Source organism: Rhipicephalus sanguineus, chromosome 11 (genome assembly GCF_013339695.2).
Source record: "Rhipicephalus sanguineus isolate Rsan-2018 chromosome 11, BIME_Rsan_1.4, whole genome shotgun sequence".
In the NCBI taxonomy this organism is placed as follows: Eukaryota; Metazoa; Arthropoda; class Arachnida; order Ixodida; family Ixodidae; genus Rhipicephalus; species Rhipicephalus sanguineus.
In genome coordinates, this window is record NC_051186.1 from 11,210,278 (window position 1) to 11,282,366 (window position 72,089).

A 72,089-nucleotide genomic window follows, 5' to 3' on the forward strand; every position below is an offset into this window, starting at 1 on the left:
CTGACGACTTGTGCAATCGAAGTAGCGCCGGTCCAACAGGAACGAGATAACGCGTACAGCAACGCACGATCGAGTGTGGCTTCTTCCTCCTCTTCACTACACTATGATCATGTCGGACACCATCGGCCCACTGCCACGGACAGGCTTACGTGCTGCCCTGCGTGGACAGATTCACCCGCTGGGCGGAGGCCATCCCTATCGCGGACATCACCGCCGAGACGGTTGCGAGTTCTTTCTGTACCACTGGGTAGCCCGCTTCGGGGTGCCCTCCACGATAACAATGGACCGTGGCCGACAGTTCGAATCCGCCCTTTTCGCTCTTATCAGTCAGCTCATGGGAACTTCGCGCATACGTACGACGGCGTCCCACCCCATGAGCAATCGCATGGTGGATCGCTTTCACCGTCAGCTGAAGGTCGCCCTCATGGCAACCGAGGAACACGACTGGGTGGAGGCCCTCCCGCTCGTCCTGTTGAGCAGGTCCACCTTAAAAGAGGACAGCCCCGCCACGGTGGTCTAGTGGTTATGGCGCTCGACTGCTGAGCCGAAGGCCGCGGGATCGAATCCCGGCCGCGGCGGCTGCATTTTCGATGGAGGCGAAAATGTTTTGAGGCCCGTGTACTTCAGGTGCACGTTAGAAAACCCCAGGTGGTTGAAATTTCCGGAGCCCTCCACTACGGCGTCTCTCATAATCATATCGTGGTTTTGGGGCGTTAAACCCCAGATATTATTATTATTACTAAAAGAGGACATTGGCTGCAGCGCCGCTGAGTTGGTCTGCGCCAGGCTGCCGGAAGAGTTCTTCACGCACGGCTCAGAGGAGGCATCCATAGCTTGCAGCGACTACGCAACGTCATGAGGAAGCTGCGCGCGGTACCTCCACGGCCTCCAGGTCGCGTGTCGTGCACGTTGACCCGCAGCTCACATGGTGCCCATATGTGTTCGTACGACACGACGCGGTTCGGCAACCTCTTCAGCCACTCTACGATGGGCCGTTCAAAGTCTGCCACGGGAACAAATATTTCACCATCAGTAGATGCGGTCGTGAGGATGTTGTGTCGATGGACAGCATGAAGCCAGCACACATGGACAGCGAAGACACAGTGGTGCCTCCGCCAACGGAATCCTCGCCAGGATCCCCAGCTTCAATACCAGCCCAAGCTAACGAGGTACCCACTCGGCTGTCTCCACCAAGGGCATCCTCGCCAGGACCCCCAGCTTCAACGCCAGCCCAAGCTAACGAGGTCCCCACTAGGCTGTCTCCACCAAGAGAATCCTCGCCAGGACCAAGCGAAGGAGATGCCCACTCGGCTGACGCACAGCGGATGGCTATCAAGAGCGCCCATCATCTGGACCTTTAGCTCCGTTCGGCAACTCACTAAAGGCCTGAACACGTACGCGTTGCAGCGTGTCAACGCGTGACCTTTTGACGCGGCGCCGCGCCCTCTCCCTATGGGGAGAGAGGGCGCGCGGCTACGGAAAGCTGCGCGCCCTCTCTCCATAGGGAGGGCGCGGCGCCGCGTCAAAAAGTCACGCGCCGACGCGCTGCAACGCGTACGTGTGTTCCGGCTTTTAGGGGGGAGTGCTGTGGTGGCAACCGACAAAGCAAGCAGTGAAGATGCGGCAGTCCTCCTCTCCATAACCGGTTCTTCCTCGCCTACTCAACTCCCCACCCACGGGGAAGGGAAAGGCGAAGGGAGCGGAGAGACAAGAATAAAGTCAGTTGAGTTGGAATTCACACCGTTCGGTTTGTCTTTCTCAACATCGCGTACACGCTTTCCAAGCGTACCAAGGGGATCTCAGCATCTGTGAGGGACTGCTTCTGAAGGGGTCCCACATCGTCGTGCCGTGCGCCTTTCATCGCAGCACGCTCGAGCTCCTCTATGATGGCCATCAACCGGTGCAAAGCTTTAGCTCGGGAGTCAACCTGGTAGCCGGGCATCAACAACCAGATAGACAATGGTGTCTAACTGCGCCACGTGCGCCGAAACCGGGTGCAGCGCTCGGAGCCCATGCTGCCGTCAATCACTCCAACTCGGCCCTGGGAAGAGCTGGGCATTGCTTTTTTTCACCTGAACGGCCAAGACTACGTACTTCTGGTGGATTACCGGTCACGCTTTCCGAAAGCCATCAGCCTACGCTCGACCACAGCACCTGCTGTCATCAACACATCAAGGGCGTTTTCGCGCGCCATGGGATTCCGAGACTGGTGCAGCGATGACGGTCGTCAGTTTGCTGCAAGCAGGTTCTCCGCCTTCGCTGAGCCCTACAGCTTCCGCCACGTCACCAGCAGCCCCCATATTCCACAGTCGAACGAAGAGGTGGAACAGATGGTGAGGACTGTCAGAGACCTGCTTCGGAAGGCGGATGATCCCTACCTAAGGCTTCTGGCACACGGGGACACCCCTGGGGTATATGGAGCGAGACCTGCTCAGCTGCTCATGGGTAGGCGCCTGCAGACCTGGGTGACGAAGACTTCCGGAGGCGCCAAGCATCCGACTTCAACAGAAGACATGCCGCTCGCACACTGCGGCCCCTTAAGGCCGGCCAGCAGGTCTGGGTGCAGGATGTCAACTCCCCCGCGACATTCTCGTGGCCAGCTCAACGCCCGCGCTCCTACGTGGTGGAGACTCCGACGAGTGTACGCCAGCGCAACCAGATGCACCTGGTACCAACGACGGGACGTCCTGCGCAATGCACTAACAGGCCGCCTAGAACTCCCGTGGCGGCCCGGAACAGTACCGCGTCGCCTCACGAAAGCACCTCCACTGCAGAGGCACCTCCTGGTTTTACTTCTACGCCACTCGTCTCAAGGTTTGGCACAAAGATCCGCAGGCCGAAAAGGCTCGACCTATGAACGTTGTTTCCTTTCGGAATAAGAGTTTCTTTGTTTGGTTTGGTTTTACCCGCAGTGTACGGCAGTACCACTAGATGGCAGCAAAACATCCATGAAGTGTACAACAGTACCGCTGGATGGCAGTACAACATGCACTGATATATACATAGCTTGTACGTGACGTCACAGGCAGGTTCTCTGCGCTGGGGCCCAAACATGGCGGCCACCCAGCCGTTTTTATCTCATTAGAGTGCCAGTGGTGAGGAGGACACCCAGACGTTGGGTCCCCGCTTTCTTTTGTTCGCCAGCCGCGCAAAGGGGAACACAAAGGAACGTGAGGGTTGGGTATGAAAAATGCCTGGGGGCGCCGGCACTAATCTGATGGTGAGCCCCTACGTTTCTTGCTCGCGTTCGAGCAAAAGTTCACGCAGCGTCTCAACCCGCTGGTACCCAAAGATGTCGGCCACGGTGACGTCAGTGCAAGCTTGAATAAGCATGCGGGCGCGCTGGTGCGCCCGGAGACTCGGCTGTCGTGTCACACACTCGCTCGACACTAAAGTAAACAGTGCTCAAATGAGAAGAAATTTTTGTGTTTGAAAAGAATGTTCCCAGGTGTTTCAACTAGGTGTTTAGTCATGGCATTTATAGAAAATAAACTAAACAATACACAACAAAACGCAGGACCAAAACCAAACGGCGTCGTCAATAATAACTTTAATTGCATATCAAAGCAACATATTTATTACATAGGAAACATCACGACCTTACTTTGGGCCATCAGATACTGGACCACACGCGTTACACATGAAAACTTTGTCCCATTTTTCAGTTTTTTGACACTCCGGTTTATATCAAGGCAAATTCCATACTTGTTCCACTTTAATTAAATGAAGATTAATTCACAGAAAATATACTACTGTTAGGTTTGTACGTCCCAAACAACGATATGATTATGAGGGATGCCGTAGTGGAGTGCTTTGGAAATTTTGAGCACCCGGGGTTCGTTAACGTGCACATAAGTAAAGTACCGGGCCTCTAGAATTTTTGCCTTCATCGAAAATAGGCTCCCACAGGCGGGATTCGATCTCGCGACCTTCGGAATTACAAAAGAAATTGTGCACGCAAAGGAACACAATTACCAATGAAGCAATAACATACAAAACAGGTGAAGCCAATATTTCCCAAAATGTGTCTTCTCGGCTACAGCAGGCAGATGCAGACACATTTAGCCAAAGCTTGATGTAACCCACCTGTTGTAGGAACTATTTCCAATGCAATGTTTTGCCAACATTTAGGTTCCGTAAGAATATGACATTGTGAAGGTAAATCCACCAAGTAAACACAAGTAAATAGAAAGCTGCACAGTAAGGAACACCTGCAACAAAATTGTCATATGCAAGGTACTGAGCTGGAATTGATGATGATGTCCCTCTAGTAGAGCCCATACCAACTCCGGGTGATTGGCCAAGAATGTGGCATCTCAACATTTCGATACTATTTTTTAACTCTGCATGATAAAGGAATGGAGCTAGAACGTTTATATTTGTCACTCCAGCTTACGTTCAGTTCAGCTTGCCACCTTCTTAAAGGTGTTGCCAGCTTCTGTTCGTGGGGACGAAGAAGACGTTGCAGTTCTTTCTGTGATTGATAAAGCGTGTTTGTCGTTCTCCGTGTCCTCGTCGATCCCACGTCATTACAATATGCAGTAACACCTATACAGTTGTGGCTTGACCATGCTGCGGCATAGTTTCTAACCGTTTCAGCGATCTTTACTTGGTTAATGCATTTGTGAGCTGTGGTAAAGATGCCTTCTAAAATAAAGCAAACTGAATGCTGGTGCTTTGGTCCTGGCCGCAACCATGGGTATAATCGTCCACTGAAAAAATATGGCTCTTCCAAACACCAGCACGCAGAGATCAGTTTCAGAGGAGGGCTCATGCAATGGCGAGAGCCGACAGAATCCAGCAGTATGTGAGAAGCACGTCGATTCAAGATACACAGTACTGAAATGTCTGATAGGCTGTGTACATTGCAAATTCTGTGTAAGGGACATTATAGTGCAAATACTCAGAAACTGTACTCAGCCTTCATATCACCATTCGCATTTTCAAAGAGCTGGCAGCATTGGTGTGTGAAGCACATTAGACTGCGTCTGAGCAAGTGACTTCCACGAGTGCCAGACAGAAGTGTGTGCTGTTGCCCCCAATCATGATCGTGACCACATATGATGAGTTTTACAACATTGCAGTGTACGTTTTGTAGCCTTGACAGTTGATGTCCGTTGGCAACGTTGTGTGACTGCTGTGTTTGTCTGCAACCCGTGCATTTTTCATTTTGAATTGCTATTTGTGGTGTGCTCAGAAGGTGCCGAAGTACTACTACAAGGGTATGTGGCTGCAAGAAAAGATTTGCTTGACTGATGAGGCCAGCAAGTCAACGGAGGACAGAGAGCACGATCCAATTGGCTTCTCTGATTAGTCAAATATTGAGAGCACAGTTCCAACATGCTACACTGACCTCAACAGCGTGATCGCTGCAAGAACAACAGACTCTGCCACCGACGTTGCATTGTAGAAGTCATCGATGCACCGAGGTTCTGCGCAGCTTCACTGAACACAGCGGCGCCTGTTGACCGGCTTGAAGGCATGACTTTTAGTGCAGCAGAGTGCTGAACGTGCCAGTCTCACATCGAGAAACTTTTTTCCAAGTAGGTGGACATAGACAGTAAAGGTGTGCCACCCATGTATCAAGTTTTGAGGCTGATTTCCTCACTTTCGAGTTATTTCGGATAACTGGGAAACCCCATTAACCGAGATATTTTTCTCGGACCCTAGGCCTTGAAATTAAACGAGGCTTTCCGTACGTCATTCTAAATGCATGCCTGTCTTTCATCTCTATTGGTTCACTTTACCTTCACCAGTTTTATCATTCACTTTATACTTGCCTCGTAACACTGTTTACCTTGTTTACAGTTCTGATGTTGTCATACAACATTGGCAACAAGGCCCAAGGCTGCGACAAGCACCAATTCAACGGGAATAAAGGTATGCTCCGCATTGAAATGTGCATACCTTCACCAAAAAAATTTCCCTACCTGAACATGGTCGTCAGAAAGCTAAAATTAAGTGTCAATAAGATTTCCTACAAAAGATAAGTAACACTTGTATGAAAATCATATTTATTACATGCCAACACAACAACAATTATGAGGCACACTGTAGTGGAGGGCTCCGGAAATTTGTAGCACCTGGGGCACATTAACGTACACATGAATCTAAGTACACAGGCTTCTAGCGCTCTGCCTTCGTTGAAATGTGACCGCCGCAGCTGGGATTGAACCTTCAACCTTCATGTCAGCAGCTGAGCGCCGTAACCACTTTACTACTGCGGCAGCTTGCTAGTATCAAAATAGGCCCATAGAAAACTTCACGTAAATATCTAACTCACTCTAATATACCTTGACCAATAAACCAATAGTAATAATGCGCTCTAATGAAAAATGTTTTAATGCTTGTACCGAAATCTTAAATATATCTTCGAAACATAAAGAAATATCAAAAATGAGCGTTATCACATCTCCGATACAATAGAACCAGAACGTCCATGCGGCAGATGAAGTTACTCCACTGCCTCCATGGTGATTGAGGCCTCAAAGGTCTGCTTTGGAGGCAGCTTCCTTGGCTCGGACACGTATCCAGGCTCGACACAGACCATCTGCAAATACTCGTCGTCGCCAAAGTCGGCCATGGAAGCGGCACCACTGGCCCATGGGTTCCAGACAACTGAAAGCGCAAGTTCACCGCGCATCACGACAGGCACAGAATTTTCAAGTAGTACAAAGGCACGTAGAATGAAAACAGCACAAGCGGGAAAGGAAGGAGCTTTATGATATGTAAGCATTCTCTGGCGAGTACAATGGCAAAAACTGGTGCAATACAGTGTCTGTAGCGCAAGACCTTGCAATTGGAAAACAATTTAATAGCAATTTGCAACAATGATGCAACACTGATTTTACAATTTGCAACACTGATGAGTTAGAACAGTGGAAATGTGGGTAATTGGCAACATTACGACAATTCTTAAGCAAATATTAATGAAAGAAATTTACCGTAGGAGCACTACATTTTATTGACTACAGTGTCCAACTCATGTACTATGTACTGTTATCTACAACAAGTGGTGGTAGCAGCCAGCTTTTCGAGATCAGGAAGTCGCCAGCTATCTCGATTTGTGTAGCTCTGCCATCTTGCACAGAAGGGCACATGGACCACCTTATACGCTCAGCTCCAGCTAACTAGAGCACCAAACTTTAGAACCCATTCCACTCTGTGAAGGTAGATGACCAGCAAAGCTGTTTAGCACCATGCATGCAGGTGACGGAGAATTTCGAACAAAGGTAAGAACACATTTATTCTCTCGATCGGCATTGGGTGGCTTAGGCATGGCGTGTTCTCCTTTGTTGCATGTCTGGCCTCAAATTTTCGCAAAGCCAGAATTTCTCTGATGTGTTGGTTTTGCATCTTGTCTTGATCAGGGCTGTTATTCCATCACCAAAAAACTGAACAAAAATTTATACAAGTTTTCTCTTTTAAAATTTGTTTTGCACAACGGCTACAATATATTCATATAGTTAGATATATCCACTTTCTGCAAGCATGGGTGTGCAACCCAGTGGTTAACCCTTTCACTGTCACTGATGTACCGGTACATTTTCGTGTTTTCACCCAGCAGTGTCACTGACGTACTAGTACGTTCCCCATTGTGCGTTAAAAAATTTGCACCATGGTGCAAAGCTGGCGTGACTGAATGTGATAATACTGGGTTGTGCCATCTGTCGATTCTTTCTAGAAGCACGCATTTTTGCCCTTTGCTGTGTTGGTACGTATATTGAAGAGTTTGGAAGGATCCCATCTACGGATCTTAGCAGGGGGGCGTGGTCACTCCATGCGTGCTACTCTCTCGGGCTGAGTGACCATGTGGTGCGCGTTACGATTATGGGTACAAGGGTTGTTCTGCCATCTGCTGCAGGTTTGCAGGCATTTTTGTATTCTGTTGGCATGTCTGCTTTGGCATGTCAAGTTCAAGGACGTGTGCCATTGCCTCTTCAATGGACTGAACCATGATTCAATCGCTGCCTCTAGCACGCTCGCTGTGGAGTCGCTCGCTGCTATCAGCAGCAAACCAGGTTGTTATTAATAATAATATCTGGAGTTTAACGTCCCAAAAACCACGATATGATTATGAGAGACGCCGTAGTGGAGGGCTCCGGAAATTTCGACCACCTGGGGTTCTTTAACGTGCACCTAAATCTAAGTACACGGGCCTCAGACATTTTCGCCTCCATCGAAAATGCAGCCGCCGCGGCCGGGATTGCATGCCCTTTCCATGCTTATTTGTCGTCTTGACTTCACGTGTCATTTCTCTGCGTTTCAAGCTTTCGTTGTATTGCTGAAACTGATCCGACACTGGGGGTACGTCATCGCCGGAAACACCCGACAACGAAAGGGTTAGGACACTTACCTTCTGAACGTGGGGGCCCAGGTTTCAATCCAGCCCCGACGAGGAAATTTATTTAGTATTATTCGTTTACTTCTGGGAGTTACTGTTGTCGTACACTAAAAATACATGGAACCCTTTACAATTACAGCTTCGCTGTTTAAGTGCAGCCCTCTCCTCGATTGTGCGCCATCGTATCTATTTCTTCTCACTAAGAAATTGATGGAATATTTTTGAATTCACAGCTGATATTGCAAACAGGTTCAGTCTAAATTGGCCCTTTTTCCCCGTTTTTTTGGCTTTTTTAACATTACTTCCTTGATATTTACTGCATGATATTTATCCTAGTTCATTGCATAGCTCCATCCTTTAGTTGCACAAAGGCCAAAGCTTTACTGAATTAAGCCACCCATTAGCCACTTACCAGAGCTGATGCGACCAAGGAGGTTTAAAAAAAACTTCTGGAGTGGAGGTCCCCTATACGTGCCCACGCGAGCGGGTGAAGTTTGGGAAACCGGTTGGCGGCCATTTTGCTCCGGGCAAGAGAGAGCGCAGCTTGAGCGTGGCCAGCGTAATTGTGAGCTTCCGCGGGGGCATTCCAGCATGAGTACGGGACGGTTAGTGTTACTTAGCTTTTAAGTGCGAATGCACTTTATAAGCGACCCTGAATCCGCCGTCCCATAGCAACGGCGCGAGGAGCGGAGAGGAGCGTCTGTAGCAACGGCGCAGCGACGTCACGCCCCACGTGACTGCGCGCGCTCCGCCCTCCGCTCCGTGGCCGCGCGCGCCCCGCGCATTGATTGTGGTGATGAAGGCCGGCGGCGAGACGCCGAATGAAAGCGTGCGAAGCGAGCCGAGCACCCCGAAGCCGATCTGGCGCGGGGACGCGCGATGCGTGAGCGAGCGCGGGCCCTCGAATTCGATCGGGCGGACGCGCACTTCAAGCGAGACTTCCTGGACCGCAGCTTCGGATATAGCTGCGCGGTGTGCGATCGACTGTGGTTCGACAACAACCTGAGCCCCATCTCGGGCGTGCGCAACGCCGCCAACAAGTTGAACGCGTTGCGGGTTCTTTGGAACGAGTTCGGAAGACAGATCATCATCATCAGTAAAAGTGCTTTGCACTTAAAAACGGCCAGACCTCCGTGGGTCGGCTGTCGCGTGCTCTCTCGCTGCCGTCTCCTTCGCTCGGCTCTGCAGTTTAGTCGCGCGCGCCCCCTCATAGCATCACCCCGTGCTTCGCACTTCCTCATACTCCCCTTCGGGGAAATGCGGGTTTTTTTTTTCCTGCAAGATTGAAGAAAGCAGTTTCTTATGCCATAATACAGGGCTGAAGCGTGCCTGATAACGCGCACAATATGCTTGCAGCATTCGCGAAATGAAGCACATGGTGGCGCTGATAAGTGGTACATAATATTTTATTCAGCCTCGGCATTTACACAATTTCAAAAGAAAAAAAAAGAAACATATACACTGTGGTTAAAACATGAATCGGAAAAGGAACCAATCTCACAAGAACTTCAAAACGCATCATAATGAAGACAATCACAGAACTAAACATATGAAATACACCTCCCTTAAAAATTAAAAAACACACAAAAGCAGACTAGTTGACCAGCTTGCTGGCGCTCTTGTTTACGAAGAATGCAGAAAATCACGAAACTAAACATACGAAATGCGCGCCCTTATAAACAAAACACGAAAAAAGAAACGATACAAAAGTACACTAGTTGGCCAGCTTGCTGCAGATCTTGTTACGCTTGTTTACAGATTTTTTAAATAACAGTCCTTGTCAGCCGTGTTCGTACTCCACTCTGGGAGTTCTTCCGGTTGATTTCTTTGAGATGTAGTGTAACCTGATTTTTATGTATAGGTTGGCAATCTTCTTCGACAAATTATAAATGTGGTTGTCAAGTGGATCACAGTCCAACAAATGAGGCTCGAGCTGAGCAAATAAGGCTTGTTCAAAAACCACTGTCAATACATCTACCATTATGCGCTCACTGTTTGCATGCAACGATTTTAAGTCCCTACAGTGAATCTGTAGAGCACGAAGCTCTTTCTCTACAATGTGACAAATCTTCAGCACATCCTTCGACGGCGCCACAAGGCTGCCGTTGGTTTTTACAGCTGTGAGTGCTGGCAGCTCATCGCACAGCAGCGCAGTGCAGCATTCATCGCAGGATGTGCAAGCATACACTTTTCGTGCCACAAAACCTGCTATATATGGCACTACTGCGCCGACAACAGATGAAAGGCTTTTCGGGCAATCCACCCGATGGGTGTGATTGGTATTGTTGTCCAATGGTTGCAGCAAAGACGATCTACTTAATGAAGCGAAAGATGTTGGTGACTCAACTAGGTTTACATCACTTGAGGGGCAGAGAACAGTAACAATATCGCGAGAGCAGTTTCCAGCCTCTGACGATGCAACTTCTGTCTTAATAAGAAGGCGCTTGTAAGAAGCTGTAAATTGGCATGCAGTAGGGTTGTTGTTATACCCCCCCTTTCCTCTTACGCAACCAAAAAATGTTTCCAGGTGGTCTTGAGACATTTTGTGGGTGAGCAAATACTGCATCTTTCCTGTTGCCACAAGTCTATCAAAAAGTGCTGTGACACTGTGCATGCAGATAAGGAGCCCCACAAAGCTGGTTTTCTTGAGGCCCTCAATCAGCGGTCTTCCATTCGCATCCTTCAGCCCAGTTACATACACTTTAACCTTTTCAAATAAAGACCTCATTGAGGCTTCATTCGCCTTTCTCATGGGCGCTTTATACGATCTGCCAAAGGGATTTCTTGAATTCAAGACATCAAAAAGGCGGTCAAAAATCCTTATGAATTCAGCTGTGGCATGTGCACCTTAAATTGCGGAAGCTTTAAAGTGAATTCGCAGAAGTCGAGTGCGTCTGCCACAGACGAGCTGAGTGTCTGAACAGCAAAACGAACTTTCATCTTTGCTTGCCCACTGATATGAGCCCTTGTCAGCCTGTTCCCGAGGTGCAGTCCCTCATCCCGCTGCAACGTCTCTAATGCTTCAATAAAGGACCACCTGACTTCTGATCCATTCACGTCGACTAGGTGGCTGACAGATCCTAGGCAGTTCCGGATAAGCTTTATCATATGACATGCATCAAGAATGACGAATACCTTGTTTGAACATTCTGTTTCGTCAGTTGTGAAGTTCAAGCTAGTGCTAAACGTAGGTGATGTATACTTAGAATCAGCACCGAGGCACTTAGCCATTGTAAAGTTCGAGGCGGCACCATCAAATGTCAGCGATGCTACTTCAACACCTATTGATGTGAGTTTCGACAGACATTCTTGCGTTAATGCCGCTCTTTCAGCTCCAGAAAGAGAGTTATAAAAAAATACCCTAGAGGTATCTTTAGCCTCATATTCATGCCGACCAGCATAAAAACGCAGACATTAGTCGCTTCGGGCAGGCTATCATCAGACATTTCTGTACCAAGATCGATATAGCCGACTACTTTCTTACCAACAAGCTGAACATGTTTTTTGATCGCCATGTCATCCATCATGACTGCTGCAATCAAGGGCTTGTCCTGGCTTCTGGCTATATTCTTAAGAAAATCAAAGGCCTCAGAGGTAAAACCCGGATCACCGTTCGCAGGTTTGTACCATTCGCGCAACATACATTGCGAAGGCAAAGGATTATTAAATTTAGACCGTACATACTCGTACGCTGCAGTGGAGTAGCAGTGCAGTGTGAGCGCGAATGCACGTAGCTCTGGGGGGTACATCTTGTTCGTTTTTTCATGAGCTCGGGTAAGAAGCTGCCGAATTTAAGGAGAAAGGAAGCTTCAAAAACCTCAAGGCCCTTTCTGACAGCAGATTTTTCTCCTTCAGCTCCTTCATCAAATTTTCTGACGCATCACACCGCTTGCTTAGTCTTCTTTTGCACTGCTGGAGGGTCTTAACTTTTTTCTTCAGTTGGAGTACCTCTTCTGCTGACTTCTCTACCTTTTGTCGGTACCACTCTTTCGTTGGCGAAGAAGGCTCAGAGGGCATTTCAACAACTGGTTCAGCACTGACGGCAGGTGACAGCTTCGGCACTTAGGAGCGTCTCGCTTTCTTTTTGACTGCACGAAAAAAAACACCAACAAATAAATAAAATTGCAGGTGTTTTAAAGAAAGTGTTTAATGTCCCATGCTTAAGATATGTATCCCCACACGTACAGACCATGATCCCAATCATAGCACAGAATTAATTGCATGAACTTTTGACGCGTATGGAATTTTAGGCAGCAAGGAACAGCAACGACAGCGTGACATGAAAAGGTTAGTCATGATTACACCTTAATTAAATTACGCTGAGTTCACATAACCTTGGCTACACAGGAACAGAAAGTTGTTGCCCATGCGATATGTGACTGGGAAGAAACAATACAGGTCAGTTTGAGGAATTGTTTTTGTGGTTTTGGTGTGCAAATTTCGAGTGGCCATTTATATGCACGCATATGAAGAGTCAGTTAATGTCTGACAAGCAAGTGACACGTTCACTATTTCAAACGGCGGTAGGATTTTAGAAAGATACGAAAGAAGTGAGAAACTGCCTCCACGCATGCGTAACTTCATGAGCTCTTTAGAGTGGCAACGATAATACAAACGTTCAAACATTTCTTGTGGTACTCACTGGTTTCTGCAGATGCGCGGGAAACGCTGGAAAAACTGTGGGAATGCTGCCCTGTCGAAGCCTTGTAGTATGGCCCGTCCTATCGAAGCAACCAGCTTCAAAATGCTCCGAGCAAAGAACGTCCGCATCCTTAGGCGTCCAGCCGTCTCGACGAACAGCGCGCTGCCATGCGTCACGCAGCGTCTTGTCTTTAGGGAAACTGTGACACAAGGAAAAAAACTTGCTTCAACCCATATTCGCCAGCTAAATAGGTAATTAATGAGACCTTTAGGTTGGAAACGCACTTGTCGAGTGAGAGTGCGCTGCAGCAGACGAGAAACTGAAGGATCTTTGATGCATACTTACACATGAAAAGTGATTCCTGGCTTTTTCTTCACACGATTCGTGCAGCCGAAGGCAGCGCATGAGCTCACCATCGCGTCCAGGAGCGTTTGACATGGGTCTAAACATCTGCAACACTCGCTTGTCGCCAGAGAAGAGGAGAAATTCGCCATCTGTGGAACTTCCGCGCGGTCCCAAGCGACCACCCACACGTTTTCTGCCTGGAGCAATATGGCGGTCGTCGGCTTCAGCGGCGGCGCGCCGGCTCCACTCCAGAAGTTTTTTTTAAACCTCCTTGGGTGCGACCACCACTTTTAATGCAATTTTTGACAAAGATCACCTCACAGAAAATAAATAATATTTTGCACTATAAATGGCTGGGTAAGTTAAATAAGACATGCTTGTTTTGAAGAAAAAGTTATTTCAAAGCTGGCTGCTCCTAAAAATTTTTTTTTGAGTGGCCTACCACCTTAAAACGAGTGTCATTAAAATGACTTTCACTGTACTTGTTCCTCTTTTTCAACAAGCACAAAAAAAAAGGCGTATGCATATGTGACATGTTACGGTCACGGACAGTGGGAGTTGCAATACTAGGCAGAAAGACAAAAACTGACAGGGTCCTTTATGCATTTGCCTAAGGCAACATCATCATTTCATCATCGGAACTTGAGAGGTCTCACGTGATTAGCTGCACACTTTGTTGACGTTGTGGCTGATAATGATGACTTAGAGCACGGCCCTTTGTAATTGCTTGACAGCTACACTCAAACCTCGATATAACGAACCCGGATATAACGAATTAACGGTTATAACGAAGTAAATGAAGAACGGTCTTGTAATAGATACAGTTTTATTAATATACATTTTATAACGAATTTCCGGATATAACCGAAGGTCATTTTCGTGGCAGATGCGACTTTGTTATAAAGAGGTTTGACTGTACTAACCAGCTACTCGTTACACAATTCACATAGTATGATGCCTGGTGCGATATTTTGCTTCTGCCATGCAATATGCTGCTAACGTGACTCCTTGCCCAACATAACGACTGTATAGGGTCATTTTGCGAAGGAATCACAAGTACTGGTGTGGCTCTGTGGTAAGATACTTGACTGTTACACATCTGCATTCTGTATTGAAATACACTCAAATCTCACTATAACAAAGTCGCATCTGCCACGAAAATAACTTCAATATATCCGAAAATTCGTTATAAACGTTTATTTGTAACACTGTAGCTATGACAAGACTATTCTTCATTTACTTCGCTATAACCGGTAATTCGTGACATCCGTGTTTGTTATAACGCGGTTTGAGTGTACTGTATCCCCCCCCCTCCCCACTGTAATGCCCTCGGGCGCTGTGGGTACTGTGCTAAATAAATAAACAAATCTTGCATCCCCTGCCAACGACGCAAATCAGTCTGGCACCTCTCCAGCCACTTCCATGCCCAGCCCACCCGTATGACCGCGTCGGCATCGATTCATACTGGCCTCTTCCATGCACTGGTGCTGGAAACCGATGGATTGTCGTTGCCGTGGATCATTTGACAAGGTATGCTGAAACTGCCGTCTTGCCTGCTTCAACAGCAAAATACGTTGCCTCGTTTATTCTACACAACTTCATTCTTCGCCATGGCACACCTTGTGAACTCCTGAGTGATCGGGGACGTGTATTCCTCTCGGACGTCCTGCACCTCCACCACTTGTTACGGGGGATTTATTGAGGATTCTACGAGAGCGACGATCATAGCAGCACACGCAGGGCGTAGCCAGAGTGCGAATTGTCGGTGTGTGGCAGCCGATGGCGATGGGCCTTCGTGCTTACCGATCTTCTTCCTCACAAAATAAATATAGTATGTGGGTTCAACTCCTGCTCAAACCCCGATAATTTATCTCATTTTTACGAAATTCACTAAGGTCACGTGCATTTTTTGCACTGCATACCACAATATTCAAGGCCAGCATGTGAAGAGGCGCTTACGGCTTTCGCCTTAAAACCCTGCCTATTCTGAAACTGACCAGTGTCCGGGAAGTTGTTGGTCTTCTTCACGATGACCCAAGCCTTGCCCGCCACGCTACAAGTGTGGGTGTCACTTGTCCTGCTGTAGACCCTGTGCAGAAGAAAAGACATATTGTGAGAACACTTAGCGTAAATTTTTCGCAGTTGATTACACACTGAAGGTAAGATTTCTTTTTTTTTTTACTTTTGAGGCATTGCAAAGGAGTCCACAAAAAACGAATGCATTAACATGGCGAACCGAGCTAGTTGGTACGCACTCATCTTGTTGACCATGTAGCGCTCATAGGAACAAAGACTGAGGAAGAAATGCTCAAGACTTTTATAGGCCATGATGGAATTTCTACATCATGGGCAGCAATGCAAAAGGAAAAACAAAAAACAACTTGCAGGGTGGCTTATGCAATCGCCTAAGATGACTCGAAGGCAAAAGCCATCTTCTTCTTCATCTCAGTTGATGTACTGATCCCACCAACAGCTCCCCTTCCAACAGCTTTCTGCAGCTCACATGGTTTTGCACTGTCTCCATGATTGGTTGGTCCACCTTTGACCAAGCAGCGATGTCACGTAATGACGTCATCATGTGACGTCATGACGACGTCATCATGTGATGATAATGTTTCACATCACCCGTGTTGATGCCGCCAACAGTCAATATTCGCGTTTGATGAAGCATCCGAGGTTTTTGCCTTTGTGATAGGTATTTTCCACATCACAACAAAAGTAGAGCAGTACGTCTCTCTGCCATGAATCGTCTTGAGTGACCTAGTGCAGGTTTCTCAGCCACGGATGTGTTGGGGCCCCTTGTGGACCAGTAGAAGTGATCGGAGACCCATTGCAGTGAGAGAGGGCAGGGAGTATAAATTAACACAACATGCAGTGTGAGAAATAGGTGCCTTTTACCGGTACCTGGCAGAGAACAATCAAGCAAATGTGCCACATCTATTCAATCTCGACAGCGTGTCAATAAATTCTGCGGTGGTCTGCAGCCACATTGAGCCTGTTTCTAGCAGTGTTTTCTTTTTAAGACTGATTTTCTTTACTGACTGCCAACGTCAATATCAAATTGGGCGAAAGCGTGCTGCTTTTGCTCAGAACAAGAACCTACCTGTCTATGGCGCCCTTAATGTGCACTTCGTCTTCACATTCCATGCCCTTCTCTCCCTGCTTCACCTGCGAAAGGTAGCAACATTGGGCTAGTTACGGTTGCATATTAGGAAGTGAATACTAACACCACTTATGACGTTAACAGAGCGAGAGTGCGAAGCTCATGATGTCATTCTACATCTGTCCCCGTTGCACGCGCTGTTAATCACCTCTCCACCTGGATCACACAAACACACTCTTAATCAGCGTATCCTGAATACACCAAGCACTGTCGATTCATGCACTTATTGTGTTCACATTGCGAGATAGCAGCTTGGCACTACAAGGCAGATGCTCTTCTTGTTCGAGACATGCCTTGACCGCGTTTAAGAGGGAAGTTAAAAGTTGCACCTCGACAGCTCCGCTGTCACTCCCTCTGAAGAAAGAATCGAGTGATTCTGAAACGTCGAGAAATAACGCGTCTTTTGGTTCGAGCCCTTGAAAGTTTTTATTAATTAACCCAACTAGACAGCAAATCTGTCAAATATTCAGCTTTAAGCCACAGAACTTAACAACAGAAATTAAAAGAGGCTTAACATGCAGAAAGGTGTCTTGAAAGCACTTGGGTTGTTTGATTTCTTACCCTTCCTCCAACTTTTCTGCGCTGTTTTCACGCAGAATTAACATCACTAGAAGAAAAACATGTTGCAGTCCATAGCATGCTTTTCCCAACATGTGGCCTCGTTCTTTTCTACGACATCACGAGTCCCATTTTCAGAACCACTCAAAAACTTGCTGCTGCATTTATACGAGGTACTGACCACCTGCAGCCATTATTTCACACACCTCCAGCCCTTTTCTGGGCGGCTGCTCTCACTGGAACCAATAGGTGGATAGCAAACGGCGCGTCGTCTGCTACGCACTTCCGGTTCTAGGAACCGTCAAGGCTTCAGCTCGTCGCTGCTTCAAGTTGCGTGCGGTTCAGTGTAATCGGGGAGGACGGCAAAGTAACTGGAACAACTGCGTCGCAGAAAGTACTCGTTTTCTCCCCGATTACACTGAACGGCACACACCTTGAAACAGCGAAGAGCGGGCATCGAACCGGAAGACGTCATTTTGCTATCCACCTATTAGCTGACCACACCTCCTAAAAAAAGCCACAGATGCATGCAGCACTTGTGCATGGCTTTTATAATCAGCTCTCTCAGATAGCCCCTTCCTCACCTCCTTTTTACTATACTGTAAAATTCTGAGGAAGTTCCTCTTCCAATTTTACGGCTAATTTCAAATTTCTGTGTTGTTTCAACCAAACACCTCGCAAAGCAGATGCCCCTGCGGACGATAGTCAGTGTTTTCGGTGCCATTTTAATTTCCTTATTTGATTTCAGACATGTGTTGTGACACTATTAAAGAAACTCGGACACTGTTTATTCAGGTGTATTAACCTCTTAAGGTGACAAAAAAAATTTAAGAACTTGCGGAAAAAGAAAGCCTTCATTTCGGATGCAAACAATTATGTTCATCATAAAAATCCAGGCAGATTGCCATGTGAGATCAAATTAATTGACAACTCTAAGCAAGAACACTTAACGGTTTGTTCTACCATCTGAGTTAACAAGGAGCTTGAAATTTATTACAAAGAACAAGCTCATGAAAAAATAAATGTTTTTTTTTTACACTTTGACAAGGTGGGCTTGACTGCACACAAGCGAGCTCAAACCTGTCTTCCAAGGCCAGTTTAAATCACTAACAGTCGGAGACGCTGAACTATCAAAGTAACGACATTTTCTTTTCTTCTGAGCACGAAAGTGCACACTTTTGCCACAGAGGATGGCATTTTGAAATGGACGGCTAGCAACACAACGAAAGGCTGCATTCTCTACCGCCACGTTCCCAACTTTACTCTTCAACAGCTCTTTGCACCATCTGGTGTTGTTACAACAGGCACCCAATCAACACATGAGCTTGAACTGACTTGAACTGTACGAAAAGCAGTTATCAGTGTTGTAGGGGTTCTTACGTCCCAAAACCACGACATGGTTACGAGAGACACCGTAGTGGAGGCCTCCGGAAATTTCGACCACCTGGGGTTCTTTAATGTGCACCTAAATCGAAGCACATGGGCCTGCAGCATTTCGCCTCCATCGAAATGCGGCCTTATGGCCAGGATTCGACCCCACGACCTCCGGATCGGCAGTCAAGCACGATGACCATCAGAACACCGCGACGCGTTTTCTTTTCAAAATGAAGTGGCATATTGCAGCGTGTCCACTGGTCTAGCATGGCTTGACCCAGTACAAGTACCCTTTCTCAACATACTCCCAAGACAAGCGCTCACCTTGTCGACATAAGGGGAACCTCGTAGGCCAGATAAGGAGAACTGGTTCACATCGTTCAGCCTCAGGTACGTGTGGAGAAGGACGGTGAAGGAAAACTCAGTATCGCCTGCAACAACAACCAAACAAATGTGCGCCACCTGTCATCATTGCTAAAAGAAGAAACCAGAGTGAAACTATATGGTGGGCCTTAAGGGCTGCACATCAAAATGAGTCGCATAAAGAATTCTGAGGCCCGGAGTTTGAAGAATGTTTACTTTCGCAACAGTGTGGGAAGGGGCAGGAAATAAAGGCTAAAAATGCAAATTGAAAAACACTTTGCACGCAACTTTTACAAAGCGTCGAAGCGTGCAGCACCTGTAGATTTTTAGGAAAATACAGGAAACATGTCAACTTGCAAAAACGCAACACAAGACAGAAAAAGAAGTTTACAAGGTTCTACAATGTTGAGCAATTTTATATACTGCAAAGCTGAGCATAGAAAACAAAAAAAAGATACTGTATTAGAATAATGCTTAGTAAAACAAACAGGGAAAGACACAAGATGCCGAAATTTGTATGGCTTCCAGAATCCAGTGCTATGATTGGCGTAATAATAATTTGGGGGGTTTGACGTGCCAAAACCATGATTATGAGGCACGCCGTAGTGGAGGGCTGCGGAAATATGACCGTCTGGTGTTCTTTAACATGCAGTGACATTGCACAGTACATGGGCCAGTAGCCTTTCGCCTCCATCAAAATGCGATCACCATGGCTTGGATCGAACCCGCGAATTTAGGCTATCGTGAGAAATATGAGGAGGAACACAGGAGCACATGTCAGACAACCTCAATTGCAGCTATGTGTGGTATACGCAACAGCCACTGTCAAAAAACAAAGTAGAAAGGAGGATGCTGTTCCAATAACTGTCGGCACTCCCGCCATGCATGTGTTTTTACAAAGTGCATAACTTCGCATTGCGAGCAGCCCACACCTGAGAAGTCAACGAGATGGAGAATGGCTTCACAAGCAACCTGTGAAGACAAGCCATCAGAAATAACTCCCCTGCAGTCAGTTGAACTGCAACTGACATTTGAGGCGCGGTGAAAGTGGAAACCCATGCAACCACAACAAGACATGCGAACTTGGAGACATCCTTTGGCCAAATGAGCACTGAGCAATCAATAAGTTTGTAACTACGATGGAATTGCTTATGTTTCAGCCTCCCCAGGTCATGACAAACTTGAGTGTTGAAAAAACCGTGATCATGAATTAGGGAGACTGACTGCAGTGAGGTCATTTGTCAGACATATGTTTGGGAGACACTGGTCTCTCAAATGACCTCCTACAATCCTGACCATACAAAGCAAGTCCTTGGCGGCACTGCAGTTACTCTGCACCCTTGCAGAGGGGAAGGCAGATCAAGCGACTTCACTTATAAGGTCCTTACAAATATACCTGAGCAGCAAATCTCACACTATGATAGCATTGACGGTAGTACCAAGCACAAGGGAGCCATCAATCAAGGAGGTGAGGGTGCACAAACGAGACATTGCTTATATTTCGAAACTGTCTAATCAGCACCAAGCTGTATGCAAGAAAGTGCATGTGGCGCCTGAGGCGAGCAGTGAGGAATAATATATTACAGCTTAAGTTGCCTACAGAATGTGAAAGTGAATGAGTACTTGCATAATGAGCACATACTGATTAGGAAAACAAATGCTTTTCGTGTTTTCATCCTCTAATTACAGGTTCTTCAAGCATTTCATGCAAGTATATGAGGAAGATAATGTGGCAGTTCGTGCAGTTCTGCAGCACAAGTAGTGCCACTGTCTAATAGCGCCACCTACCGCAGCAAGCAAAATTGGTGTCAGGAGAGCAGGGCTAGGCAGTTTTGGATTTCAAGGAATAAATAAGTAATAGTGTGTTCGCTGCTGAGCTTGAGTACTGGCTCCATCTCCTTTGGGCCACATACGTGGCAGATTACACTAAGCAGGAAAAGCTACCTCAAATGCAAGGAACAAAGGAGCACAGCTTCTGGCAAATTGTGGGTCCTGAGACAAAAAAGCAAGTGAATGGTGGCGAGGCTGCTTGATATTACAGGTGGTCTTGAAGAAATGGGGGCCAAGAACATGAACATCGTGGATGAAGCATTAGAGGAAAGAGTATCAGTATCGCCATGAAAGCAGCAGGCAAATATCTGCACAAGCTTCAAATCTGCCAAATGAAGCTGGAGGAAGGGAATGCTCTGCAATCAGGAGTAGACTCTCAAATGTTTACTTATGAAACTAAAAAGCCCCCAGCTTTATCGGCACATCAGAAAGAACGAGATCCTCGTTATGCCTAGCAAAACTACTTTGAAAAGACACTTGAAGTCATACCAAATGACATTCGCTTTTAATACAGCAGCATGGATACCCTAAACAGGGGTGAGACGGCTGAAATCGATTTGGGAGCAGTTTTGGGAGCAGCAAAATTTCAATTTAGGAGCAGGAGAACCTTGTTTGGGAGCAGTTAGTGGCATTTATGTCGTTTTTGAAGCTTGAAAAAAACAAATTTGTAGCAACTTGGAGGAAGAAACGCACATTTTAATCGGCTTAGAATACATATAACGTTCAAAGAGCCTTTGGAGAAAGCTTTTTTTTAGCAGATTATTGCCAGGTATGAACTACACTACCTTTTTACAAACTACGCAATTTATATAACCCGGGTAACAACATAAGAAATAGATGAAAAAAGTTTTTTAACTAGGTTCACTTTACATTTGAAAATAAAAAAAGAAAAAACATCACATTTTTCAAATAATAAAAAAAACTGATTGCACAAGAATTGTAGTCTCATAGCAGTAGGTCTTTGAACGGTCAATGAACGATTCTTACTAGCACGCGATTGCGGCGACGCCTTCACGTGTAACATCAGGAAAGAACAAAAGCGGTATGGCGGCCACCGATGAAGGCATGGGGGGGGGGGGTCACATATACTGTCAACTGCCGATTTTCCGGACGCCCGATTTTCCAGACATGCTCGAAAATTCGGACGCTCTCGCGGCACCGTCACCGCCCCATAGACTTCCATGTATTAGAACGTCCAAAAATTCGGACGCTGAAGCTATTTGCGTCCGATTTTTCGGACTTCCTGCCACTGCAGGTCCGAAAGGCATTATTTGAAGCCCCCACCTCTGCCGCGTCTATCATCTCGTAGGTTCGAACCAGCGCTTTCGCGAGTCGGTCTGTTTGAGAGAGTAGCAGAGTCCGAAAGTCAGCTTTGCCGCAATGCCGAAGCGTTATGGGGTGAAGCAGACCAGAAATTCAAAGGGGCCGCTATCGCGGCGCCGTGCAGCGGAAATGAACGGAGGCGTGATGGCAGCAGCTGGCAAACGCGCCAGTACGGCTTAATCGCTGACAACCCTTACGATAAGCATCTTCAGTTAACTGCTCGGTAGTGCACATGGCCTAGCGCAGTTGCATGCGTACTGCACGCATTTAATAGGCGATAACCCAAATGCGCCGCGCCGCCATTCTTGCTGCCTCTTTGTGCGAGACCGCTAAGTGCGCCGCGTAGACGCGTTGCCTTCGCGGACGAAACCAGCTCGCCATTGCCGAGCCCGTGTGCGGTCAGGAACTAAGTGCGCATCACGAACCCTTTCATGATAAATGCGTGCGTACGATACAGCAACAGTAAAGTGACGGCGTCAGCTTAGTTCGCGATGTGCTGCACACAACTAGAAACGATTGGCTTGACGCGGCAGCGAATGCTGCGTATCGGCGGCGATGTGTGTGCGCATATGCGCACACGCATCGGGGAAAGCCGGACGAGTCGTCCGCTCTTCCGCCACAGTCTTTGTGTTCCGCGTCATCGTTTACAAACGCTTCATGCGAGATAGCCGTAATATATTCCGCGCTTTGCTATTATCAGCGGCGCTCATCACGAGTCGCAAAAGTGGCGGTTGGCACGTGCGTAGTTAGCCGGGGTTCGCGGCAGGTACCGAATGTATTTGCGAAAGCCTGGGCGCGCACCAAAATGCCTGATAATTGTACTTGGAGGCATTAAAGCTATTTCGGATGTGGCTGTGGCGATTTGACCACTTGAGCAGAATAAAAAAGCATGAATTTGTTTTTTCGGACTGCCCGATTTTTCGGACGATTTCGCGGTCCCTAGGGAGTCCGAAAAATCGGCAGTTGACTGTATTTACAACCACTCAGAGGCGATTACCACAGCGCTATGGAAGCCTCCATTACAAAGGCGCGCGTAGAAGGACACGCTTGGGCGCGTTAACATGTTCTGCGAACGTATCCCTGGCGCTGCTTCTAAAGTTACGTTTTCCCACGCTGAAACTGATGCAGGCTTGAAAATTCTTGCTTGCGGGGCCGTTTCAGCGCAGTTCGGCGCAATTTTTGCAATTTTTATGCTTTCGGAGCAGCTTGGCGCAGGAAAACGGAATCGTATCAAAAATGCGCAATATGCGCAGCTGTCTCACCCCTGCCTAAAGAAAAAACCAGACATGACAGACCTCAAACGATATGGTGGACTGTTGGTGGATGAGGTGAAGATGTCAGAGCACTTCAGAGTGATGGCATCTGGCCCAATTCAAGGCTTCGTTGACCTTGGAAATTCACAACGCTAGAGACCAAGTACCACCAATGTGATCACGGCATGATCGTTATTTAACTACCTTTTGCTGGAAAATGGAGCCAAATTGTTGGCGTTTTTGTGACTAAAGGAAATGTAAAGGGGGACCTGTTTTTGAAAATTTTAACTGAAGCAACGATTGTCGTTGAACAGGCAAGCTTTTTCGTCGATCTCATCAGGTGCGACGGGTCCCCTTGGAACCGAAGGATGTGCAACCTGGCTGTAGTGTTGGCATCATTGAAAGAATTAAACTGTACGATGCCGCTTCCCGTTGACAAGAAGCGGAAGTTGCACTTCATCTCAGATTTCCCACAGCTGCTTAAATGCCTTATGAACGAGCCCCTTTAGAATGGCTTTGCAACATCAGAGAGAGTGGTATGTATACATTCGTGGTTTACGTTTTACGAAGAAATATTTGTCACATACTCGTGAAATAATTACACTGTTCGAAATTTATATTTCTAGGTGTCCCCGCATCCAGTTCGGGAAGTGTACCTATGGGACTGCAATGTTTGGACACAAGTTTATGCCCAATTTGGCCGAGACGCAAACCCTTTTGAGAAGAAGTGTCACCCGCACCTTTCAACTTATCGGACCGTACATCCTAAGGGACCTGAACTTTTACAACGAAGAAATTGAGAAAAAAACACGGTTGATCCCTCCATCATAGGAATCGGAATAACACGAAAGTAAAGCGTGCCCTTACAGAAATAAGTGAATGCTTACTGTACACTGATATAAGAAAGTTTGCACAATTTATATTGATGTTTGGCAGCTAATGCCGCCATTTGACGTGTATGCACCCACTTTGGTGATTGGTGGTACATCTGCATCCCGATGACTAACGTCCCTGCTAAATGATTAAACAAACCCTTGTGGTACCTGTAGTAGTTAGCGGTGAACGCGTAATCAGAGAACTAGGTGTGATTGCCAGAAGAGCGTCGCATATTAGACGCAGAAATTGGTCGCCATCCCGCGGCATGTTAAAATGTGATTGAACACCACGGCCGGACTAGAGGGAAACGCAAAGCGCGTCGTGCCGCCCCGGTAGCCCGGCCGCGATTTTTCTCGGGGCGAGCGCGTGAGTATGGAACGCGGTGTTACAGCCAGGTGAGGCAGGCGCGCGTCGCAGAGCTATTTTTGCTGTGTATTAGCGTGATGCTCAGCGAGGCCGACGCGATACGACGCTTGGGCAAAGGTCGCCACCTCGCGGTGTGTTAAGGCATTGACAAAATTGAACTTCTATTGAAAACGCGCCGAATGGGGCGGAAGCGTAACGCGTTGCAGGTGCTAGTCGCGGAGGCCACAGCAATGACGAATTACTTTACCTTACCACTCCCAGAGGTCAACACCACCCAGCCGGCCGGGAGAGTGGTAGATATAAAAGGCGCGTTCGTAAGCCCTCCAGAGTCTGTAACCGTGGCGCAGTGTATGGCGTGACCGGCATCTGCTGTTGCGGTCCGAGCGGTCGTGGGTTCGATGCCCGTTGACGGTACCTTTTTTTCTTTGCCATATGATTGTGTATATTTTTTGATGTCATTTCCGTGACGGAAATACGTCACTGAAGTCTTGGTGGACCCCGGCATAAAACACTTTCGTGTTAAAATATGTCAGCACTGAGGCAACGTAGCTGTTTTTCGCATAAGTTGCATGCAAGATACAAATGAAGTACATCTGTAAACATCTCAAATGCAAAATGATTGCCCTTCTGATGTTCATTTCCTTGATTTTTTTTTTTCAGAAAAACCCACAGACTGATCACTGTGATAACAACAAGGTTTTGTGATGAAGCACACAGGCCAGCTTCCTCTGATGCTGCATTTCTGTCTGAATTTCAGGATTACCTGAACTGCAAAGCATGTAGAAATAACAACTGGCACTTTCTCAGTGAATGCACTGCCACAGAATTAGGGGCCTCTATTGCAAGTATCCTTTCATTGTTGAACTACCTGACACAAAGCCTTGGTTTCGAGTACTGGATGACATCGTGACTCAGGACCAATCCTGTGGAACACTTGTTCGGCATCGTTTGCCCGCCAAGGTTGCGCACCCTTCTCTGTACAAGTTTCTCATCATGGTCGATTGCCTGTTTTCTAACATGGCTCCCAGTGTGAACAGTGCCAATGCTAATCCTGATGTGATAGATGCTCTTGTCACCATGCATGATGGACAGGGTTCGAAAGTATCATCCTCAAAGAACTGAGGACCTTATAGCACAGGCAAAGCTAGATGAGGTTTAAAGCACAATTGGCTCTATACCAGTTAAGCCTGCTGACCATGTTTTCGTGGCTTCGGTTAAAAGCAACCCGAGACTTATTTATTACACAGCAGAGTATGTGGCTAGAAAGTGCGTCTCAAAGTTCGCATGAGTACAAGGCGAAGTGCTTCAGTTTTGAGAAAACTGTTGCAGCTGCTGCGCAGCTTCCCTCGTAATTTATGGGGCACTGCGACTGGGGTGGACTTTTGTATAAGTCCTGACACCTGTACAATTGCATTGCCGCAATTGAGAACTTGTTTGCCGAATGTTTCAGCATTTTGAAGCTGTACAAGGAGAGCATCCCCGTCATCCTCCCATTGGTAAAAACTAATATTCTGAACTCAAGATCTGTCAGCTGTCCAGACCAAAAAGAAGTAGTGAGCATCTAGCTCGTTTCATTCTACATGCTCACTCGCCTTCACTTCCTAGTGAAGGGAATCAACAGTGAGAATGCCTTGAAGAGAGTGCGAGTGAAGCACTTAAAGCTAAGCAGGACTACACAACAGAGCATCACTGGCATGTGCGTCCTATTAGTACAATTATGCCATCCAGTTAATTTTCTACCATTAGGGGTGTGTTGGGGCCAGTGTCAGTTTATTCATCATTGTTCAAGTACTACATCCAGCAGCTATGCGGCTCCCTGACAAATGAATTTGCTATTGCGAGTAATGGTGGCTTCAATATCTTTCACAACATTTTTGTTCTGGGGCAGCCAGAACCATAGATATCGATCCGCTCTTACAATGTAGCCCATTTCTTAAGTGACAGTGACGAAGACTTTTCCAAGACATCTAACCCTTTCCAGTCTGTTGCCAGCCCTTGTCCCACCCACGCAACACGGCCATAGAGGTCAACTGTAGAGCTCCCATGCACAATATGCCACTTCTTAAAGGGACTGTCTACCGCTCTGAAAAATTTTTCCAACTGTGGTGAAAATGAGAAGATTGTTCATCACTTCGGTGGCAACGAGCATGCTTTTGTCCCATAAAAAAGGAACATATTTTTAATTTGATGTTGAAAATCGTGAAAGAATGGCCGCTAGCGTCACCCAACGGCGATGTGGTTCAATCTACTGGTAGGACAAGAAATCCTCGCAGGTAGAATCATTTTGCTTAAAAACAAACATGTATAACTTAAAATTGTTTTTTTACGCACTTGAGGCAGCTTTCAGTTGCGTCAGAGAGTAATTTTTCGCCTTTTTTTCCTCACGCGTCTGAAAAGGCGCCCGGCGGCGCTGCTTGCGGCACCGCCTTCGATCTCGTCTGCTTCAACTAATGCGATATGCCATGCAGCCCTCCGCGCTGGTCGTACCGTGCCGCTGTGTTGCTGTTAGGATGTCTCACCTGTGCTGCGCGGTGAAGGCGTGCCTTTATAGTCCCCTTTTGATGAATCAACTTGGCTTGGATTGCAGCAGCATTGCCAAAATGAACGCATAGACTGCGATTACAGCAGAAGTGTTGCAAAAGAAGTGTTCTGTAATCGTATAATAAGGCTTCATTTAACCACTAGAGCGCTGAAAACGACTGTTAGATTCATTACATTAGTGTTCAGCGAAAATAATGTAATCCTACAGAAATCACATGTGCTTTCGGTTTTAATTTTTACCGGCACTACAATCATCATCGCGTTCACCAACCAGTGCTGTGGGCATGTTTCACGCCAACGGAAGAAGACCGAACGCAGATCGAAAAATTCTGTCTTAAAAGTTTCTACTTACTTTCCAGAGAAACCGCAGCAGGGTTAGACACTTCAGGCTGTATGTTTTCAATTGCAGTACAAAACAGAAAAGCGATGAAGGACGGTAGACAGTCCCTTTAAGGAGTAAATGAACTTCATTCTGTCAATGTTTATTTTATTTTGCACAAGGACATCGCACAATATTCAGCTCGGGCCTTCTGGACATGTGAGTGCTCTCACAGGTGCGCTGTTCGCTGCAAAGCATTGCCCTTTTTTCACCACACAACTTTTACAGCAGTAATGAAGCATTTCATGAAAGCTGTAATTATTTAGTGATGAAGAGAATTGTGCGCCTCTGTGAGATTATGATTACAGTGATTCGACAGAAGGGAGTGACGAAGACAAACGAGAGCGCTGCAGCTGACCATGTGGATGCCTACTTTGCGATCTACAAATTTTCTCGCAAGTAGGTGAAATGGTGGCAAAAGCATTTTTGCTGGCTTCTCAAAGTTTCAATTGTCAATAGTTTCATTTTGATGCCAACGCAGAAGCTGAACCATGGAAAAAGAGCAGCGACGCCTGCTGTGCCGCCGTAACCTCATCCATCGGCTGGTGGGTTGATTGAGGATCTGTGCCAATAAGTGGGGCCCGTCTGCACATTTCGAGTGTGAGGAATGACTGGATGAGAAGAACCATTTCATTTACAATTTCCCAGGCCAAACCAGCAAGAGCCGCACTGTTTGTAGTCATCAAAAAACAAAAGCGGGTGAAAGGGAAACCGTGTTTTTGTGCAAAACTTGCAGTAATAACCCCTGGGTTCTACACACGAAGATGTTGCAAGTGGTGTCACACCTCTAAAGGAGTTACAAAGAAATGTGGTAAGCCACTGTTTTGTAGAAATGCTAGCGCAGTGAGAGTGTTCACAGTTGATGGAAGATCTCCCCCCTTATCCCCACTGTTTTCGACAGCGCCATCCACGTATCGCTAAAAGCCAGTTTCGAAGCTATTTGTCATATCTTCCCTTGTTCCCACTCACCTTGCTCATGAAAGTACATTGTGGAGAAAACCGCGCTTCGGCGTCTAAAGGTACCAGAGAAAGAGACGCAAAACCCAGCACCCATGTTTCGTAACGTGTTCTCTTTCACTCACATTAACTTCTTCGTCGTCGTTACCGAAAGTCCTTCCATGCGCGTGACATTCCCGCGGGAGGTTTAAACAATTTCCAACATACATCACAGCAGCACCAGGTAATAATTCCAGAATATATATACAGTAGAACCCCGCTGTTGCGTTCCCGTGTGCTGCGTTTTCCTGGCTGTTACGTCGTTTTCGGCCGGTCCCGGCACAGCTCCCATAGGATCCAATGCATTGGGAACCCCGCTGCTGCGTCGCAACTGTGGGACCGTTCCCGCATCATACGTTGCGAAGTGCCACGACGCGCCGGCCCGAACGGCCATGTTGTCTTTCATGTAGCTTGGCTTGGCGGCTTGACAATGGGATTGGCCGCCCAAAGTGCCGGGGGCAACACCTATGACGTATTTTCGGTTCATGCCAGCAAAAGCATGACCTTTGAGATCCGTATTTGCACTCTAAGAAAGATTGTGTCTATGACGCGTTGGGGCCCTAAAATTGGTTTTGGCATCTGTAAAAGTAAGGTCTCCGAGACCTGTTTTTGTTTTCTTGGGATGTCACGCTGGCTTAAACTTATCGCCACCGGGTCGCGCAGGCGGCCCGATTCAAAGGGTATAGCCCGATCGCCATCACCATCGCCCATGTGTGCCCGTGCTAAAGTCCCTAGATTTTTCCCTAGAGACTTTAGCCCGTGCTACCCGTGCTTGCTGCGGTCTTCTCGCATTGCCTTTGTTTCGTGTCGGTCGTTGCGCAGGTTATACGAGCGTGCAGCATAGTGCCTTTACACTTCCAACGCTCCAAATAGTCTTCAAACAGGATGACATCAAGAAAGCGGAAATCACTTTCGCTGCAAGAGAAGTTGAACATTCTCCGCGCTGTGAAAGAGAACCCGATGTGGAAGACGGTGTGCATAGCGAAGGAGTTAGGACTGACGCCTTCCACCTTGAACTCCATCGTTGCAAAACGGATCGAAATTGAAGAAAATGCCCGAACCTTCGACGTCAAGTGCAAGCAAGCCCGGAGTTCGGAGCACGTGCAGCTTGACAAGGCCGTTTTCGAATGGTTCAAACAAGCCAGGGCCGCAGGAGTTAACTTCAACGGTACCATCCTGCGAGAGAAGGCACTCGAGATCGCCGACAAGCTCGGTATCGACGGTTTTTGTGCATCTAACGGTTGGATCGACCGTTTCAAAAACAGACATGGATTATGCTACCGCACTGTCAACGGAGAGGCTGCAAGCGTGGACACGGAGACCGTTGAGGCCTGGAAAGAGACCATGGTCTCTTTCCAGGCCTCAAGGACTACGAGCCGAGAGACATATTCAATGCCGATGAAGCAGGCCTTTTTTTCAAGGTACAGCCCTCTAAGACGCTGAGCCTAAAAGGCGAGGCTTGCCACGGTGGAAAATGCAGCAAGGAACGACTAACGGTGCTGCTGTGCTGCAACTCCGATGGTTCGGAAATGATGAAACCGTGGGTGATAGGAAAGTTTCGAAACCCACGCTGCCTTAAAAATATCCGTCACCTGCCCTGCCACTACAACAATAATACCAAGGCGTGGATGACGTGTTCACTTTTTGAGGAGTTCTTGAGATACATGGACTCTAAGATGGGCTGCCAGAACAGAAAAGTCATTCTTTTTCTCGACAACTGCTCCACACATCCCAAGGACACTGCGTCGCTGCGGAACGTAAAGGTAGTTTTTCTTCCTGCCAACACCACAAGCCACCTTCAGCCCTTGGACGCTGGAATAATAAAAATGTAAAGCACTTCTACCGCAAGTGCATTGTAAAGCGGTCCCTGGCCAGCGTGGAGCGTGGGCAGCAGCCGGCAGGCGTCACCATCTTAGATGCCATGCATTATTTAGCATCGGCGTGGAGCGCCGTCACTGCTGCTACAGTTGAACACTGCTTCAACAAGTGTTTCGGTGTGCGCGCAGATGACACAACAGAAGCTGTTGGAGACGGTGCGTTCGCAGACTGCGACGAACTGAACACTGCCATGGAGACTGTTGGTGCCAGTGGAATCGCGTACAGTGACTACGCTTCTGTTGACGACGCCGTTGTCACCTCCGCGATGTTATCCGTCGACGACATCGTGGCTGAGTGCGCCAGTGACGAGGAAGTTGAGGAGGAGGAGGAGGTGGAGGAGGTGGAGGTGGAGCGGATACCGGAGCCAACGTTCTCATCGGCCGTAGCGGCACTGGATTTATTGCGAAGATATGTGCGCACCAGTGACGATGGCGAGAGCCACATGGCACTACAGGTGCTTGAAAAACGCCTTGTGCTTGTCGGGCGTGAGAAGATGCGCCAGGCAACGCTGCATGATTTTTTCAAGCGAAAGAATTAAATAAAACTATGTGCAGTTCACCACTACTCTTATTTCTCAATTTTTCGCGTTTCTCGGCTCTTGCGTTCTCGGCTCCTACGTTTTTTTTACGGTCCCGTGAAAAACGTATCAGCGGGGTTCTACTGTACTACATAGGTTCTTTGCTACTACATGGCATCATAAAACTTTTGGAACACACTGTTATGATGTACTGCCAGAGGTGAAGCCCAGGATAGGACACAACACTTGCTGATATTGTCACAGACTGTTCTGTGATGAGAAAGTTGGAGAAGAAAGGCCTGTGGTCAAGCTGCAGTGAATTTGTGGAGAACTTGTGACTGCCACGGATGTTTTCGGCAAGCTTGGGTGCCCCTTTGCACCTTGCATTAGTACACTGCTCAAATTCATGGTCGGTTACATATACCTCTGACAGTTGCCGTGAGAGCTGCGAACACATGCAATTCACACGCTCCTTTCTTGACGTGTTTCTAGACCCGGGACTTCAGAATTGAGGACATGGAGTGGTGTGGTGGAGTGCTACTTTCTGTGTGCCCAAGTAAATCTGAAGAGGCAACCTACACTGCAGCACGATGTCAGGATGTGTGGTCTCTCTCTAAGAACAAAGGTGGGTGCATTATTCATGGCCAAAATACTCGCTTTAAGCAGCCAGACGACTGTACATCTCTAGGTCAGCACTAAGTGCATGTGTCTGATCAGGATGCCCAAAGGCAGCACTATTTAACACGAAATAGTAATATTAAACATTTATGCACGTCATATTTTTCTGGTTAGCAGGTCTCACGATTCCATTTAAGGAAACAATATGAGGCCGCAGCTATCTACAATGTAGCCAGAGGTTATCCTTTCTCTTTTCTTCCCTGAACTTCCACCATGCTCTTTGGCGGAAAACGGGTGCGCGTTGCAATCGAGGGCGCGGTAGAATCGAGTAAATATGGTAAATGTGGACATTTGAGCAACCTACCCGTTGGTGGTCTAGTGCTTTTCTAGAGCAGACAAATTACTGCCGTGGATCGTCAATGATCAGTTTGGCATCCATGGATCTGCATCCCTCTCAAAGTCTTGTACCAGGGCAACAACTCTGCCACAGGTGCATTCATCAGTGCTTTAAACCAAGAGTGGAAGCACTACGCAGACAGCACACCCAGAGACTAATTTTGAAGAGGAAGAGTCAAAGGTCGCAGAGGGCTCGGGGGCCATGAATGCTGAAGGTATCAATGAGGCACTTACTAAGTACAGTGGAGGGGAAGAGACCACTTAAACACGAGAGAAGCAAAATGAAGGCACCTTTGTTTTAAAAAGACTTGGCAGTGTCCAGAAGAACATAGAGAAAAGGACGTCTTTGAATCTTGGTCTCCCTCAGTGATTGACTGACCTCTACTGGGCAACAAGATGGGCATTTTGCATTCGACGGCAAATAAATAATAAATAATTTCAATTCAAATGACTACATGCCACTAATGAAAAGGTTAAAGAGGAATTTGTCAATGCCACTAGTAAGCAGAAGAAATCACAAATCCTGACCGTGACACCCAATCTTGCTCCAGAGAAGAGATCGCAAATTTCTTTGGGGCTTCGAAATGGCAAGTGCGCAGAAGCTGAGGTCAGACTTGGCAACTCGGAATCACACTGAGAAGACAGGGCCCTTCTACAATGATGAAGTCATGAGTGAAACAATTTATGAGGACGATTTCAATTTCCGTCTTCCTGGAAAAAAGGGTGTGCTATGTGGCCAACAAAAGTGCCTGCTCCTGTTGAACATAAAGAAAGTACAATGTGAGTAGGGAGAGATTTCTGGATGTTGTCGATTTCCTACATTCACAAATTTGAGGTCTTTGCCTGACGTTTTAGCAGGTGGAAGCGGAACACATACTGTGAGTCTGCATGAATCACCAGAGCGTCAAGATCTTCATGCAGGCAGCTTGAAGAAACACAGTGAAGAATTACTTGCCACCATATCATGTGCACTAGACAATCAAAGCTGCATATTCAATATGTCTAAAAGCTGCCCAGGAATGCACAGCACAGACGCTGTGCTGTGGCACTCATCAGCTCTTGACAAGGATGTGGCCCATTTACAAGTGCAGCATTGCTTGCTTGAAACAGCTCTGTTGACACTGGATGAGTTTTATGATAAGATTCTGCAAATGCTAAAGCGCATAAAAGACACATCACTACACTGGCAAATGGGAGGCACCATACTAGCGTGAACTCAAGAGCAGCCCTACAGAACACGAAGTAATCGTTGCGACAAGTTTCGCCTTAAATTGCAGCTTCATAGTATAAGGTGCTTGATAGTCTTGTAACTGGGTGAGCATGCCAGCCATAATCTGCCCCTTTGCGATTTATTTCGCCCACAAGGAAGCACTTGTGGGTGAAAAAATTCAGGACATTCTGTGGAAATTTGGAAATTGCTGTGAAGTCAATCACTGTGATCATGGAATGTCTGAACCATGATTCTGTTGTCGCTAACGCACTCTTAGCACAGCTACTCAAGACAGTGAAGAATGAAATCCCTAAAAATTACAAAAAATTCACTAGTTGTATGATGGTGCACCCTTCACAATATAAAAACAAATAACATCGCAAATGTTTGACACCATGATAGGGATTTTGGTATCTGGGTTGCATGGAACCTTTTCACTACTTCCAAAGATAGAGTGGATATGCCTGCATCAGATGGACAGTACATTATATGGAAACACCAGGAAGGATCAAATTATGATGCCAGCTCAGCTCTTCACACAGCTGGACAGTAAAATCAGAAACATCACACTGTGACAGCAACAACTCGTTGATTTGTGGGAGTTGGTTCATCTTGTGAATCCCTTCGACTTTTGATCATTGATGACGTTGTTCATCATGGTATATTGGTGTTCTTTCAATAAAATTTTCAGTTGGCAGTCAGCGCTCATCTTATCGACATTCATTCTCTATTCTTTTCCTAGCTTTTTTCACACTGCTTCAAGTTAGAATCATTGCATCCCTTTGTGTGTTGAGCAGCACTGTTCAAGGAAAAAGAGCTGACTTGCACAAGGATTCAGTGAAGTAAATCCTATTAAATGCACATGGAAGTTTCATTTCTTCATGCCCATTTCAGCCTACACTGCTCTGCCAGGAATTACTTCATGTTTAATGAAATCACTTAACAAAGTGTTGAGGTAGTTTGTGACCACATATAACCCAACACTGAAGGCAGAAACGTCAGATAAATGCAAAGTGCTTGCTGGGAAATCCTTATGTTGTATACATTTAATGTTCTCTCAAGCACGCTACGCAATGGCAGTCTAAGCGTACTTGTTCCCACAACTTTATGCTTTGAAGAGTCGCATATGCTCCCTTTGATAATTCGGTATGTAACAGTAAACTATCGTGAAGACGAACTCAGTTAAGATGAATTAGTGCTCATGGGAACGCTTGTTTTATTTTCCGTAGACTCAATGCAAAAAAAAAACATATGCTTCAGACGAACCACCGAACAGGCACTCTTCCGTTAGAACGAAATTTCGCTCTGACAAACAAGGCTGGAATTCTGCGCAACGAACATTGCACTCTCGGTGGGGCATTCAGGCGACCGAGGCAAAGCAAAAAAAATGCTTCCTGGTGCAAAGACGCGAAGGAAATCACGACGCCGAGGGAAGGGAGGGAGTGAGATAAGCGTAAGAGACAGGTCGGCGGATAAACCCCTCCAGCTCCAGCCTGTGGGAGGTGCCAGCTTTATCAACAAAGAAAGCACCAAAAAGAGTTTGGGAACCCCAAGCCATTGCGTCCTTTTCTATTTTCCCCACATGCTTCGGTTCCCTGACGGAGTACAGCAGAGAACTGAAGAACCTGGGGCCCCAAAGGGGCCATCTCATCTGGAAACGCAAGAGGAGTAGGGAAAAAAAAAAAGGCACAACGAAAGGGACAAAGGGAACAAAAATTGCCTGCACGTTAGAATAGAGTACGAAATTGAAACCAGTTTGCGCTAACACTCACGTCAGAGGGATCAGATACCGTTGACATGGCCCTCACACAATAGCGACCGAGCACATTTTGTCGTCGGTTCGCGTTGGTTTGCGCGGGAGCTGTGCACGTCACATCTGCTCCCAGTGAAGTGTAAATTGTTGTGTGGCATTTTCATTACAAAAGTGCGCAACAAAGGAACGTTATTTTGAGCACTGAATATAGCTGCGTCGTGTCATTTTACTGTGCCTGAGGCTTGTGAACGTGAGTACCGCGAAGGGAGATCTTCAGCTGGCCTTCGATCAGGAAGAGTTACTACGGGCCGAAAAGTGGAAAATATCCGGACCTCGCAGAAAAGCTTGGAGACTTTCTTAAGAGACTCGGCGTATATTGACTTCGTCAAGGCAACAGCACACAGTCGAGGCATACCAGAAGTGATCTTGGAACCAGCAAACAGGCTCACAGAAGAAAATGAACTGCCAGGAGATAAGATTTCATTCTTTGATGACAAATTGTGCTTGTCTCGCTCTCTTTTTTGTCTAACCATCAACATAGAGGTGCGTAACAGTTTTATCGTTAAAATGTGGTAGCAGTATCTTCATCAGCATTTTTATTCATTAACGCGCGAAATTGGGTGCACGTACGAAATTTAGTGCACGTTAGATCATGTAAGTACGCCACTTGAAGGCATAGCTTTTTATCGAGTTGATCTAAATAGATGGTTTTTCTTATTTCCAAGGCATTGTAAGCCTACTCCATTCGGTGTCTTCGAGTAACATATGTATTTAGATGCAGTTGGCACGCTAGCATGTCTACTTTTCGGGGGAACTTCTGATAAGACGAACAAATGACGGCTGTCCGTTCGAGTTTGTCTTAATGGGAGTTTACTGTATACACATTTTCCTGAGCATACCACTGCTCGTACATGTGGTCCTGTCACACAATAAGCCAACAATGTCAGAAGCTGTTCTTGGGCACCTGTATATTTCTTGTTCGTCATCCCGAGCATACTATAATTGTAACCAAATTAGTACCTATTAACCAGGCCATCAAGGCCGCACGACTTTTGAGCCCTCACAAGCTGCTGACATACACCTTGCAACTTTCGTCGCCTGTGCCCAGAGTTTGCTTCAAGAGTAACCGCATGCTGTGCGGCAAAGTGGAACAAGAAACGCCAAGTGCATTCGGAGGGTCAACTTGAGCGATTTAACTTCAAAAATTCAACTTGAACGGGGTACAATAGTGAGGTCATTCTTTGATAATTTAAAGGGGCCCTGCAACACTTTTCGAGCATGCTCAAAAAGCGCTGCCGATCGGTAGTCGAGGCTCCCGAGACCACGCGAGCCAAATATTATAGCGATGCGCACGGCCTGGAATTTACAATAAATTCTCAAAGTCAGCTTAAATCGCTCCCTCTTCTCTCGACAAATGATGTATAGTCCGCAAAATATGACGCGATTGTCGGCAGTTCCACCATTGGCTGATGTTATAATCACGATAACACCCTCATTATTACTTTCGTTGTAATTTTGAGTTCAATAAGTAGATAATATGTATGTTATATTCTGTTATCGCGTAAAACCACCGAACAACATTAATATTAGCACTTCCGGTCTCACCGACAGCTCGTCTGCTCGTAGTTGCGTGGTTCCGTTTTCTTCGCCATGCGCAGTGCCGAAAACGTGAATATTTCTGTGCTTTTGACCATCGCCGGTTGCGTTGAGAGTGGCAGCCGTTCGAGTGTTGCCTCGTCAGCTGGGAACTGCATCGTCGGCACGTTCTCAAGATCGACCGAGGCAGCCGTGCAGCATGTCTCCGATAACAATGCTGGCGTCCAGTAAAGGCGGAGTATGGGCCGAAACCGATCTCAGCTGTCATTCATTCCAAACGATGCGCGCAGGTTTGCTTCCATGGTTGGCCAAAGCGATGAAAACACTACGGCGTTCGAGGTGCACACCCAACATTACCAAACCGACGCGCAGTTTCAAGCACGCGCGATCGGCTCCGCTCGACGAGAACGACGCAAGCCGACCGGAAGTGGCGGCACAGACCACGTGGTTGCGCCCAGACGTCAGAGAGAAAAAAAATGAAGAACAAATTTCCGCCGGCGCTCTTGGGCGGAGCCTCGCTCGTCTGCGCTCCCTCCCTCGACTCGCTGCCTAGCTCTCCGCGCGCTCGCGGCGTTGAGTTGAGGGAGAAAGCTGCGGAACGTGATCTCTACACCACTTAGACTTGACGGATTCGAAAAATCTTGCGGCATATGACTCGTGAAGAGTCATACGTCAATAATGAGACTATTCCAATATAACTAAGAAAGGTGTTTCAGGGCCCCTTTAAAAGATGTTGCAGGGCCATTTTAATGTGATGCCAAGGTACAGCACCATATTAAAGGAAAACCAAACCAGGTTGTATGCAACATAAGAAACCAAAACCGAGTCTTGTATACAACTCCTAACATACCAGTCAAGCAAGATCTTAGTTGCCTACACTGCACAGATAAAACAGGAAGAAAAAGAAAGGCCGTGGAAGCATTTCACAGCCTGCAGTCGTTTAGACATCCAACAGCACCTCCACCAGATGTAAAGTGGTAGTGACGGTGAAGAAAGAATGCAGCTAGTAAAAACGAAATGCTTCATTGGGCAAACTTGTGCCCAGAAAAAGACGTAACACTCAAAATGCAGCAAGAGCGGCAAGCACAGACGTCGGTCATCGGTAATCTGTTCAGCTGTAAGGCGCGTCGGCATCGAAGATTCCAGCGTTATTGCTGGTGACCGCGTAAGTTTCAGAATGAACTCCAGCGTTCGCGTTGTAAATGTAATCTAATCAGAAGAGTGTAAAATAATCGAGAAGCTTCCCAGACATTCTAGCTTGGCCTGCACAAGGCAGGGGTTACACGTGGAATGGGTCAGATACATAAATGCAGAAAAAGAAGCGCGTAGCAATATTCAGAGAGCTATCACCTGTATTGATCACGTTGATGTCGAGGACCAAGTTATTCTTCCTGAGGATGACTGTGTACAGCACCAGGAACCTGAAACAGAAAGTGGATGGGTGCAGTGCGAACACAGACTGCTTATTTCACATGGAAGACACAAAAAAGTGCAGGCAAGTGCCAACCATCCAAATAACTTTAATGATGTTACAATAGACTCTCAATAAATGAAACTCTCTTAAATGAAATTGCTGCTTAAATGGAACAACTGCCTCTAACATGATTGGTTTCGTGCTTGAATTCTGCACCCCTTTTCATCTCTCAGTAAACGAAACTCCTGTTAAATGAAACATATTTTCCTGGTCCCTTCAGCTTTCGTTTAACAGGAGTCTACTGTACTTGCAGAAACCGACTTACAGTCATCACGGCAAGAGTACTGTTCCTTTTACCCGCTGGATGATACTAGCTGCCCAGGCACAATTAAAACCTCGGAAATTACAATTTTAAACTGTCAATAGCAGGCTATTGATGGGAATAGGCAGGCATATGTTAAACAGACAAAGAAAAAAGCTGATTGCGTTTTTCAGTTTTACACAACAGGAGTGGCCCAAGTACACAATGTTCTTTTACTGCACAGTATTTGCTTGTACTGGCGAACCCAGATATATCAAACCTGAACGGGATCACAGAAAAGTTCTATATATATAGGTACTTCAATATATAAAATATTTTACATTTCCTAAGTACATTCCAGGCGATTTTACAACTGTTCGATATAATAATATAATTCGTTAAATGTAGGTGTGATATATGTGGGTCCGACTGTAACGCGTTGTGAACATAATCTAGCTATCGCACTGATTTAGTGTTGTTGTTACCAGAAACATTTCCGTCACAAGTACAAATCGTTAAAATTCATTTTCATTTAGATACTGCACTTAAGAGGACTCCAGTGCGAGTTAGTTAATTCACGATGTCAGCACTTGTTTGCGTCTTGTTGTGTCTCTGTCTTTCGTCCTCGTATGTTTTGCGCTGCAAAATACTTGCTCTAGATCCTGCATGTTTGTTCAGCTTTAAATGTTTCCGTTTGCTTAGTGATGAGTGTGTCTCCAACAAATGTGACGCTTAGTGTCACAATCATCAGTGTCACTTTGTTTATTCTGTAAGCCAGTGCCATGGGACGGCCCTGTCTGGCATATTCGTTGTTCCCTCGTGAATCTATTTGTGCTCTGTGCTGCTTTTTTTTTTTTGCTCTGCTTCTCTGTGGAATTGAGCGAAATACGACAGTTCACTGTAGCATTGAAGAAAAAGGCGACAGAGTTTGCGGACACACGCGTTAAGTCTGGCAGCACGGTGCGAGTTCGGAGTTCCTCTGAAAATTATTCGCTACTGGCGGATGCAGAAGGACCGCATCCCAACATGCAGCAGCCAGAAGAAAATCTTGTTTCAGGGTCGGACCACAGCTTATCCAGAGCTGAAGACGAAGATCCTAGTGCACCCGAAGGAAAGCTGTCATGGCAGCACACTTACGAGGGCACAGTCAAGGACTTTCTATCATGGCTATCATGGCAGTGACATTTTATGAAGATAACGCCTGCACCTTTTTTTCTTTAACAGCGAAGCTGTTTAGCAAGTCGTTCCTTGTCCGACGAACGAAAAAAGCCATCATCATCTTAAACGAGTATGCGCCACAGAAATTGGGTAAATCCAATACAGTAAAACCTCGGTGATACAAATCTCGCGGGGTTACCAAAATATTCGTATCATCCGAAATTCGTATCACCAGAAAACATAAAAAATTAGTATGCGACAAAAGAAAGTTGGCATACGTTTTTATTTAGTGTTTCTCAGGATCACAGCGACGTCATGAACAGCTTTGAATGATTTTCAGTAATGTTTCTAGACGTCAACAATCATACTTGTACTCGTAATCATACTTGTACCAGATGTGTTGTGCCCCGTGACCGCTGGTAGCCCGTTCCTAATTTTTCTACGCTTTTCTACATGACACCAGAGTACTGCGGTGAAAGTGACTTAAGAAGCGCTTTGCACACGACAGATAGAGGCCAAGCTCCTTCGCCAAGACCATCCGCTTCGTCTCTTGCGGTCTTCATCCACGTTTCGTGAGACTTCATGACGGACCCGCAGCCCAAGTTTCAGTCTTGTTTCATAGAACGTCTGATTGCGGGGACAAGGCTTGTATTGACGTGGCAGGCACGTGTTAAAGGCCAACTCCGGCGATTTTTTGGCCATGTCAAAGTAATGGTGCTTTTATGTTCCTGAGACGCTCCTGTTACGGGCCCGATAGCAGAAGTACTCGGCAAATTGGAGAATAATTTTAAATAAGCAAAAAAGCGCAACACCGAAACCGAAACCCAACCGAGTGTACTGTCTACGTATGACGTAGATGTTGTTACGAACGAACCGGAAGTCGTACAAGGCATGCCGGTCACGCCGGCGCGGAGTATGAAAACTGTGACAGCCGGGACGACCAGCGAAGCGCCGGCCAAACCCACGCTGTCGGTCGCCTTGTGCACAGCAGACGCTCGCTGTAGCGGCCTAAGCGCCGAAGTTAGCGGTGCCCTCGGCTGCCTCACTTCCACCGCCTTGCCAACACTGACGTCACAGACGCAATGTTGCCAATAATTGTGGGAAGCCAGGAGGGCGTTTGCAGACAATCTTTAAAATTCATTTGCAAACAATCTGCGCATGTCTCAAGCCTGTAATTTGGCATAAATGACGGAAACGTGCAAAGGAACGTACCCAGCGAATTTCACTGAGATCCATCGACCTCGAAAAATCGCCGGAGTTGGCCTTTAACACACTACAATGACGCTGCTGCATCGAGCACAGGAGCACGCGTCAACCCGTCGAAAAAGAAAAAAGAAAGTGCGACGTCAACGTCATCTGTAATATAAACGCGAAGGTGCATAAAGGCCTCCAAGATTCGCGTGCACTATCTCGGAGGCTACGACGCACCGTTGATGGTCGCGCAGCGCGCATGCCCGCACCCGCGCGTGACTGCCACGTCTTCCGCGACAGCCCGTGCGGCCCCTGTTCGTACCTGTGCTCCAGCCTACATTCGTATAAAACATCAGGGGTGCAAATCGGTTCGCAACAGCCGTACTCCAATACATTGCAGGTTAATGGGCCTTGTCCGGGACCACAGAAAAATTCGCACACCCCGAAATTCGTACGAGCCGTGATCGTATCACTGAGGTTTTACTGTACTCACCACTGATCCACTAAAAATGAAGGCAAAAACTATCATCATCATAAACGGGTATGTGCCACTGCGAAGCTACAGCGGAGAGACGAAGACCCCGGGTACTACAACGAGAGAATACTAGGTAATGGGAAAGGCAACGGCGGTTGCGAGAAGACCCCCAAGTGATGGAAGGCCTACGCCAATGACGTGCCCGTAGCTCTATGAGAGGTGCAAACGCTTGGTTTCAGCACGAGTTTGTCTCTGCTCTGGAGTTTGTACATCCGTGTCGTGTCTGTGACTGTCCGTGGTTTAACTCGAGCCTCTCTGCGCTGAGAATCACCGTAGAAACAACCTACCATCACCTAGCTAAAGCCTAGCAATGACCTAGAAGCAACCTAGAAACAACCTGCATCAACTAGCTAAGGCCAAGAAACAACCTAGAAGCAACCAGATTAGTCTTCAGAATCATCCAGCTTCGCTGTTTCAAGCCTTGTGTGGCTTAGTACAAACTTCCGCCATTTTGACATCTAGCATGTGAAACCAGCGTGTAAACAAACATGCGAATAAATGTCGTTAGTGCATGGAATTTGATGCTTTTGATACAGTCGAACTCCGCTACAACAAACTCCGCTTCAACGAAATTTCCGGTACAACGAAAAATTCTCGGTTCCCCGTCAACAGTCCATAGGAGTCCAATGCATAAATATGCTCGCCACAACGAACACTTTTTCTGCTGCCGTTCCGCTTCAACGAAATTTGACGATGCCATTCGGGGCTCAAAAATTTAATTTACTGTGCAATAAACACAATCTCGGGACATTTTGATTCATTTTAGACCATAAAAATACGAATTCAAAGTCTGAATCGCGTGTTGGAACCGCCAGAAACCGCCGCTGTTGACTGAGCATGGGGGCCGCCATTGCTTGATAGCGACGCCGATCAGACTGCCCTGCTTTCGCAACTGGCTTGAGTTGCTTCTGAGTCGCAGACAATCCGAAGCCAAAGCTCAGTTGTCGACACAGGGGTGCAATCGCGAAACGATAGCTTTTCCGATGCCTTTGCAATACTTTTCGTGCTTTTTGCGCTTCGCTAGTGGTCAGAGCCACGGTACATCCGCCACATCCGCATTATCAACAGGAGCAGCCCTGGGGTGCAGTCGTGGAATGGTGCCTTTTCCAATGCCAATGCTTTTCGTGCTTTTCGCGCTTGGCCAGTGCAACCGGTGGTCGGAGCAACAATTCATCCGCGTTATCAACGGGATCAGCCAGCCGCGAGTGGTAAATAAGAATAGCATCGAATAAGGCGTAAGTCATCGATCCGCGATAGCACGCCTGCATGTCGCCGTTGTCAGCGAATAGCTAGTGTTAGCGTGTTGGTGCAACTGTGCAGTTCGTGTTGCGCGTCCATGCTTGTTTGATTCGTTCGCGGAAGCCGTTGTTTCTGCGTGCTTCTCAACGTGGCGTCGCTATGCATATACGAGAATCGCGCCGTAACGCTGCTGGGTATGCAAAGGAAGCAGCAGACACTATTTGAATACTAGCTCAGGTCAGCCATATTTTTTTCGATTTCACTACAACGAAATGTTCACTTCAACGAACATTTTTCCGAGCACCGTCAATTTCGTTGTAGCGGTGTTTGACTGTACTTGGATTTTGGCTTTTGATACTTTGGCCATTTCATAGACTCATTTTTCGATTTTCAGTACTTTCAGGTCGGTGAGTTAACATACATTCTGGTTCTTACGGCAGTGCATATCCACTCCATTGATTCTTTTGCAACATTCATCGTGATGCCATGCATAATATTGATGAAGCATGACGTTAGGTGGACGGGCACCTCAGCATTCTGTAGGGCGGCATCGGTTGTTCTCACGTGCATTCAATCCACATACACAGAAGGCAGGGCACACGAGAAATGCAACATAATCTTCTGGCAAAATGTGTGCTGCACACTACTACACTGCTATCGCTATCAGTTGCTAACAGACTCCTTCAGACAACCGATCAAGTGGGCATAGCGTCTTGTGAATGCCACACCAAGACGAATGCGGTGAATCATACATGTGATGTTTCGCTTTAGCTTGTGAGGCATACAGAACTTCACAGGTCCCGATTGTGGTCACTGTCAGTTACCAGAAACCAACGCCTCCTATAAAAAAACTATGCCTGGGATGTGAGCCGCAGAAGCGCTGCCCTACCCTTTCCATTGTCCTCCCTTCCACTCGGTACAGTCTCTAGAGCCTCTCGCGGCGAATTCTTGGAACCTGCAGTGGCGCGTCGTCGCGCCGCCGGTAACTCGAGCAGATGACGCGACGCGACATCGTGTCCACTCTTTTTCGTCTGTCTCTGTTGTTTAGCGCTTTGAAGTTGTGTCATGATCCACTCACCCTTGCCTGTCCTTGCCCTTGCACGAGCGGACGCGATTCATGCTACATATTGCAACGTTGAGACGCTCTTGGACGAGGTGACTTGAGAAAACACTAGCCGTAATGTGGACGAACATGTGGCCATAAACATACTTCCGGCGAAATTTCTTGAGTGGTCACGAAAGCAGTATGTGCACGGTCGAGCGTCGGCGGAAAGAATGCCAGCGTTAGTGAAACTAACGGAGGAGTTAATAAAACTAGAGCGCGAAGAAACGCATCTCGAACGCACTAGCAACGCGACGCCGTAAACGAGCTGGAAACGATGCTGCGCAAATAAACAGACATCGACAAAAATAAACGCATGAGGCAAATGCTATACAACGCCCGTTCTTGGGGAGCTTTTTTTCGTGCGTTTATAAAAAAACGACAGGCGCTACGAAAGACAAACACATGAGAGAAGAGACGGGACAGGCGCTGTTCTCTCACATGTTCGTCTTTCGTAGTGCAAAAGTCAAGATGTTAAGTACTCACCAACTCTCCCAACAACAAGTTCTTACTAAATAAAAAAAAAAAGAGTTGCGGGCTTGACTTTCCACGAGATACCATCGGACAGCAGTTTGTGTGACCAGTGGCTCAAGGCGATTTCGAGAGAAGACTGGGTGCCAACAAGTAACGTTGTAGTGTGCAGTCTTCACTTTCGCACTACGCCCTGTTTTATCCATAGATGCTTGTAGGCCTTCGCAGATTCGTGGACTGTGTGCTTCCTCATCGGAGGTCGGTCGCGAAACCCCTTGAACTTCGCGTTCACAGGATTGTGGAAGAGCTCGTGGGCTTACCGGTGTTGAACTGTGCAAACACAGACTCCGATCACCGCAAAGAGCTGCTGCTGCTAATTGCCAGAAAGTTTATGAGGCCGCTTTAAGGAGTAAGCGAGAGGAACGCTGCCGCCAAGTGACTTGAAAGAACATCCCTGTCGCGAAAAGTTCCTAAGGTCTAGCCAAGCTTTACGCAAGGAAATGACTGACGCTCCTCCAGCGCATGTCAGGAACGCGCGATCAACCGCCCGCACAATGCAGCCAGCTGCTGCCGCTGCACCGGCACAATGTTGCCGACACCATCGCTCTCGCTGGCTCCGGCGGTACAGTCGCTGGCACCACCACACGGCGCCCGCTCGAAATGTGTGGCAGCGTTCCTCCAATGGCAAAGCTAGCGACGTCCCAGGCATAGTTTTTTTTATAGGAGGCGTTGCCAGAAACACATGAACATTTATTTTGCGCCTGTCCAGCATACGCACGAGAGCGTCAGAAATTGATATCCTTGATTGGGCAATATCACAGTAGACCACTAACTGATGAGGTTGTGTTAGGTCCTTGGCCAGACGTCAGCAGCACAAGTGTGGTTATAGAAGCAGTCGTAGCTTTCTTACAAGCCACTGGACTGGATGCACACCTTTAGATTTGCCCCAGCGTAACAGAACTATATTCTCATCTCCCTACCTCACCATCGTCATTCATCACTCTTTCGCTCCCCCGTCCCCCTTCCCCAGCGTAGAGTAGCAGGCCAGAGCAAACTATAGCTCAGGCCGACCTCTCTGCCCATCTGTAAATAAAGTCTCTCTCTCTCTCTCCTTCAGACAACCAATTGCATAACTGGGGCCATGTTTAGTTGACCATGTCACAGCCCAACCGATATTGAAACTATAGATGTGAACCGTACCCTTCCAGAGGCAGCAAGGAGCACTCACTTGAAGTTCCACATCTTTCTGGTCTCCTCGGTGTCTTCAAGTGCCAGGGTCACGGCGAAGCCACCATCTGCGACCTAAAAATAATAATAATATAATAATAATAATTGCAGGGGTTTTTCATCCCGAAGCCATACGATATGATTATGAGGGGCACCATAGTGGAGGGCTCTGGAAACTTCGACCACCTGGGGTTCTTAACGTGCACTTAAATCTAAGCACATGAGCCTCTATAGCATCTTGCCTACGTCTAAATGCGGCCACCACATCTGGGATTCGATCCCGTGACTTTCGGGTCAGCAGTCGAGCACCGTAACTAACAGACCACTGCGGTGGGTCGCCATTTGTGACTCGTGAGCAAGAGTACAATTGATCTGACACCATTGCTTCATGGCAGAAAAGGAGATTAAATGCCAGTAGATGTGATCCCTAAAAGCCAGCAAGCAAACAATGGTAGGCTATTGACATGCCTAGATGGCTTGTTTTTGCCAGTGCCAATGTTTTAATGGATTACCACTCACTAATCACCAATCGGCTCAAGCCACACATCTTTGAAGTGCCACGAATGTTGCAACGTAACTCGTAGGAAAATGGTCTTGCGCAATAAGATTATGCACACATCAAAAATCAATGTTTTACATTCTCAAATGTATGCGAGACCAAATAGAATGGTGAGACATCATGAATTCAAAATTGCTTTCCTGCCATTCAAACCTTATTTTAGAGTGCACCTTCACTATAATTTTTCCCAGTAAAATTCAATTCTAAGCTGTGAGAAAAAAGAGGGGAAAAAGTATGTTCTCGATAATATATGCCGTTGGCTTCGCTGGTGTTAATGTGCGCATGTGCCACACGATGTATATAATTCGAGCATTCGTGCGATCAATAAATAGCTGGAAGTGAGCGCTGTTCATGTTTAGTGCCTATATGCGGGGGTGTATGCGTGTGTGAATGTGCCGTGTGTTTGCGCTCCAATTGTTTTTGAAATGTTCTACCAACTAATAATAATAATAATAATATCTGGGGTTTAACGTCCCAAAACCACGCTATGATTATGAGAGACGCCGTAGTGGAGGGCTCCGGAAATTTCGACCACCTGGGGTTCTTTAACGTGCACCTAAATCTAAGTACACGGGCCTCAAACATTTTCGCCTCCATCGAAAATGCAGCCGCCGCGGCCGGGATTCGATCCCGCGACCTTCGGGTCAGCAGTCGAGCGCCATAACCACTAGACCACCGTGGCGGGGCATGTTCTACCAACTAGCCTAACAACAAGTTGCATCAAATGTCATGATGAGATTTGGCTATGGCTGATTTGGGATAGCCCAGTGTGCACGGATAACACAACAAAGGAGCTGACAGTGTTTTGCAATGGTGGGTCTGTCAGTTATCTTAGACTTGTCAGTGTTAAACCAGCAAGCTAGAGATGCACAGAAAGAGCGTAGTTAGTGCTTACAATAAACTCACACACAAAGCCATATAAGCCTTGTAAGTGGCAGTGGAAAGTTATTTTGCGTGCTAGTCCCACACTTTAGGCAATGCTCAAAGCAGGGTGTCAGAACAAAATGCTTTTTTTTTTGTTCTAGTATTAGTTTCATTCCATTTATGTTCTGGAACTAAAAGAAAAATGGTCTGTAACAATTCGTAACAGTTTTTATTTGCATGCAAAAACTTTGATGCAAAGTAATCATAAAAACATAGTACCATATTTACTCGATTCTACCACGCCCTCGATTGTAACGCGCACCCGTTTTCCGCGACCAAAAAAAAAAAGTAATACATCGATTGTAACGCGCACCCATTTTTCCTGAGAGAAGAGAACAAAAAAGTCCGTAGGAGTCAAACTTCGCACATTCAGAAGAACAAGTATTTGGGTTTTAAAGAACTGAAGTTTCAAAAAAGTAAAACACAAAGTCAAAAAGCGGGCCTTGCCGCTACAACTGTCACCACTACGGCGGCGATACGAGTCGCGTAATGGATCAGTCCTCGTCGCTGTCGGACAACTCCTTGTCGCTGTCAACACTCTTCGATTTCGGGAAACCGGCCCTGCTTTGGTCCACTGAAACCTTTCGTGAAGCTTTGTTGTAAAAAATCTTCTGCTGTTCGCGCCAGTCTCGCACGCACGTTTCGGGAACTCTGAACTATATCCGAACGACCGCGATGCGGCCAGATTTCCGTCCGTCTCTCTGCACATGTAATAACTATTCTTTTAAATGCGGCATTGTGGTACACTCGTCGAGTATTTGGAGTCAGCACTTCCATGCCGTCGATGCGAACGCAGAACGGGATGACAATCTCCTCAGCACACGTACGAACTGAACAAATGGCAGAAACCATGGCAGAAACGGCCAAAGCGCGTAGGAGGCGGCCATTTTGAAATGTCGATGGCAATACGATAACCGAGTTTCTTTTTTTTTTTTTTTCGGTACTCGATTCTAACGCGCATGCGATTTTTGGACTCGTTTTTCCGGAAAAAAGGTGCGCGTTAGATTCGAGTAAATATGGTATTTATTTGTGTTCATAAGTGAATTATGAATTCTCTGAGCAAGCTGAATGCTTGTGTTAAAGAAGTGAGCATTTTCTTTCCGTTCTGACACACTGGTGCAGAGTACGCGGCCCCTAAGACAACGACACGAATGCAAAAGACTAATTTTTCTTAAGTTTATGCGGTCCTAGGCCAACAGAATTTGATCAGTTGCAGGGTTAAGCTACCGTCACCTATGGATGAGTTGAAATGAATGTGACTACCGCATGCGGCTGCTCGTGCACAGTCCATCTGGAAAATTCTTGCGAAGCCGTGTTGAGGCCCCAGGCTCCATGGTCCGAAATTGGCTACATGCATGGAAAACGAAACGCACTTCCAATCATAGAGACAGTTTGGGCAACACGAATTCTTGCACAATGTGCACTGCAAAACAAACATGCACACGTAAAGAACTATTAAGATTAAGCGAATAAATATAAGCCAATTTTTAGAATTATTAGATACAATCAGTAGAAGAAAGAACGACGTCCTTTCACACTTTTTCAGCAAAATCGAGTCGCATTAAAATAATCTCGGTTAAAGTGAAATTTTAGGTATGCTTAGGAAATGCACAAGTACTTTGTTCACAAAAGAAACACGCACAAAACTTCACAAAAGAAACAGTTCTTTTTTTTTTTAATTATGGGCACATCCAATACAATGGCAGAATCTAAGTTACACAGTTTATTTGAGTATTCTACATAGCAGTAGCAGGGGATAATAGGAGCATAGACTCGTGTCCTCTACCTACGTCATGTGCACAAAGGCAGTGACCAATACCCTTCAGAAGGAATATCGCTAAGAAGCAGAGGCACAGATAAGTCTAGAGCATTTATATAAATCCATCCATATAGTATATGCTTTGAGTCATATGGGTGCATGTGTTATAGGGGACCATCCAAGAATGTACACATACCCATTGATGTATAAGACCGGCTGTAGTCGTCATTTTGTAGTGCTACTTGAGGAGAAACACAGCGACATTATTTATTATGTACTTACGAGAGTCTACCAATTGTGTTTATGGACACCATGATTAGTTGTCATATAACGGACACTTTGCTTGTGAGGTAGAATAAACGCTCTAGTTTTACCGGCCTGAATGCTAATGAGGTGTTTACCTTATATGTGGTCGACCCTGTACATGGCTAGGGCAGATCCGTAGTACACGAGCCCATAGAGTTTCCTACAATACTTACTAGAGGGAACTCTGGCGCTAGTGTCTATGGGAGTTGCAACGCATGGCCTTTCAGCCAGCATGGGAATGATGGGTAGTACACAGATTTGTCTAAACTTCGTACTTTCGGCTCCGTTTGGCTCGGCGTCACTTGCATCCGCTTTGTCACAAGACGAAGTTCAGCAACGTTCAGCAGTTCCACTTCACCGCCTAACTTTTTTAGCCTCACCAACTCAAGTCTCGTCATGAAGTTCACAACGATCCATTCTTTTATCCGAAAGAAAACCAAAACACAGCAATAAACAAAGCCAAAGTAGGTTTGAAGCCGCAAGCACGAAGACAAGGCAAATTTGTGCACTACCCATCATTCCCATGGTAGCTGAACGATTGCAGCGCCAAAGTCCGCTCTAGTTAATTTTAGGAAACTCTATGCACGAGCCCAGGAACCGCTCTCCACAAGAGAGAGTGAACGAGCGCAAGAACCACAAAAAGAGAAATGAAACATCCACTTCCCTCGCATCTAGGTGCACTTTAGCTGCCACCTGCATCCTTGCAATGAGATCTGCTCAAACATATGACATGCGCGAATGCTACAAGGGGAGAGAGGTGAAGTTGCGGTCTCATTTTAGCTCCGCCATTGCCATGGGCAAGCTGCGAGTGGTCCGTATGCCCAAAGAACAGCGAAATTACGACGAACTACGCTGACAGCAGCGGCGGGAATGTGAGCGGCGGCGTCGTGCCGCCCACTCACTGTCACAAAAAGAATGCGCCTGCAACATGGCATGCAAGTGTGTACGTCGCGCCGCCAGTCACGAAAAGTATTCATCAGTGATAGAACAAGTTTGTGTGTGTGTGTGTGCGCTTTTCGAAACGATGACTGCCACCACCGCTGAAGACCATAAAGAACGTAATTTTCATCAAAATTCTGTGTTGCCTCTATGTCGTGTGCCACCACAGCTTCGCTGGTCAACCACCTTTTTAGGGTGCGACAGCTCATGAACGTTTTCAGATGATTCACAAGAACCAATAGCAGAAATTGCGGTCACACCACTCTGTGTGGGCTGCTTGACGCCATTTTCTTTTGTTTGCCCGAGCCACGTAAGTTGACTTTCGCTCCTCACTCTCGTAGCATGGCCAAAGGGCACTTTGGGCGAAAAAAGGCGTAAGTTTTCAATGTCATTGAGCAATTTGTTGTTGTGTAGTTTGCTTAAGAAGTGATGTCCGCAAACATGGACACTAGCAGCGAGGAGGTGGAAATGAATATTCCTTCTCCTGGATGTTTCACCCCACCGTATGGTTCACAGAGGCTGAACTCTAGTAGTACTCTAGCCAACTCTGGTACTCTAGTAGTACACTAGTAGAACTCTAGTAATATAGTAGTACATATGCAAAAGTTTTACTGTCAACCAATGAAGACTTTGGCCCTTTGTATTCCCTCATATGGGATGTATTCTACAAGTGTTAATGCATGCATTTAGACAACTCACATGAGACTCAAGTTTTATGATTTACATAAATCTATGGGAGAGCTATTACAGTCACTGGTTGCACAAGGAGGGACAATAAACAGGAGATAAAGTCCTGATAGACAAAGAACTACATAATACTGAAAAAGAATACAAAAAAAAACCCCCAGAAGACTCAATGGCACCCTATGCATTCGCCTTAAATGACTCGAAGGCAAAAGCCATCTGGTGTGGCTATTTTTACCGGGCACTCTATATAACGGAATGTTACTTTGCAAGACACATTTTGTGTCACATGAACCCACAAAGATGAAGTGAAGGCACAGCCCACTCGATCAAGCGATGTTGCTTGCTTTTTAAAAATTTTTACTCATGAAAGTGCCACGAAGATCAAGTGGACATGCAGCTTGCACACTCATGTGATATTTTCCACACCTCACAACACGACTGTTAAGCCTAGAGATTTAGAGCTTTCACATGAAAAAGAAACTTGAAAGAGGGAAAAATATGTAGACAACAGGACTTACGAAAAACGAAGGGAATCCCCCCTCTGATAGCCTTCTTGTTGTCGAAGATGGCCTTGTCGCTGTAGACAGAATGAAGAACTCTTTTAAGAAGGGCACACCTACGAACTTGATGACATCAGCAAAAGGAGAGCATTGAAGCAACAATGAAAACTTTGTAATAAGCTATATTCTGCATTACATTTGTTTTGGAAATCAGTTCTGCGGAATCCAACAAGGCAGGCGGAAGGGTTTAAAAAAAACGGGTCGTTGTCAATTTACCATTCTTAATATCTGTTTTCTTTGATATGAATCACATGGCAAGAGGGACAGAATGTGAGAAGCGAAACAGGCACCCGCAGGCATACAAGTGAATTTACTGAAAAAATGAAAACCTTTTATGTAATGCAATCTTAGCGCACGAAAATCAGTTACTTCTTTTAAATGTAACGCCGGCCACACAAAGAACCCTGAAGAGGCGCATCTTGCTGTGCAATCCTTAAACACTTCTTTTTGTTTTTTAGAAGAAATGTGGATATCAAAATCGGTGCAATGCCTGCTTTTTATGGAGGCCGATATCCTTAAAAAAGCAGCCGCATGGACTCGGGGAAGAAATAATACTTTTTTAATGTGTAGTATCTACAATCACAAACTGATAAATCAGGTGACTCCGATTTTTGGGATACTATTTGATGTCTAGCCTTTGTGAACATAATGTTGAAAGATGAAATGACATACAGCGCTGAGCCCCTGTACTCTATAACACTGTATCAATGACAAGGCTATTTTTTCATACACTTCGTTATAACCCATAAGTCGTTAAATCCATGTTCGTTTATCGAGGTTTGAGTGTACATCTCTGTCAGTAAATGAAATCCCTGTTAAACGGATCATATTTTGCCAGCCCCTTCATCTACTTCTGAGCGGGCCTCTGCATTGTAACACATCCACCAGTATCCGGTCATCAGCATACCTACAAAGATTTAAAAAATTAGGAGCCCTTCCCTTATTGGGAAAATGGGGGCAAGTGAAGTTTGGCGTGTGCGCGCCTGACCTATTTTCCTTTCTTTCATTCCATCGCATTGTGCAATGCTCTCTCCTAACTTTTCCTTCCTCCATGCCGAGTACTGGACTTTCCATCCACACGTTTAACAGAGTAACACTTCTGTTGCTTCCGGCAACAATGAAGGTCACATGTGAAACAATTAAATGCAACAATGAAATGTGGCAACACGAACTGACAAGTGACCTCGATAAAAGATCAGATTGCCATGGCTCACAAGCCCACGATCAAGAGTGCATCAGTTATTTGAAAACTGCACATACAAATGGGCATGTCACCGGGGCACCATCGGGGGCCTCATTTGTGTACACCTGCACCTCCGTACACTGGCCAGCATCGGGTTTTTCGGGAACTATGCTGCTGCCACGGAAATCTGTAACACGTAGAAGCTTCACTTAAAAGCTAAAAACGGTGTTGCTCATCTTTGTTTACAGATGGAGCCTAAAGCTACTCTTTGTAACTACTCGTCCGACAGATCAATCAATAGGTTGCTAATGCACACCTCTTCTCTGTTCTTGAGATGGAATGTTTTCGAGATTCTGAGCCCTTTGGACCCTCGTCACCATGCAATTCTTCGTAACCCTTTCTTCCCAAGTAGTAACAATAATAATAATAATATCCGGGGTTTAACGTCCCAAAACCGCGATATGATTATGAGAGAACGCCGTAGTGGAGGGCTCCGAAATTCGACCAGCTGGGGTTCTTTAACGTGCACCTAAATCTAAGTAACGGGCCCAGACATTTTCGCCTCCACCGAAATGCAGCCGCCACGGCAGATTCGATCCCCGCGACCTTCGGGTCAGCAGTCGAGCACCATAACTACTAGACCACCGTGGCGGGGCTTTCTTCCCAAGTAACAAAGCCAGGCTTTACAATGTTCTCCTATGCTGTATCCATGTCTGTGTACATCACCTTTCATCATTTTTCGTGCAAAAGCAGAAATGACGAGCTAAAAGTGTGGTACTATATGTGTGGTAAAAATGTGGTCAGATGCAGGCGCGAGCGACATCAAGATTGTGATAAGGTCATTACTAGAGCTTTTTGAGAAAATTTGCACTTTGCACTCAATGTACTTATTCCCATAGGAAAAGCAGCGCATTGTACAAGTTCCAAATAAGGTAGAGACACAGCAACTGAGCACACAGTCGAACGCAAGGACCTCTCCGTTGTGGCGCTAGATTGGTACCTGTACTTTTACGAAACCAAATGACATTTTTATGTGAAATGACGTTTTTATGCGAACAAGCTATAAAGACGAACTCCCTGTACACACACACATGGAGGCGCTAGTCCGAGCACGTGCCCATGCATTCATGAATTCATTTCTAGTTGTAACGTACCAGTTGACAGTAACAACTCGCCATTAAAGGTTTTGTGCGACTGGGAAATTTTGTTGGGTCTGAGCAGAATGAGGCACCAGCCACTTTGTGTGGAATTCAAGCAATTCATTGCTTCCTTGTGCGAGCTTGGGCTCGTTCTCTCCAATATTAGATTTTTCGGTGGCTGCTTGACTTGCGTGCCTCAGTCACAAGTCCTAATACACAATAGATGTCATGAGTGTGTTAAATAAAACTGGGGGATATCCATTGGCACAAATTTACTTTTGTACAGAAAATAGTTTTCAAAGAAGCATAGTTACACACAGTTACAAGAAAAACAATCCAACGATCTGCTGTGGGGCCGCATATCGACAAGCGGAAACACGACGTTGTTAATGCTAGTCCAGCACAGAGCGATATTGCGCTTGCTTTCGAGCCACTAAAAAATAATAATTCAAGGTGCACTGCTACGCTGTGTCTCGCGCGCGTCACTGGCATAAGTTCGTTTTTAATTAGAAGCAATTATTTCTGCGCGGGACTAAAACAGTCTTCGTTAATTTTAGCTCTCACTGACCAAGTGATCAGGCTTATTTTTCAGTGCGAAAGTTCTTTCTTTCTTGTTCCCGCCACCCACACATTGTCTTTCGTTCGCATTTGTTCTCTATTTCCGGGACACAGCTAACGTAAAACGATCAAGCGACCCTTTCGTTTCTAAACGCAAAGTCCAAGAATACCTTGACACAAATTGGCAGAGTACACACCGTTCCGCTATCTGCGGCCAGTTTTATACCTGGGCGCGCTCAGTCAAGGATACGCGAAACACCCATTGGAATCATCGAGCAGTGTTACGGAAATCATGCCACGCCTCAAAATCGTTCGTGAAACCGTCGTTCTCTTACGTACCTGACGAATATGCGCTCCTTGCCGTTGAAAACCCAGGATATCAGCGTAGCGCCTGCGGCGACAGCAGAAAAGAAAAGAACGGGATATGTCCCGTAAACATAGACACACAATTCCGGCTGCAAGCGCAACATGACATACCATGAAGATGAATGCACGCGCTTGCCTCGGCGGTTTTCAGCCTAATCAGTCCTTCTCTTCAGCCTTGTTCATTCTGAAGTGGTGATCGCGAAGACGCCGAGTGGTGACCTTTTATCGACTAAGCAACACAGCAGCTTTCGAACTTCGTCGGCGCGTATTTTCGTTTCCGCTGACAGCATTCGCGTGCTGCGAGCGGCAACTTGCCAGAGAAACAAGATCAGTGAGTACTAACAAATGAAGTCTAGAACGAGTAACCCAGCGATCGAAGCGCCCGTCCGAAACGGGAAAAATTTTCGGGTGAGAGCGCTCAGCACTCCTGAGCACTGTCACAACATAACGTTACCCATAGTTGATCTTGCAAAACTATTGAAAGCACATACATCTTCAGCCCGCACCGTGATCACGTCTTGATAGGTGTGTAACTTTACAGGTAACTACAACAGGTAACGAAAACAATGAAAATGACATTGGTGCGGTATTGCCTGTCATCTACCGAATGACTTGAGAAGCTTGCTGCTGCCCCGAAAGGCGGGAATATCAAAACTGGTGTTTTCCCTCATTCTGTTTGGGCGCGTGGGGAATCGTATTCCCCCTGCAACTGCGGTCATTAGTTTATTGAGGTGTTGAAGAAACCATCCCATCACGGTGCGCCACGAAAGGACCTGCGCAAGAATTTGGAAATATCGTAACCGGCACAAGAAGTGCTGTACAGAGCTGAAGCTTTGGTATGGCAAACACGCCCGGTCGACACTCAGATTTAGATGCAACATACATGTCAGAAAGATACTGAACATACAAATATCATGCGGAGCATACTGCTATAGGGATAGTAAAACATGCTCACAACAGTGTCACAGGGTCACTTTTGATCGCAATCGAGCCAGAACAGGATCGAATTTTCCGATTGTGGTTGGCTCCTCTACGCAAGCTACGGAAGGAAGCCAATCACTTCAATCACTGCTGCGAAGTTTGATACCAATCGAGCTTAATCACGATAAGCGATGCACTGGGTGACACTGGTATTAGCTGAAAAAATAATAATAAAACGCCAGGTCTGCGCGGAAGACGCAGCACAGTCATAGCGCAAGTCGGATGACGGCCTTCAAGCCCGTTGTGAACTCTCTTAGGGCGCCTACCGCAAGTACACTTGCACAGTACCCATTATGCCGTAATTCATGCTCCTTTTGGGATTAGCGATGTACCCACTACATATATGTAAGACAATGTGCACCTACGTCGCTGCCACAGGCGTAGTGTTTTCATTTTCCCGGGGGGCAGCTAGGGCGTAGCCAGAAATTTTTTTCGGGGGGGGGGGGGGGCACCTCCTTGATCTGAAGTGGGGGTCGGGCAGGCAAATGTGACGGTGTCATTTTGAGCTGTGTATGCCATGGCAAAAAAAATTCCGGGGGGGGGGGAAGCACGGGCCATTGACCCCCCCCCCCTGGCTACGCCACTGCGGGGGGGGGGGCATTCTCTCACGCCTTTCGCTCTCTCCATATATATATTTATATATACAGAATTGGTATGTTACTTTTATTCAGCCCTAATTTACAGGCCGAGCATTTCGACCACCTGTGCAACAAGTCGGCGCTGTTCTTCCCCTTCAGCGCCAATCTAATCGAGCCAGGTGGCGATGGAAAGGGAAGGAGGAGGGTAGGAAGCCGATTGCCGAGCAGCCGGACCGTGAAACTGGGAATATAATATAAAAGAATCACAGGGTCCCTTGTGTATTCACCTAAGACGACTGGAAGGCGAAAGCCATCTTCTTTTCTCTCCCAGTCGATGTATTGGTCCTGTCCTGCCACCCTCCGAAGCTTTGTGCACCTACCGTGCCACGTTACATCACGTGACGTCACGCTAGAATTTGTGACGTCAGTAATCGATCTGTGACGTCGTGATGGCGTCATATGGTGACGTCATCACGTGATGGTCTTTTACACCACTCGAGCTGTGCCCGACACCGCGGAACGCCGACACCGACAGTCAATTGCATGTTTGATGAGGCATTTAAGGCTTTCGCCTTAAATTTGTGGAAAGTCAAAAATCCAAATTCAAAGTTTTAGCCAACTTTAGTCTCTTACGTGCCAGCACCTCGTTATGACGCGCTCTAGCGGGAGACTCCAGACTTATATTTGTCCCCTGGAGGTTACTTGTTTTGCGCACGAAGCGTGGCGCACAGGAGTAGCGCATCATCCGGAGAGCCAGCCGCTGTCTTCCCCACGGGCTTTTGTTTCAAAGCAGCGTCCCTTTGTTTTCGTTGTTTTGCGATGCTGCTATTTGGCTTCTTGGGTTTTTTTTTTTTGTCATGTTTTATTTTTTTTTATTCTCATGCTTTTTTAATTTGTTAAACGTGCGCCAGGCAGGTGAGAGAGCGATAACGCTGGCACAGGAAGCTTCAATTATACGAATGAAATCAACTTCATATGGGCAAAACTAATTCATAGATGGTAGCAATGAACGTTTGGTACCACACACTTGTGCGAAGCCGGGGTTACGAATTTTTCCGCCAAAAGATTTCTGGTTGGGTATTCGTGTCGCTGTTGTGTGACAGAGCTGGTAGTAAAACCCTTCACTGACCAATCGAAAATGAGTACCATCTTCTTTTCTCGGCACTTCTATGGGCAGATCGAAAGGGTACGCATTTGTGTAGACATCCAAGAAAGTACACTGTTCTCTTCGTGAGCAACTCTCTGCGAAAGCATTCACAGATTCACTCTGTCCGGGGAGCATTCTTTGTTTTCGTAGGACCACGACGTCGTTACGCGAATGAATATATTTTTTAGCCTGTAAAAGCTGAAGCGGGGACTTCAGTTGTTCATCCAAACAGCATATTCCGCAGATATAAATCCGTTTGAGGGGCACTTTCCACTGAATGTTTGACCTGTCAATGGCCCAAAATCCAAATTTTAAAAGCCTCAAAAGAAAAGAAGCGGGAATAAACAGGCCCCTGAGAAATAGCTGCAAGATACTCCAATGTCGATGGGTGCGGACCCAAGCCAAGCTTTTAAACAAGTCCCGGCCGGGCCAGGGGCGGCTTCATGATCGCGTGGTTTTGGTACAAACCACTCAAAATATTGTCGTATGTTTTCTTCCTGTGTTCGTATCTTCATTTTTCGCCCTGATTTGTTAGCTGAATACAGCCACGAATTAGTGAAAACGTGAGCAGCAGTCAACATGAGGCGCCACTGCTGCATAATCCTCAGAGGAAGAACTTTCAACAGCCAGTACACTATGCAATACGTCATTTATCATTACGAGGATCTTCCATAAATCATGTGCCAAGGAAGCTGTCGCTGCAGAGAAAGCAAATGTTGTGTTTATGCCACAATATTCACATGATTTTTTTTATCACTGCGCAATGAGCACTGAGTTCACCAAAACACCAAAAGGTTATCTACACAAATCGGCAAGACCGCTGAAGCAGTCAAGGCGAAATTATGGCGATAACAAGTGTTTGTCAGGCGAGACGGAAGTTTAGAGTTTGCTCAGCCGATTTCGAAGCTCGCTTGCTGTCACAGCATTGTCCACTTACAGTAGTGCATCATGACAATGAATAATATTGATGCAACGAACAGAAAAAAAAAGTGGCTCGTGCACAGTTTTAGAGGTGCAGATCAACGTTCATCAATATTGTTTCGATCTGTGTTGCTGAAGTCTCTGTACAAGTAGCTGAAATAGCGTCATTGCTGTACTGACAAAGGAAGGAGCGAAATCGCGTTTCCAAAAGCCTCTGAATTCCACGACACCAATCGCTTATATAGAAACTGTGAGGAAGAAAGTTCACAAAGCTAAAGATAATTAAATAACGCTCGGAACACCGCGCACCACGCGATTCACGCCACTGAACACCGGTTGACCTGGTTCATGGGAGTGCCGACCGCGCAATCGAACGCCCGAACAAACTGCGGCGAGTACATGAGCGGCAAGTTACAGGCTGACGGTGGCGTCTTGCGGGCGCTGCTGCCGCGGCACTTGGCGAAGCACAGCGCCATGAAAAGGAGCTGGAGGTCGGTGTACGCCTCGAGTCCGGGGAGCTTCGCGGTGTCCAGGTCAGCTCGGACATGCTCGTACGCGTCGACCACGGCCCCGAGGAAAAGCGTCTCGGCCACGTCGACGCCGACGTCATCCGCAAACGGGCTGGTGCTGAGACAACGGGTGAAATCGTCGAGCCAGATACGCGACGGCGGCTGAGAGTGGTAGGCATCCTCAACGAGCACGCCCAGCGCCCTGGCGACTTCGGCCCCGAGTCCTCCGTAGTTGACCGCCGCCGGAAGCTGGACGTCGAAGTGCGGGAATGAGAGGGCGTAAGGCATTAGCGTGAAGTCATGGTGCGCCCTGGACAAAGCTAGCAGGCGCATGCCACTGACGGAGGCCGAGAAGGCGTTCTCTTCCGCGTCACCAAGGCCGTCGTCGTCCCGTATTCCCATGGTAACAGACGACACTTTCGGAGGTTGGCGACAAGGGAGTCCTCGGTCAGCGGCGGCACCGTGCCGCCGATGGTCGCATCTTCAGGGGCACGACTCTCGCTATGTCCGGAACCACCAACAGCGTCACCACTCCTGATGCGGTCGTTGCCGCCCAACTCCCGGAACGCCACGTCCAACGACGACCACTGGCCGACCACTGTAGCGTTCGCGTCGTAGCCTCCCCAGCGGACCAGTCTCTTCCAGAAGAACTCGCGCATGCCGAGCACCAGGCGGCCAGCGTCTTGTCGCACTGCGACTCTGAGGACGTGGCGGTTGTAGCGGGAAAAGATGACGGGACCGGACACGGCGTACGCCAGCCCCAAGCAAAAAGCCACGTGGAGCGACAGAGCTCGCCGGGAGTGGCCGCCATAGAAGTTGACGATTAGGTTCTGATTGGCCAGCAGTGCTGCTACCTGCATCGAAAGCGCAGATGCTTTTTTGTTTTGTTTTGATTCACGAACAACTCTCTGTTACGCTTGGGCGCAACAGCAAAGGGCCGGTGAGGACGAGGGCCAGCGCCTGCCCTCGTCGTCTTGTCTCGTCCTTTTAGATGCAAAGTATCTCTTGCTCGGGGGTATGTCACGCGGCGTGGTAATACGCGCGCGGCGTAGTAGTCCGCACTCACACTACGCATGCGCAACTCTCCTCCTTCGCTCTCTCCAACAGCTGCGCGTTACTCTCTCCACTTCTCTACCAGCGCTAGAGTGACCTAGAATAGGGGGAGTGTCCAAAGCGCCGCGCGAATACATGGGAGAAGCGAGGGCCTTTTGCGGTGAACTCCCGCGCCGCGGCGCTGCCGTGCCGGACCCGTGGGCTTTCTCCGCTGCGGAAGCCGCGTCAAAGCGGCGAGCGTCTGCTACGCGCCTGGTATTTTGGGCGCTATCAGCCAAAATTGCAGGAATTCGGGCGAGATTTATTACTGCGTCACTGCAACATAATACTGCAGCGACTCATCACACAGACAGCGCGTTTGTGTGTTGTGAAACGGGGATTTTGTATATTTCCTTCCAGCCGGGTTTGTCACCGCAATGGTCCACACTTACGCGGCTCTTTGAGCAACGCATTCTGCGCGCACTTCAGCGTGAGAGAAGGCGCTCAATTTACTTTCGTATGGAATGACGAACGTAAACTTGCTGCAGGGGAGAATAAAGTGGAGATAACCAGGAGAACGTAGAAGATAATGCACGTAGTAAATGGCTAGCTTATGCTAACGCGTTTGCACCCTCATATATAACAGCCATACTTTAGCCACTGTAATTTAGTGTATTATACAAAGTGTGTTATGTGCGTAGCCATACTGTACTAAAAGGGGTGAGGTTTTCCCTCAAGCCGCGTTTTGTGCGGCTTTTTCCCTCATCCACTTCCATTTAGCGCTAGGGTTGTACATGTGTGTGTAAATGTAAATCAATAATCAATCAAATATCATTCCTTTTATTTCGTACGTTCGATTTGTTTTACAAGGCTGCCTCCCGCGTTCTGCTCTTTCAAGCCTTTTCATGCGAAGCCGAATGTGTCCGTCGGCGTGGCCGCAGTACCGAAGTAAAAAATTACTCGCGTAACTCGCGTCTCGTTTTCACTTGGTATACATGAAAAATTGGTATGGAGGGGCACGAATGTATGCCTAACATGACCGATAGGTCATGGCATCACTGACTTGACATCTTGCCATTTGTGTAACGACTAACAATTATAATATGGCGTGTGGCGCGCAAAACCCGCTTTCTGCAGCCAGAAATAATTCTGACGATGTGTGGTCTGACGATTTGTCCTCTGTCAGATGATAAAAACGTGCTGGTCACCAATATCGGTGTCAACATGTAAGACTTAGGCATACATTTTGAAGAACTGACCGGATAGGTGAAATATATGCGAAAAATTACATAAAAAATATATTAAAAAACACGGTCTTTTATTGCATTCGCCCGAGACGACTCGCAAACTTCTTATTTTTCGTCAGGTCGATGCATTGATTCTCCCCCGTCCCTCTCCGAAAGCTTTCTGCAGATAACGTGGTTTCGGACTGCCCACAGGATCGAAGGCATTGCGAGCTTTTTGCACCTCACATCCTTTTACACCTTTTTTTGCACCTCACCTCCGTGATCGGCCCCCAGATAACGCGATCATATGTCATGTGATAGCGTCGTCATATCACGTCACGTTGAATGACATTACGATGACGTCATAGTGACGTCACAAGTATTGCCGATCTGTGATGTCATGGTGACGTCATCACGTGATGATTGTTGTGCATCACTCGTGTTGGCGACGCGGGACGCCGACGGTCACTTCTGTGTTTGCATGATGAGGCACCTAAGGTTTAACCTAAAAAAAAAAAACAAGACAACCCAACTAAAATGAAACGAAACAGTGCAGCATCGTGTAGGCCTCACTTCATGTTACGAGCGATCGCCCGAAAACAAACGTGTTGATCAGCTCAGAGCAGCTGATTACACGCGTCTCGTCATCTCTTTATATTTATTTAAAAAATGACCAGACACGCTGTTTAAGTACCCCGGTGCTTTAACACGAAAGCATGGTGGACGATATATTGAGCTCATCAGGAAAAAAAAAGGGGGGGGTGGGGAATCGCGGTCGGGTGCCCTGTTGACGCGCACTTCGTCCGCATCTTTTTGTAATGTCTCTGAACCGCGCGAATGTTCACCTCCGAGAACCGTGAAAGCATATGAAGGTTGAGAATGAGCTGTTTGAACTGTTTTCATTTCGTTTGGTGAAGGCTTGAAGCAATGCACGTACTCGCGCGAACTATTCATACTGACGTTCAGCGAACCGTGTAGCTAAAACAAGACCGACGCATGAGTGACCACAGTTGGCTCCGAAACATCTATATATATATATATATATATATATATATATATATATATATATATATATTATATATATATATATATATATATATATAATGTGTATATATGTATTATCGCATGTTGTATTTTTTTCAGGCTATGTACATACAGATCTCTGTATTTGAACAACTTTTCTAATGTGATTGAGATATAACACTTTCATATTTTGTCAATTTCTTACCGTATTTTTCGTTAAGGCAGCTATTTAACTTGTACAGCAAGAATGGGGATATTTGTAACTATATTTTCATGATATCTGGATATTTGTAAAGCATTTCTTATATTAAACCTTTCATGCAAAAACTTGTGGAATAAGGTTAGTTTACCTGACATTGCTTTTCTTTTAAATGTTTGCGCACGGTTACAGAGACGGCCATACGACCGCAGTGCACGGCAATAAGCCAACAGCACTGCGGTCGTATGGCCGTCTCTACTCTTTCTTTTGTTTGCCTTACGTCTTCCCGGTGTGCTCCGTCCATAATAAAGTGCGAGTGGAGGCTAACAAATTGGTCGAATAAAGCGGTGTGCATAGTGGCTAGCAAACCACTAGCGACCATGAGTAAAAAGCTTGTAGTGTGAAGCGGTCACTACGCGTAAGCATTTCAGAATGACTGCGCGTGCAATTTATTTTTTTTTTACTCTTAATTCTTGCATGCGTGATGCTATTGCCCGATTAACTATGCGAACAAGCTTTTTTCGTTTTTTCCTTGTGCGGGTTCGTTTTGCACGTTTTAACGCACGCACCAACGGTCTCGAACGTTATCACCGGAACTAGGCCACGCTGATGCCACTTGACAAATGATTTTTTGCATTCTCTTGTTGCCCCAGCACCAACACAACGCCTAATATGGGATAAGCTCCATTCCGGACCGCTATAATAGAATTAAGGGTGACTTCAAGTGCCATGTGTGGAAACTCAGCGCAAAAAAACTACAGCGCGTAGCAGACGCCTCTCGCTTTCCGCGCGCTTCCCGAGCGCGCAACGCCCCACGGGGTCCGGCGCAGCAGCGGCGCGGCGCGGGAGTTCACCGCAAAAGGGCCACGCGGGAGCCGGCGCTTTGGACCACTCCCCCTATTCTAGGTCACTCTACCAGCGCCTGCCTCGCGCTTTCTCCTGCGTTCTCGCTTCTGCCTTCACGGCGCATACGCTACTCTCCCCCTCTAGTCTCCTTCCTTCAGTGGTAGAGCGCTGCGCGCGTTCAGGGTCCCGCGCTTGCAGTTGGCTCCTCTGAATGCGGGCTCGATATGCCGAAATTCTCTCCTGGCGCAGCGCCGCGATGAGGGCCAGCCAGTTTGGCCAGCGCAGCATGCACGTCCCATCCCCTCTCTCCTCTCCTACGCTGCCTCTCGCGCGCCTGTCGACCGCGTTCCCCGCACGCTCCTGTGAGAATTAACCGGCCAGGCTAGGGGAAGACACGACGCGCGTAGTGTTCCTCTTCGCGTTCCCCGACGCGAGGGTCGGTAGCAGCCCAGCGAGACGCCAAACGGAACGCGATCGGGCAAGTACTCCGGCTTCGCATCGCGTCAAGGTCCCCATTAGCGGGAGATGGTGTAATTTTTTTCTGCTTATGAGGCTGCAGTATTTTGAAGCTATTTTATATTTAAACGGGAAAAGTGCGAAAAACAGGCAAGCCCTTGTCTGTGCCCTCTTTTTCGCGCCCAAATACGAAAGCATGGAATACGAACCAGCCCGATCCGCCACCTATTGATAAGCTATTTTATGCCGAGCATTTTCCATGCGATCACAGTGAGTGTTTCGGCGTATAGCGTCATGTGGCGTATTGCTTCCAAGAGGGAGAGATAATCTGCTTGGGAGGCACGAACGCGCCCGCGTACCAGAGAAAGTTGTGCGGGTGTTCGAGACGTTCAAATGAAAAGCTGAATCTCCTGCTGTATGCATCGTTTGCGCCACGAAAAGTACAGACTTACTTAAAATTTAGGATATGCTTCATAGCATTCAGTTATATTTTGCTTAGTTTCCGCTAGCTTGTTAAAAAATGAACACCACCGTATACGGGTTGGAAAAAGAGTTCCTTGACTGAAATGCCGGAAGAGTATGTTGTTGAAAGCAGGTGCACATTACGAAACGGGTAGCCAACACAGCAATGGTAGATTACATTGAAATACAAAGAACGCTGTGTAGCTGAACAACTAATAATATTTCCTACAGAGGTATTCTTGATGGACAACATGCCTTTGTTTGCAAAGCACTGATCAACAAGCTGAAACGTAAGTTACGCATTCATTCAGGGCTGTATGTGGATCACTTTAGTGGTTTGTATTACAGCCATATTCAAAGTCCTCTTTGTCCCGCGCATATCAGTGATGACGAGTCTCCCAGATGACAATTTTCACAAGTTTGACAATATTGACAATTTTCCTCGTGTGAGTCATTTCCTTCTTTACGTCATTCTTATCCGCAATTCACTGCGTAATCAGTACCTGGACAGTGTACCAGGAGACGAAGACGTGTGTTCTGTTCTCTCCCAGGCTGGTCCACAACTCCAAGAAAGCCAGCAGGTACTCTTGGTTGGCCGTTACCAACTCTGTCACGTCATCCAGGGCCGAATTTGCGAACTGCCGCCGCCCCACCTCGCGCGGGACAGTCCGATCTCCGGATTGTCCATCATGTGATCGGCGCTTTCAGGTACTGCGGTGGGTACGTGGTAGGCTGCGCTCAGCAGCGGCAGCGTCAGGTCTTCGATTGCGGCGACTTCCTGGAAGCTGATCTCATCCTTAACCGCGGCCATGGTCTCGTTCCTCTGGTTCACATTGGGTGGCAGCATGCTGCTTCGGAGCAGGGAGAAGTACTCCCGTCCCCTGCGAGTGAAGTGCAGCGCCATTTTCCTCTTGAAGACGATGACGATCGTCCTTCCGGGGTTGACGGCGAGCCGCGGGCGGGGAGACCGGAGCGGAACGAAGCGAAACAGCACGTCCCAGCCGAGGCGCAACGAAGTCGCCAGGACGGTGTGCAGCACGTCCGCCTCGGCGGGACGTCTCGGCCACGTGATGCCGGCTTCCCCGAGGGCTTCTCTGACAGCGGCCAGGTCGTCGCGGTGGCCGTGCAGCAGATCTTCGCAGCTGTGGTAGAGGGCGACTCCGCGCTGCGTGACGCTTTGTCCAGTCTTGCGAAAAGAAAATTACGATTGCAGCAGAAACAAGCTGTCGATATACGTAAATAAAGATCCTGTGCGAGAGCTATTGTAAATCGAACCACGAGGGATAGTTCCGTTGGAACACCAAACAATCTCGCTTGGCCTTCGCCAGTGAAGCTAGACAATTTTCATTGTGCTTCCGTATGATAGACATTGGCAACGAAGGCTCTGCGCATCACCCCCATGAACCGCTTTGGGGTTGACTATCTGGACATCTGTCTGAACGCATTGGTTACAGCTACAACAGCTGCGTTTTCAGACCCACTATACGGTACATTGAGCATGGAAATACGAGCGCTTAACTACACAAGGGCTACGTGAAGGCTTGGGCTTGTTGGAGTGTAGAGGCTTGGGCTTGTTGGAAATCCATTACAGTATAGACTTACAGGACACAACGGCAAAAAAGAAGACACACTGCGCTGTGTCGTCTTCTGTCTTGTCACTGTGTCCTCGCGTCTACTGTGAGTCTGTGACAATACGCTGGTAACCTGGTATTCCATACACTACACTACGGCGCCATGCATAATCATATCGTGATTTTGGGACGTAAAAGCCCAACAATTATTATGTGATGTCTAATATTCTAACAGGAAGTCTTGAGACACCGTACATTGATGTCTATTTATTTGCAACATGCATTTGGTTAATAAATAGTGGAGCGTACCGCAGGCACGGTTATGCCGTCCAGCGTGCGAGCCACCGTGTCCAGTCCCTGCATGACGAGCAGCTCGTAGGTGCCGAGCTCATTGTCGCGCGTCCAACCGTCGCACACGAACTGTGTGAAGCTGTCGCAGGGCCGCACCGACGAGTTCAGCGAGCTGCTGAGCCGTCGACCGTACTCGTGACACTCGTGCGTGTGGCACACCCGCACGACGGCAGTACCGCTGGGGGCCTCCCGTCAGAAGACCGACGACGAAGGCGAGCGCAACCGCGGTGAGCGAGAAGACGAGAACCACTATGAGAAAGCAGAGCCAGCGGGGAGGCTGTCGACTGCAAAGCCTTCCGGCGCTGGATTTCTATAAAGTAGAGAAAATTCGCACGTCGGTCAGCTCCATGTATTTACGAATAGATCATTATTCTTGTACCCACTGCAGGGCAAATGTGTCTTCCATGTTCCGCAAATCGACCTTGTCCTGTGCTTCCTGCAGTCACGTTATCCCGCAGACTTCTAATCTCATCTGCCCACCTAACTTTGTCTCGCCCTCGCGGGCATGTCTTCTCCTGGTATCCAGCTCTTAATGACCAGCGGTTATCCTGGCTTCGCGCCACATTCCCTGCCCATGCCCATTTCTTCTTGATTTCGACTAAGATGTCCTTAACACCCGTTTCTTGCCTGACCCACTCTGTTCTTGTCCCTTAAAGTTACACATATCATTTTCCTTTCCATGGGCGGCCCGCTCCTTCGTCCCGAATTGAAGTGAACCCTCTTCGTTAGCCTCCAGGTTTCTGCTGCGTAAGTACCGGTAAGATGCAGCTGCTCTAACTTCTCTCTTGAGGGATAGTGGTAAACAGCCATTCGTGACATGAGAAGGCCTGCCTAATGCACTCTTCCCCATTCTTATTTTTGTAGTTACTCCAGTCTCGTGGTTCGGGTCTGCGGTCACCACCCTGTCCTAAGTGCAGGTATTTCTTTACAAATTCCAGTACCTCGCTATCGCATGTGTCTGCTTCACATACGCTGCAGTTGCATGTGAAATAGGATACCAACTAGCCCGTACCCAGTTCTTGATTTTAAAGCCATCGAAGAATTTCGAGGACAATGACGACGTGAAACACGCTCTTCTACTGAGGTAGATGACGTTACCTTTTCTTGCTCTATAGCTTAATTGCCAGGTAACGGGCGAGTACCGCTTAGGGTTACGAACCGTGCCGGATTTTGCGGTACTCTGTCCCGACTTTTCATACAGCGTCCCGAGTCCCTCACCATCCCTATCGGGACAGTTATATGTCACAGATTTGTCCCTGTCCGTCCAGCTAGAAATTTTATTTGATCCAACGCACGCGTAACAACGCGCATAACGCTACGGAACGCGAAGTTCGCACGAATCGCAAGCACGAAGCAATGCTGCGGTGGCTAGCGGTGGCTTTATCCACTTTAGCTGAACTTCCGCGTGAAGTGCGGTAACTTTTACGAGTACATTCTCCAGCAAGAGGAAGAGTTGCTAGCAGCACGTAGCCAGCTGAAGTACCGCTTCAAGAGGCCGAAACGATGAAGAAACAATGCATTTGTCTGGAAGATACCGCAATTAAGAAAACTGATCGCGCTCCCTCCCCCCCCCCCCCTGCCCCGTCCCGACTTTCTTCATTGGAGAGTTGGTAAACCTATAGTATCGCTATGTATACGCAGGTTCTCGGCAGGTACTATGAGGATGGAAAATGCCGTCTGGTTCATGAGGCCTTTTGCATGAGAAAAAAAAAATGTCGCAAAAAGAAACAGATTGTCATCTTGAAAGCTTATCTACTGTGAATTACTGGAGTGGCATCATGCTTGCGCGACATCATTTGTTGCTGCTTCTGTCGGTGCATGTTAACTCTGTATGTAAAAATCCGTTCCTTCTGTGAAATAAATTTAGCTGAAGACTAGCGTTCTTGGTGTTCCTTTTTCTTTCAGTGCCTGGATTTTTTTTTGCCTATTTCGCTTAAGTGTTGGAAATGCATCATACTTCAGTATTTCATCTAGCCCAGCAAACTGGTATATGTCTCGATACACCGTGGGCATAGCAGCGCCACAGGCCTCGGTCTTGGCGGCTTCGTATCGCTCGCGCACCTTCCTCCAGCTAGCCGAACTTCAGGAACCATTGCGCGCCAAACGAACACGAGACATAATGGACAGGACAAAAGCTTACTTTCACCTAAGGTTTTATTGCAGATCCGGAGCATGCATAAACACGCATCGGAAACTGTAAGAGGAATCAGCTGGCAGAAACAAAGAAGGTAAATGGACACGTGTCGTCTAAGCCAAACAAACTCTTTCCTAGATAAAACAACACATGGCATGCTGATGCATTCATTTCCTTCCCTGGCTCAGAGGCCTCTACAATTTCTCTAGTGATCAGCTACCATCAGCGGCACCTTTCAGCCCTCCCCGACTCCCTGCCCGTAGGCGGTACCTCATTGACAAAGAGAGAGCCGGTGCTGAGCGCAGGCCTCGTGAACGATGATTTCTTTAACTCCGTTCCTTTTCCCGAAGTCCTTATATTCAAACTATCGCGGACACAAGGACATCTTAGGTCGTTTGAGGAATTGATTAATGATGTGGGTGTGCTTTACACAACATTTAAATGCACGAAAACGCGGTGCATGAAGAAACCATCGAAGCCCAGAAAATGTGTTTATTAGATGCGAAGCATCTTATGGCCCAGTTCAAACCGGTGGTGGTGGTGGTGGTGGTGGTGGTGTGCGGCGTGGCCACGCTTACTGCGCATGCGCAAACCCTCTCCACTCCCCCCCCCCTCTCGCGCGCCTCATTATCTCCTGCGCAACGCCGCAATGAGCGCCAGCGCATGCGAGTTCCGTCCCCCTCTCTCTCCTCTCTTTCTTTAAACATGCCGCCAATCTCAAGAAGAGATTGTTGCAGGGAGAGCAAAAATATGCAATACCAAAATGTGAAACGAAGAGTAAATCATACAGGTCGACTGGTTGTTTGTGAAATAGTGTGAAAGTATTGCAATGTAGGTGTTCATGAAAGATATGCAACACTAGACATTCAAGAATACACCATTGAATATCGGCATACACAAAACGCAAGGGCTGCAATAATGTGGAGTAGGTTACATAACTTTTTAATTATACATTTTATACAATTCTTATCAAAGAAAAAAATGGTTTAAAAGACATCAAGAAGACCAATTAATAAAGTTTAATGGTATTTACAACACAATGGAATGAGGCCGACGAGTCATATTGCGAGTCATGTAAGTGAATCTCATAAGATTAAAAAAAAGTTTCTAATGTTGGCTAAGGCTCACTAAATGCTGTGTGCCACGAGAGCCCAATGCGAACTGCCGCAGTCACTCTTGATTACAATTTTCTATATACTGCAGATTAAATTCGGAACAAACATGCAGGAAGTATCTGTTTTTTAGGTCTAATGGTGCTTTGGAATGTTACTACATGCACTGTTGCTCCTACGGATTGTTCTTCCGTAAATGCCTATAACAAACTTCGACAGTCGTCGAAGAAGTTTCGCTTGGGCCAACGTTCTGACAAGGCGTTCAGCGACTTTCGTCATTTCAAAGACGAATCTTCGCCTCAACTTTCTTTTGCTGGTAACAAGATTTGACACATCTGAATGACGCGCGCGTCTCGAGGCACGTCCGTGTGTACCAATCAGTCACTCGAATGACTTCGTGTGTAATGATGACTAGGATTGGGCATTTTGTTCTTTTTTTCCTGCACTTTCACTCCCGATTTATTTTCTGAATGACCCTTCTTGCACACGGAATGCGGTCAATGGATAGTAAATGACGAACACCTTGTTCGGAGGTGTATTGTGAGTTATTTCCTTCCATGGAGGCAGATACGAGCTGGACATCGAAGCGATGTGGTGCGCGCAAATAATGTGCATGCAGAATTTAGAATGCACGCACGCACAATGTGCGGTATCGCGCGAATGTACAATGGGGTTTCAAATGCTGAGGCAATAATATGCCTTTAGAGATGACTGACAACATGACCTGAGTAGGTGCTCAACGTCTCCTAAGCGTCGAACCATGAAAATCACCCGCTATATTTCAAATAATCTCCAAGCGGAAACTGAGTTATGGGCGATGTAGGGACTACGGGATCACGCGTACGTCACAGACCAGGCCAGCAATCACAGGCCACTGCTCTTTCATCAAGGGCGTAAGGATAGAGTCGCCCAAGCATGACACAGAAGCGCGTATTAGCTCTCCTAAAGAACGAAAAGGGCGAAAGCGCCGCTATACTATGAAATTTATTTATCGCGTGCGAATTAGTCGCAAGAGGTCAAGCTATATAACAAAGCCTCATATAAACTTCGAAGAACATACTATCGCCTGCGTCGATTTCTTGCTTTCTGCGCTGGCGTCTCTGCCACCGCCGTCGAGCAGACAAACACGAAAGATCTCCGCATCGTCGGCGCCTGGTGCCGCTGCCAGTCTCATGCTGCTTGCGGAACTCGTGCTTGCGTTCGACAGCCTAGAGCGTGATTTTCTGGCTTCAGTGGCCGCTGGGGTTGGGAAGGCTTTGCTGGTACCGACGACGCAGCTCGTGTGTTGTTCATTGGCCTACGAATCAGGAAATTGAATAAACAACATTTTAAGATTCTTGTTTTCAGTTTTGAAATGCTGCACTGATTTAGAGCAATGACGGCGTATTATTATGTGTTATGCTTAAGAATTCACATACGTGTGTTAGAATACTGGGACGTACTAGACGAATCGCGAGAAGGACAAAAAAAAAACAATCAAGAACAAAGAATACGTGTATGGGAGAAACGCGAAATGGAAAATACAAGACTACTCAAGTGTACATGTGTACAGAAGTTGTTTTGACAATACCACACGCATACGCGAATACCACTATTTCCACGATCAGTGTACAAAACAGCCGCAAGAGCAGCCGAAGCAAGGCATATTTTGGATAATACCCTAAGTTAGGCAAGGCACAACAGTTCCTCGCTGAGAGGCCTAACGCAGGCTCTACACAAGGCAGTACCCAGCTCCTTCCACCCAAGAAGGCGAGCGCATGCGTAAACGCCACCAAGAGGCTGAATTCATTTTGCGATACCGTTCGTCATAGTGTTTAACCACTTCACTGGCAAATCATGTCAGCAGCGATGAGTGCCAGTCGTTTTTTGCTGTCTTGAGAGTTCTTGTGTACCATTAGACATAGGAGTACCTCTTCCATGGACCCGTATGTGGATGTGGGGTGGGGCGATCAAAGCTGAGCAAAGAGAAACGTTGAAGTAGCTGTTAATCAAGAAAAGCGCGACAAAGAAACCATTGCTGTGGTCAAAATTTGAGGCTTATTTGCACACGGTTCGTTGCAGCACTGTACTTTGTCTACAGTAAATTCAGCCAGTGATTGAAGATTGTGTTTGCATACTCCTCTCTCCGTAATTCACGCCTCTGCCATAAGTGCCTATCAATGAAACTTAAACATGTATATGGTGTTATACTAAAAAAAAACCGAAAGGAATCGAATGACTCACATCTGAGCGCAGCTCTTACCTCTAGTTGCGGCGTTTCCGAAGGTACGGCCATGGCGACATCTTCTTTCGTTCGGGAGTCCTTGACTCGGTGGTGGTCGAGAGGTGAGATCGAATTGCTGCCACGTTTCTTCGGGACGTCTGCCGTTGGCTTATGTGACGGCTCCTGCGTGGCTTGCATACTCTCCTTGGGTCTGCTCGGCGAGAAGAAATGAAGCAAGAAGGGGGTAATGAGAGGCGTGTCCGGTAGGATTGTGGAAGCCCGCGGTTCGCAGTAAAGCCTTTAATTACAAGGAAATTTATTTAGGCAAATTTTCGTCCGTCTGGAGAAGAGAGTGCTTGAATTGACCCTTGTGCGAACTTTGTGGAATAAATTCCTTAAGTTTAGGTTATGATGGCAGCGTCCGCGGTCTGCCCGGTGGTATACCAACCGCGCGCATAGGACGGTCGCTATGTTTTTTAATTTGAGCTCATTTGCACCACCAATTGGCAATGCATTAGGTGGCCAAAGATCGTCTGCATATAGCTACAGCGTGCATTGAGGCACCCAACACTGCGTGGGCTAGTTTAGAAGACCTGCAAACGACGTCACTGCCCTATAGTGTCTACGTCCCTATGACGGCATGGCATGCATTGAACACAACGGAGCCAGTAGCGACGCAACCACGAAAAAAAAAAAACGGCAGTGAGCGTTATGTAAACAGAACCTTGTTATGCACGACGCATATTTCTAGGGGACTCAAAACTTTGGTGCTTCGAACATGACAAGGAGCAGCTTGAAAGTTTCGCGTGCAGTGGTTGCGAATGCTGCTTTAGTGGCACAAATTGTGCTTCAGACACCTGAAGCTACTCAGTTTCGCTTGCCGACCATTGCAGAAGATCTTCTTGCTCTGCGTCCTTTGAAAAAACGTCAGCGCTGCGCAGCTTCGCAACGCAGGGGGAGAGTGAAGTTTATAAAGCTTTGGTCATTAAACAAAAAGCTGACGCGTGTGTCAGCAGTCCCTCCTCGGCTCTCTCTGACAAGGAATTTGGCTATCTGGGAAGGAACTGATAACTCATCTTTGTTGCTGAATTTTTCAGTGTTAACATGGCCTTTGCGCGCATGCGGTCTCCAAGTTGTCTGTATAGACGATTTTCCGCAGCGGCGCATGGGCGCTGCCATGTTTGATCACGTGATCGTAACTGGCCTTCCCCCAGCCATTTGCCCCAGCCAACGCATTGGGCCAGCGAAGCGGCCGTGGCCGTACTACACAAGCTGGCTGCTGCAGGGTGTAAGCGTCACATGCTTGCGCAGCAAAACATAGTTCTACATGTAATCGCCTCAGAGTTGAAAACGTTGAGACATGTGCGTTTGTTTGGTACGTACCACGCCACAACGATAA

At 47.1% G+C, this 72,089-nt stretch overlaps 2 protein-coding genes across 2 annotated transcripts; one reads left to right on the top strand and one right to left on the bottom strand.

Moving 5' to 3' along the window:
• Positions 1–2,012: 2,012 nt before the first annotated feature.
• On the top strand, positions 2,013–2,857 carry LOC119374323 (uncharacterized). The gene is made up of 2 exons (XM_037644402.1): positions 2,013–2,333; positions 2,450–2,857. The coding sequence occupies exons 1-2, from the start codon at positions 2,013–2,015 to the stop codon at positions 2,855–2,857; spliced, it is 729 nt and encodes a 242-aa protein (XP_037500330.1).
• Positions 2,858–6,324: 3,467 nt separating this feature from the next.
• Positions 6,325–55,212, bottom strand: LOC119374324 (uncharacterized). Its single transcript, XM_037644403.2, is given in 12 exon segments — positions 6,325–6,618; positions 15,329–15,420; positions 16,435–16,499; positions 18,751–18,857; positions 37,672–37,742; positions 44,961–45,034; positions 47,706–47,724; positions 47,726–47,789; positions 50,652–50,710; positions 53,913–53,964; positions 54,051–54,101; positions 55,209–55,212. Coding segments are annotated over 12 exon segments (822 nt in total). The 3' UTR covers positions 6,325–6,454.
• Positions 55,213–72,089: the final 16,877 nt, after the last annotated feature.

What these genes read in the sequence shown, in the direction of transcription:
- LOC119374323 (XM_037644402.1), top strand. Translation starts at nt 2,013, where the DNA reads ATGCTGCCGTCAATCACTCCAACTCGGCCCTGGGAAGAGCTGGGCATT. An exon ending in ACGAAGAGGTGGAACAGATG is followed by an intron (nt 2,334 to 2,449) that starts GTGAGGACTGTC and finishes GCTCATGGGTAG; the next exon opens with GCGCCTGCAGACCTGGGTGA.